Source organism: Elaeis guineensis, chromosome 7 (genome assembly GCF_000442705.2).
Source record: "Elaeis guineensis isolate ETL-2024a chromosome 7, EG11, whole genome shotgun sequence".
Taxonomy (NCBI): Eukaryota; Viridiplantae; Streptophyta; class Magnoliopsida; order Arecales; family Arecaceae; genus Elaeis; species Elaeis guineensis.
The window spans coordinates 103303630-103375718 of NC_025999.2; the positions used below are offsets into that span (position 1 = coordinate 103303630).

The 72089-nt window shown below is 42.3% G+C and overlaps 3 protein-coding genes and 1 long non-coding RNA gene across 6 annotated transcripts; 2 read left to right on the forward strand and 2 right to left on the reverse strand.

Moving 5' to 3' along the window:
- The first annotated feature begins 17780 nt into the window (after window positions 1-17780).
- Window positions 17781-31299, forward strand: LOC105047894 (uncharacterized). 2 transcript variants are annotated; one of them, XM_019851995.3, is made up of 13 exons: window positions 17781-18050; window positions 23242-23469; window positions 23563-23636; window positions 23950-24109; window positions 24204-24228; window positions 24351-24440; window positions 25722-25893; window positions 25986-26056; window positions 26204-26273; window positions 27470-27541; window positions 27643-27776; window positions 28045-28118; window positions 29736-29945. In XM_019851995.3, the coding sequence occupies exons 2-13, from the start codon at window positions 23283-23285 to the stop codon at window positions 29777-29779; spliced, it is 1173 nt and encodes a 390-aa protein (XP_019707554.1). In that variant the 5' UTR covers window positions 17781-18050; window positions 23242-23282; the 3' UTR covers window positions 29780-29945. The 2 variants fall into 2 exon arrangements, with proteins under 2 accessions (XP_019707554.1, XP_010925321.1); XM_010927019.4 differs by lacking the exon at window positions 29736-29945 and adding an exon at window positions 31156-31299 and having other exon boundaries at window positions 17793-18050.
- Window positions 26692-43858, reverse strand: LOC105047895 (uncharacterized). The gene is made up of 4 exons (XR_832525.4): window positions 43592-43858; window positions 43208-43367; window positions 31298-31441; window positions 26692-27041 (listed from the first exon to the last, which is right to left on the reverse strand). It is a non-coding gene; the product is annotated as an uncharacterized lncRNA (long non-coding RNA).
- A 4727-nt stretch (window positions 43859-48585) lies between these two features.
- On the forward strand, window positions 48586-55374 carry LOC105047893 (UDP-galactose/UDP-glucose transporter 3). Of its 2 annotated transcripts, none has more exons than XM_010927017.4 (7): window positions 48586-48824; window positions 48983-49080; window positions 49174-49304; window positions 50425-50455; window positions 53937-54040; window positions 54513-54634; window positions 54781-55374. In XM_010927017.4, exons 1-7 carry the CDS (start codon window positions 48721-48723, stop codon window positions 55187-55189), a joined length of 999 nt encoding a protein of 332 aa, XP_010925319.1. In that variant the 5' UTR covers window positions 48586-48720; the 3' UTR covers window positions 55190-55374. The 2 variants fall into 2 exon arrangements, with proteins under 2 accessions (XP_010925319.1, XP_073116696.1); XM_073260595.1 differs by having other exon boundaries at window positions 54904-55374.
- Window positions 55375-63403: 8029 nt separating this feature from the next.
- LOC105048038 (uncharacterized) lies at window positions 63404-64402 on the reverse strand. The gene has a single exon (XM_010927229.2). It carries the CDS (start codon window positions 64400-64402, stop codon window positions 63404-63406), a length of 999 nt encoding a protein of 332 aa, XP_010925531.2.
- Window positions 64403-72089: the final 7687 nt, after the last annotated feature.

Here is a 72089-nt window from a genome sequence, read left to right on the forward strand (position 1 = left end):
GTAATCGGCTTCGGCCCGACTTTGTAACTTCTTTTAATCAATGAATGAATTGTCTTCTCTTTTCCTTCTTGTTGTAATATTTCTTATCGCTGTAATGTCGAACCCTAGTCACCAACTTAGAGAAGTCGTCAACTCGGGTAAGTCGGTAAGACCTAAACGGCTTGCACAGTTCCGAAGTAGCTTGTATCCCGACTTTATGTCGGTTTCCAATAATTGTAGTCGCCACTCGGGCGCGTCTGTTAAGCCGGGAGCCGACCGAACCTGGTAAAGGTTCGGTGGCCGGACCTCCGTAGACGCACTTAGTCGGCCATCATCCGGCGCAGTGTCGGGGGCAGGATAGTAAGTCGGGTCCCCATGCTCTTGCGTCGGGTTTCGTGTCTTTCGACAGACGGTGGCAAGCCGAGTGTCGTTCAGCCGGCCGTAGGTCGGTCGGCGAGTAGTGGGTGCGACTGAGGTCGCATCATGTGATAGACGGTGGTAAGCCGAATATCCCTCGACCGGCCGTAGCCTGGTCGGAAGTCGCGGCAATAGCCGCGTGGGCTTTTAGCCTTTCTTCGGTCGGGGCCCGATCGGCCAGGCGGCCGATGGATTCTGCCCGAAAATTCGGCCGTAGAAGGAGTATAAACTCCCGTCATCGCAGATGCATCGGTCCGTGTAAGCGGCCGATGTGTCGTCGGTGCCAGATCCGCGTCGATGCGTCGGGGCTGAGCGTCGATCGGTAGTCAAAGAGTTAGAACTCCGATTTTTCGAACTGAACTTGTATTCCAACGATTGAATTACAGAATTCACTGGTAATACAGCTTCAAGTTGTCGGCGTTCCAAGTCCGGGGAATGGGCTTCCCCTCAAGGGTCTCCAGCCGGTAAGCCCTCGGCCCGAAGGTGTCAGCAACCTTGTAGGGCCCTTCCCAGTTGGGAGCCAACTTCCCTTGGTCCAAGGGCTTCGACACCTCCGCTTTCCTCAAGACTAGGTCGCCAGGTTTAAAGATCTTTGGTCTGACCTTGGCGTTGTAGTACCGGGGCAACCCTCTGTCGGTAGGAGGCCATTCGAATTTGAGCCTCATCTCGCAGTTCGGGGAGAAGATCTAGGTCGGCTCTCCGGCTTTCGGAGTTGTCCGGCTCGCGGTACTGCTCGACCCTCGAAGATGGCAGGCCAATCTCGAGCGGGATCATGGCTTCTGTCCCGTAGGCCATACTGAACGGCGACTCTCCGGTTGGGACGCGGGGGGTCGTTCGGTAAGCCCACAGGACGGAGCCCATCTCGTCGACCCAGAGGCCTTTGGCTTCGTTCAGTCGGGTCTTGAGTCCATGGAGCAGGGTTCGGTTCGTCACCTCAACCTCGCCGTTGGATTGTGGGTGCCCGACTGAAGTTAGTCGATGACGGATGTGGAACCTGGCGCAGAAGTCCTTGAAGTCTTGGTTGTCGAATTGCCGTCCGTTGTCGGTGATGATGGTGTGCGGCAATCCGAACCTGAAGATGATGGACTTTTGGACAAAGTCCTCCATCTTCCGCTCGGTGATCTGCGCCAAGGGCTCGGCCTCGACCCACTTCGTGAAGTAGTCGATGGCGACAACGATGAACTTCCTTTGGCCCGACGCCGGTGGGAAGGGGCCGAGAATATCGACTCCCCACTGAGCGAAGGGCCATGGAGCGACAATGGGAGCGATTTGGCTGGCCGGTTGGCGTTGAATATTGGCATACTTCTGGCACGGCTCACACCTTCGGACCAACTCTGCCGCATCCTTCCTCATGGTCGGCCAGTAGTAGCCCTGTCGCAAGACCTTGAAGGCTAAGGACTTGCCCCCCAAGTGATTCCCACAAATTCCTTCGTGAACCTCTCGGAGGGCGTAGTCAGCGTCGGTCGGTCCCAAGCACCTGAGCAGAGGGAGGGAGAACGACCTCTTGTAGAGTCGGCCGTCCATGATCACATATTGCGACGCCGACCATCGGAGTCGCTTGGCCTCCGCGGGATCTTCGGGACTGGTCCCGTCGGACAGGTACCGGACGATCGGGTCCATCCAACTTGGTTCGGACGTTAGCTGCCGCATTTCTTCGACCCGATCAATGCTCGGCTGTTGGAGATTTTCGACGAACGTCCGACCCAAAGAATCATAGGCCGACGTTGCCAATCTGGAGAGAGCATCGGCACGGGCGTTCTCCGTCCTGGGGATGTGGGAGATCTCGAAATACTCGAGGCGGGCCACGAGATCCTTTACCTTCTGAAGATACTTGATCATGGTCGGATCTCGCACCTCGAAGTCGCCCTTGACCTGCCCCACGATCAGCTGAGAGTCGGAGAATGCCCGAAGGCTGTCGACGCCCAATTCCTTCGCCATCCTCAAGCCCGCGAGGAGTGCCTCGTATTCGGCTTGATTGTTGGAGGCCTTGAAGTCGAACCGGAGGGCGTATTCGGTGACTACCCCATCCGAATTCGTGAGCAGGAGCCCGGCCCCGCTTCCCTGAGCATTGGAGGCTCCGTCGATGTGAAGTACCCAGGTGGAGATCGGGTCCGGCTCAGAGACCGAATCTCATCCCGGGCCTTCAGCTCCCGACCTCTGGTCGGTCGTCGGGCATTCGGCGATGAAGTCGGCCAAGACCTGAGCCTTCAAGGCAGGCCTCGGTCGGTACTGAATGTCGAACTCGCTAAGCTTCATTGCCCACTTAGCGAGCCGTCCGGATGTGTCGGGTCGGCGCAGTACGGCCCTCAGGGGCTGGTTGGTGAGTACCACGATGGCGTGGGCCTGGAAGTATGGTCGGAGCCGTTGCGCGGATACGGTCAGGGCGAAGACCATCTTTTCCGTCTCCGAGTATCTGGCTTCGGCGTCGTGGAGCACTTTGCTGATGTAGTAGATGGGCTGATGGGTTCGGCACTCGTTTTCCCGAACGAGCACCGAACTGATCGCCTCAGAAGATGTGGCCAAGTAGAGATACAAGGTCTCCCCGATCTGCGGCTTTACGAGCAGCGGCGGGGAAGCCAAGTACCTCTTCAGGTCTTCAAAGGCCTGTTCGCATTCATCCGACCAAGAGAAACCGTTCGCCTGGCGCAGGGTTTTGAAGAACGGGAGGCACCTTTCAGCTGATCGGGAAATGAATCGGCTAAGAGCGACGATTCTCCCGTTCAGTTGTTGGACCTCCTTCTTGGTGTTCGGATGACGCATGTCGAGGATCGCCTTTATCTTCTCAGGGTTTGCCTCGATCCCTCTCTGAGAAACGAGGAATCCGAGGAACTTCCCCGAGGTCACCCCGAAGGCGCATTTGGTCGGGTTGAGCTTCATTCGGTGTCGCCGAAGGGTGCGGAAGGTCTCCTCGAGATCCTGAACATGGTCCGGGATCCGCGTGCTCTTTACCAGCATGTCGTCCACGTATACCTCCATGTTACGCCCAATCTGGTCTTTGAAGACCTTGTTGACGAGTCGCTGGTAGGTGGCGCCGGCGTTCTTCAATCCAAAGGGCATCACCCGATAGCAGTAGAGGCCCTTGGGGGTCACGAACGCGGTGTGCTCCTCGTCTTCAGGCGCCATCCGGATCTGATTGTACCCGACGAAGGCGTCCATGAAGCTGAGCAGTCGAAATCCGGACGTCGCATCCACCAGCTGGTCGATCTTCGGGAGTGGAAAGCTATCCTTCGGGCATGCTCGGTTGAGGTCGGTATAATCGATGCAGATCCTCCATTTCCCGTTGGCCTTCTTGACCATGACGACATTGGCGAGCCAATCGGGATACGTGGATTCCCGAATGAAGCCCGCCTCGAGCAGTTTGTCCACTTCTTCGTCAATGGCCTTCTGCCTCTCTGGGGCGAAGGACCTTTTCTTCTGCCTCACCGGCTTCATTGTCGGGTCGATGTTGAGTCGGTGAGTCATTGTTTCCGGAGGGATGCCCGACATATCTGCTGCCGACCATGCGAATACGTCGGCGTTGGCCGTCAGCAGCTCCGCCAGTCGGTGGCGTTCGGCGTCGGGCAATTGAGACCCGATCCAAACTTTTCTGTCGGGATTTTCTCCCACCGGGATCGCCTCGAGCCGCTCGGCCGGCGAACCCCGCTCTTCCTCCTCCCGTTGATCCAGTTTGTCAATTGTCAGGGGACCCTTTGTCTCGTCGCTTTGGGCGGAGATTTGAAAGCATCGTCGGGCGAGCTGTTGATCTCCGCGCATCTCCCCGACTCCGTTTTTAGTCGGAAATCGAACAAGGAGATGGTACGTCGAGACGATCGCCCCGAAGGCGTTCAGTCTGGGTCGCCCGAGTATGGCGTTGTAGGCCGAAGGAACTTGGACGACCGCGAAAATGAGGGAGGCCATTCTTTGCCGTGGTTCGGTACCGACCGTCACGGGCAGGGTGATTTCTCCTTCTGTCGTGACGGTGTCTCCGGCAAAGCCGATCAAGGGCGTGGAAACCCTACTGAGTCGATCAGTCGGTAGTCGCATTCGGGAGAAGGTCGAGTAAAACAAAATATTTGTCGAACTTCCATTATCAACAAAAATTCATTTTACATCATAATTGGCTATTGTCGCCGACACAACAACAGCGTCGTCGTGGGGAGTCCGGATGCCCTGAACGTCGTCTTCCGAGAAGGTAATCACGTCGTCCGGGCGCGGCTTTTTCGTCGGCTCTCCTCCTGCAGACGTCCCCGGGCCCAGCCGCTTGGAGATCATGTTGATGACTCCAGCCGTCGGCTGGTTAGTCGGTGCCTCTTCAGTCGGCTGGGGGCGTCGATCGGCAGTCGGTCGGGTCGGCGGACCCTTTCGAAACTTGCCGAGATACCCTCGGCGGATGAGATTTTCGATCTCATCCTTCAACTGGATGCATCGCTCGGTGTCGTGGCCGTGGCTCCGATGGAACCGGCAGTACTTCCGATGGTCGAGGCCCTTTGCCTTCAGAGGCGGAGGCCGTCGCAGGTATTCTTTCCCTTCGATCTCCATCAAGATCTGCGCACGGGGAGCGGAGAGAGGAGTGTAGGAGTCATACCTGGGACGCACCGACCTCGGAGTCTGTCGGCGGGGTGATTTTTGGATTTGTCGGGGTGGAGAAAGCCGACTACCGACCGGGGGCCTGCTTGGTTCGGCGGGCTCCCGACCTTTTCTTCGCTTCTCCTTCGGACCCCTGGGCTCGACCAGGCGTCGGTCGGACGCTCCTTCATCCGCGCGCATATACTTGTATGCGCGCTCCAGTAGCTCGGCGTATGTTCGGGGGAGGGTCTTGTCCAGAGAATAAGTAAATCGGGACGACCTCAGGCCCTGCTTCATGGCTGAAACCGCCATGTCTTCGTTGAGGTCCCGGACCTCGAGCGTGGCCGCGTTGAATCGCGCCACGAAGTGCCGGAGTGCCTCGTTTTCCCCCTGCTTGAGGGAGAAAAGGCTATCCGACGTTCGCGGCGGCTTTCGGCTAGTGCTGAAATGGGCCACGAACGAGTGCTCGAGCTGCGCGAAGGAATGGATACTGCCCGATCGAAGACCGGAGTACCAAGCCCTGGCAGCCTTGCGAAGTGTGGCGGGGAAGCCGATGCAAAACAGAGCGTCGGTTGCCCCTTGAATCGTCATGAGAGCTTTGTAGCTCTCGAGGTGGTCGACTGGGTCGGCGGAGCCGTCGTATGGCTCTACGTTCGGCATTTTGAACCGACTGGGAATCGGCTCATCGAGGACCAGTCGAGAGAGAGGCTGGGCGGTCTGGAAGTCGACGTCGTTCGAAGACTTCTGGCCGTCCATTTGCAGTTGGGCGAGCCGGCGGTCGATCTCCTCGAACCGTCGCTCGTAGTCGTCCGCTCGTCGATGCTGGGAGACCCCAGGAGTGGAGCCTCCGGAAGACTCTGAAGGAGAGGCCGACGGTGTGCGCGGCCGCTTTTCCTTCCTCGCCCGTTCCAACGGGGAAGGAGAGGGCCGCTGGGACCGTCGGTCGTCGCGCCGAGGTCGACCCTCCTCCTCCCCGTGGGAGCGCTGTTGGGAGTGCTCGCCTGGAGGCGGCAGGGGTCGGCGCGACCGTCGGCGGCTGCTCCTGGAAGGCATAGGTCGGGCCGTCGGTTGTTGCTGGAGGCTTTTGACTGCGTCGGTCAGTACGGTCATCTGCCGTACAATGGCCGCAATCTGCGCCTCCGTAGTCACTGCAGGGCGCGGAGAGCTAGGCTCCGCCGCCGGTGATGGTGGAGAGGCCTCTTCCCGGCGGGAAGAACGCCTTGCCGACCCAGTGATTCTCGATCGTTGAGCTCTTGTCTTTGTCATGCTGTCCCCTACCTGGCGCGCCAATCTGTTGCGGCCAATCGCCTCGTCGTCCGATCGCCGGGGAGCGTGCACCTGCAAAAGGAAGTCCGCACTGACCGGAGGCGGCTCCGGCGGGGACCCTCCGACGGTCAAGTCAGAGAGGTGACTGGACAACAGTGAAATGCAGACAGAGAGCTCTGAGAGGGAGAAAGAGAGAGGAGCAAGCCTGCGTATGTGGGAGAGACGGGCGGATCGACCTTTTGCACTGTTGCCTTCCCCGGTATATATAGTGGAGCACGGTATGGCGCCGTCATTAATGGCGCGGACAAGTGAGGAACTGTCAACTCCCTGTAGGCTGTCAGAGCCGCCGTGAAAACATCATGTCGCCGTGTAGCCGTCTAATCACCAGGGTTGACCCGGCTCTCGGCGGGACAATACCCCTAGGTAACTGTGCCGCGTGTCCGTGTCAGAGCTGACAACGTCTGGCGGCCGTACGGCGGTTGGTGGAGTCGGCCGACCCAAGGTCGGTGGCCAACAGAGTGGCGTCGGGCTCCTCCGTCGGTCGGCGAGCTTCAAGTGGGTCGGCTACCGGACCTCTGGGTTCAGTCGGTCGGTCGGGGATAGACCGTGGAATGGCCGTGGTTAGCTGCTGATGGCGTCCGTTGGCCTGCCGCCCGACTTACGATCGGCCAGTCAGAGTCGTTCGTCGGGCCGTCGGTTAGTCGGTCGGGCCGCTAGCCGGTCGGGCCCTCCGATAGTCGGTCGGTCGGTCGGTCGGGGCCCCGAGGTCGGGCCCTCCGATAGTCGGTCGGTCGGTCGGTGGGTATCCCCCAACAGGTTCTTACCCGGACCAGCTGAAGCACCGGTCAGAGCATCGTATCCACTGCCTTAGCCTGTACCAGCAGTAACTCTCGAGCAATTCAATATGTTTATTCAACAAGTGCAGACTCTAACTGCAGCAATTCAGGATATCCAATAATCACTAGTGCTCGAGTCCAAGAAAGAACGAAGCTTTTATTTGCTCCATGTCATAATCCCACATTCGAAGAATTAGAAGGATGAATCTTGGATATGCACCACAACAGGATTTAGTTAATGCAGAAGTCAAGGTGCTAATTATGTCATATGAATATCTAGTGTTTCATAGTTTATATATCGTATATATAATCTAGCATGCTACTTTGGAGCTGCGCTTGCACCTTGTTGCAATGATCTATATAATATCTCTAGCTCGCGCGTCCAAATTTTAGCAGGTTGATTCTTTTATGATCTGACCTGTGACTTTTTTATTCTAATTATGGTTAAATCAGCATGGGCAAAGTAAAATTCACAGGCATGGTAACTGCAATCCCGTTGGTAAACCTTAGTGAATGAGACGGGGAAAAACCTAAAAGGGCTTTGTATCAGATTTATTGGGTGCTGAAGTACTATCAGTATCATAATTTTTTTCGTTCAAGGTGCTTATTATGATTGTCTGGGTGCATATGCTGTGCCTTGTAGGTTTCGCGAATAGTGTGATGTTAACATGAATAGGCAGATCATTATGACGTGGCTCAATGAGTCCAAAGAGGATTAAGTTCATGGCATACTTGCATTTGATCTGTTTGTCAGGACCATCATTATCAAATATTTGGTGATTGAGTTGATCATAGCTAAGGTAGGTTTTCACCTTTTCGCGTGACATGGTGCTCTTGGTATAGCTTGGTAACTCCTGCTCCATTTAAATCATGTCTGTTAAGGTTTCTTTTATATGTTTTTTCTTTTGTTATCCTCATTTTTTCTTGAATCAGCTCTGAACCAGGTCCAAGTTGTACAGGTGACCTACTTCAAATGGAGACTGTGCGGTTAATATCAAGCAGTAAGCAATGGTGCAGGTTTGATTCATATATTTATATTCTCCTTCCGAGGGGACTGGTGCTGTCCGTTCCAGTGCATCAAAATTGCAAGCCTATTTTTAATATTGATAACATATATGCACACACTAAATGCAACTATTGTTCATATATGTATGTATGTATGTATGGGTGACTCATAAACCTTCGGTCATCAGCACATCCATGCATGGTTATCTTTTACCAGGGCAAGGCGGCAGAGCAAGGACGAAGCACATGCATGGCTGCGGTTGGCATTGGCTTGAAGGGAGGAAGACATTTCATGAGAATGCCATGGCCTCGGGTGGTAGCAGCCCCCGCTCGTACCACCCTGGAAATATATCAGATCCGGAAAGCATTGTTCTTTCGGGAAGAGGCTTCAGCACATCAACAAGGAGCATAAATAAATTGCATATCTTGATGCACATGGTATTCCTGAGTATTGCATGTCGGCATATGTTTTGATTTTAGCCTGATGCAAGCTGGATTAAAGATGTTTATACCATTGATGCTACATCAGAAACCAATGACCCGATGATGTTAGGTAGGGATAAAAATCTCGTTCTTCCTCCTGTACCCTTAAGTTTGAGGTTCTACAGTTAAGGTGGTAGGCCCAATCAAATTTGCCATGCAAGCTAACATTATATGCTCATGATTAATGCACTTGGTGCCGCATCTTGTGAGACGTTTAAAATCTATGAGAATCTGGACAAGATATGAACTGTGATTTCAAACAACATTTATACCAACCGATTGAACTTTCTAGTTCTTGTGGCAGAGAAACTTTACTTCGAAATCGTAAAGAAAGACATTGCTATGGTTATGCGCATGCACACAAGGTTAAACACTTGTTGACTAGTTGAACGCAATGCCCTTATATTCATCAGTTATGCAGCCAATTTGATGTTTGTAAGCATAGGTTTATGCGTGCACGGTTTGGCAGAGTTTTATTATATAGACAACAATTGTATTACATGCCCCTGAAGTATATTTTGGAATCTAAGAAGTTCTGCACTATCCATTAAGTCACTTGTTTTCTTATAGCTTACAAACAGGTGAAAAGTATAACATAAATATAGTTTACACATGCAGTCATCTTAGTCATTAACTTTTCTTCATACTCTTAAGTTTTTTCTTGATAAATTCTTATTATCTATAGTATCATGCATTTGATGGACAATCATAGTGAGGACTGCCATTTCATGAAATATGATCTAAATATTAGTATTTCTCTGTGAAATTCAAAGGCGATTAACATTACCATCTATGATAAAATCATACATATACTTTGTTGAACATTGATACAACCAATGGTTATAGAGTTAACAACTCCAATATCTAATATGGGACTTCACAAAATAAACTTGGTGGGTGACAAAAACCTTGGCCGACCCTGCTCTCCCAGATTTCTGTAATAACTTTTGTAGGTGACAATTTTTTTTGTAGTACACTTTGGTTTAATGCTTAATGATATGGTCTTTTGCACCGCCCTTGCTCTCCCGAAGATTTCTGTGATACCATTTGTTGGTGACATCTTTTCTGTTATTTCAGTACACGTTACTTGATTTAATGCTTAATGTGATAGGTTGAAGCCCACGTGAAAACCCATGTTTGGAAGCCCAGGGTGCAGCAGCAGTAGGCCAGGCACAGCAGCCCAGCAGCAGGCCCAGAGCAATGCTCGGATGCAGCCCAGCACGGCAGTGAACGCGGGCTGGCCCAGCAAATGGGTGGGGCGCGGATGGATGTTACACGGTCCATCGCGGACCCGCGGTGCACAAGAACGCTCATAGACCAAGAGGTCATTTTCAGGGTATTTCTCATGATCCATGGGGGACCGACGCCCAATTCCCAAGTATTTCTGGCAGTTTACAAAAATTCTATTGGACCATTGCATGATCGGACGACTCTTCTTCTTCTCGATTCAGATCAAATGGTGGCAATGCATCTCTAATTGTTTTTCGGCCTGTTTCAGAAGAGTTTCACACCTGTTCGATGGAGATCTGATAGCAGGCATTAGAGTTTCAATACAATGATGAAACAGAGTTCTATTTTGATGCGATTTGGTCTGGTTCCGAACTCTATTTAAAGGAGGCCTCAGCAGAGGTTTTGTAGTACGTTGAGAGCAAAAAATAGAGAGTATCAAGAGGCTTTTACAGTGAGATATAGAGAGGTATGAGATTCTTTTTGAGAGAAAAGAGCATGCTTTTCTCTTGTATAAAAGAGTCTTGAGTGATTTTTTGTACTCCTATCAATTTTGTACTTCTTATGCTGTGAAATTTAATAAAGGAACATCAAAGAGGTCTTGTCTATAGACGTAGGCCAACAATTAGGCCGAACCACGTTATATCTCGTGTGCTTTTTTTTTCTCTTATTTTATTGCTTGATTATCTCTTTTTTATTTTACGTTTTACATTTGTTCAAATTATCTTTTCTCTATAAAATGATCTGCGTTTCACTGTGCTTATGTACCGTATGGATTGAGGTGTGCTCAGTTATCCCTCGTCTGGTCCTTTTAGTTTGGTATCAAAGCAAGGAGATTCTTTTTGTAGTTGGTTTGATTTAAAATAATAACGGATAAGGTGACGACAACAAAATAAGAGATACTGAGGTTTGATGGATCCAACTTTATACTTTGGAAGATAAAGATGCAGGTGATATTGATCAAGGATGGTTGTGAAGTTGCTCTGCAAAGAAAGAATATAAACCATAATAGATGATGGATAGTCAATATGAGAAGAAAGACAAGCTGGCAATGGCGAATCTCTATTGAGCATTGGATGATTCAATATTGTTCCATATCGAGGTCGAGACTACTGCAAAAGTGGTTTGAAAAAAGTTGAAAAACTTCTATGAAGGAAAGTCTTTGATGAAGAAAATCTATTTGAGGCGGCAATTATACAATCTAAAGATGAAAGATGGGGCATCAGCTCAAGAGCACTTGCGTGTATTCAATTCTATTGTGAGTAAGATTACGGTCCTAGATATCAGAATTGAAGATGAAGAGAAAGCTAGCATTCTATTTTGTTCTATGGCAGAGCCTTGAGATAATCTCATTATGAACTTGAGTCATGTTGAAACCCTCAAGATGGAGTCAGTTGTTGCATCATTGCTTATAGAAGAGATGAAGCAGAAATCTAGCTGAAGAAGCTCTTCAGAGGAGGCCATGGTAGCACAAGGAAGGTCTTTCAAAAGAAAACATGGTGATCGAGGGAAGACGAGATCTAAATCCAAAGACAAGAAGAAGGTGAAATGCTGGAATTGTGAAAAATCAGGATATGTAAAGAAAGATTGCCGAGCTAGAGGAGTTGATATAAAATCTGAATCAGAAAATTTTTAAGATAATGTAGCAGAAAGTTAAACTGGTTCGGCTACGTCGGATGACGGGGATGCTTTGACGGTATTGGAAAGATCCGAGCTTGCATGTCATTAGATTTTAGATTCGGGGGTATCTTTTCACATGACTCCTTTTAGGGAGTGGTTTCATACTTACAAACCATGGGATGGTGGAGTTATCTATTTGGGTAACAATACAACTTGTCCTGTGATTGGAGTAGGAGATGTTCGGATCAAGATGTTTGATAGTATAGTTCGGACGGTTTCTAATGTACGACATGCTTCTGCACTTCGCAAGAGTCTACTATCACTTAAAAAGTTTTATAAGTAAGGCTTAAAGTTTGTTGGAGAGAAAGATCAATTGAAGATGTCCAAAGATATTTGGTGGTGATAAAAGGAGTGTAAATAGATGGTCTTTATAAATTGGTGGGCGAGACAGGTGAGAGAAGCAACCGTAGCAAGTACAAAGATGGTGTCTCCAATAGTTTGGCATCGATATTTGGGATATATGAGCAAGCGTGGGTTACAATTATTATCAAATAAGGAGCTTCTTTCTGGGTATAAATCAACGTCATTAGAATTTTGTGAAGGTTATATCTATAGTAAACAAAAATGGATCTCTTTTTCTTTATCACAGTAGCGGAGTAAGAAATTTCTTAAGCTAATCCACTCAGATACTTGAGAGTCGCCTGATAGATCATTGGATGAGTATTCCTATTTCATTTCTTTTATTGATGACTATTCTCGAAGGGCTTGGATATATATTCTAAAGTGAAAATCTGACGTCTTTGAAACCTTCAACAAATTTAAGGCTCTAGTGAAAAATGAAAAAAATTTGAAAATTAAATGCCTACGTTTTGATAATGGAGGAGAATATTGCTCCAAAAAATTTGAGGAGTTTTGTGATGAGCATGAAATTCGAAGACAACTCATGATTTTCGAGACACCACAACAAAATGGTGTGACCGAGAGATTTGATAGAACACTCATGGATAGAGCCCGTAGTATGTTGAGTACTGTAAAACTTGACAAGAGATTTTGGACAGAGGCTGTGAGCATGGCTTATTACTTGATCAATTGAGCACCCTCAAAATCATTTGGGTTGGAAATTTCAGAAGAACTTTGGAGTGGCAAGCCAGTAAATTATTTTCATCTCCATGTCTTTAGATGTGATGCATATATATGGATTCTAAAAGAGAAGAGGATAAAATTGGATAAGAATTCTCGGAGATGTATCTTTCTTGGCTATGCTAAAAGAGTAAAGGGGTATCGGTTGTGGGATCCTACTATCCACAAGATCATTGTTAGCTAAGATGTTGTTTTCAATGAAGAATTTTTTCAAGACATCAAAAAAATACAAAATGATGAAACCATTATTTTTATTGATTTTTTTGATGCAGACGATGAGGAGCAAGCAAAGCAAGCATAGATAAATGATGAGGTAGTTGATGATGGACTAGACGTGGAGTCTCTGCAATCATTTGATGATGCTATCTCATCGGAAGAGCCACCAACGGAGTCCGAACGGCTTAGGAAGGTTATCAGATCTCCTGTTAGGTATGATAACTATGTCACTTCTTTCATTCCTTCTACTAACTATGTTTATGCTTATGTTACTTTGGCGGAGGAGGATGAGCCGACTTCATATAGGGAGGCTTGTGAGTCTACCAATGCTGGAAAGTGGCATTGTGCTATGGAGGAGGAGATGGAGTCACTTCGGAAGAACAAGACTTGAGGGCTTGTAGTTCTACCAGAGGGAAGGAGTCTGATTGGATGTCAGTGGATCTATAAAGTGAAGAAAGATATAAATGAAAATGTAAAGAGGTTCAAAGCACATTTGTTGGTAAAAGGTTATGCTTAGAAGCTAGAAATTGATTTTGATGAGATCTTCTCATTGGTGGTTCGTCTTACTACTATTCGGATTGTTTTGGTGATCGCAGCAGTCATAGATTTGAAGCTCCAGCAAATAGATGTAAAATGACTTTCTTGTATGATGACTTGGAGAGATCTATATGGTGCAACCTGAAGGCTTTGTCAAAAAAGACAAGGAGGAGTAGGCTTGTCGGCTGAACAAATCATTGTATGATCTCAAACAGACACCGAGATATTGGTACGAGCGATTTGATTTCTTTTAGTGAGTTTGGGATTTGATCGACTGGAGGCAGATCATTGTATATATTTTTATGATTATGATGATGTAAGCTTCTGTATGTTGCTCTTGTATATCGACGATATGATGGTCATAGAGAATAGCAGGAGTTAGATATTAAATCTGAAAATTTAGTGGCTAGAGAGTTCGAGATGAAGGACTTAGGAGCCATGAACCAAATACTTGAGATGAAGGTGCTACGGGAGAGGAAGGATAGGAAGGTCTGGCTTTCACAAAAAAGATATGTGGAGAAGGTTCTACGGTGCTTCAATATGCAGAATGCGAAGTCGGTATCTATTTTATTTTTTATTTAATTAAAATTATCGATCAAGCAATCACCCAGCACAGAAGTAGAAAAGGCTGATATGGCTCAGGTACCATATTCATCAGCAGTAGAGAGCCTTATGTTTGCTATGGTATGTACAAGATCAGACATTGCACAAGCAGTGGGAGTTGTGAGTTGGTATATGGAGAATCCAGATAGTGACCATTGGACAGTGTAAAGTGGATCCTCTAGTATCTGAGGGGGATGACTGATCATTCACTTTATTATGGTTCAGCGGGTTTAGAGTGCATTGGGTATGTTGATTTTGATTTTGTAGGTGATCGGGATAAGAGGAGATCTACCACAAACTATGTATTCTCTATGAATGGCAGTGCTATAAGCTGAAAATCTAAGCTTCAATCAGTGGTGGCATTATCAGCAACAGAGATAGAATATATTGCAGTGGCACATGCATGTAAAGAAGCTATCTAGCTCAAGTGGCTTCTTGAAGACTTCAAGATGAAGCAGGATATGTTGAGGATGAATTGTGGTAGTCAAAACGTATTGCACTTGATGAAAAATTCGGCATTTCACTCTCGGACGAAGCACATTGACATTCATTATCACTTTATGAGAGATGTGATGGATGATGGTCTAATCTTACTATTGAAGATTCATATTGATGCAAATCCAATGAATGTGTTGATGAAGCCGATGACTCGAGAGAAGTTCAATTAGAGCAAAACTACTCACGGTCTTGGAGCTATGTGAGAAGTGGGAGATTGGCAAGATTTCCAAGGATGATGTTCTTTTGAGTTCGGCGTATGTCTTCAAGTGGGAGAATTGATAGGTTGAAGCCTATGTGAAAACCCATGTTTGGAAGCCCAAGGTGCAACAGCAGTAGGCCCAAAGCCACGTCGGATGCAGCCTAGTGCGGCAGTGCGCGTGGGCCAGCCCAGCAAATGGGTGGGGCGCAGAAGGATTTTATGCAGTCCATCACGGACCTATGGTGCACAGGAACACTCATGGATCGAGAGGTTGTTTCTAGGGCGTTTCTCACAGTCCATGGTGGACCGACGCCCGATTCTCAGGTATTCCTCACGATTTTCGGGAATTCTGGTGGACCATTGCGTGATCGGATGGCTCCTCTTCTTTCCGATTCAGATCGGATGGTGGCAACGCATCTCTGATTGTTTTTCAGCCTGTTTCAGGAGAGTCTCACGTCCGTTCGATGGAGATCCGACGGTAGGTGTTAGAGTTTCAATACAATGATGAAATGAAGTCCTGTTTTGATGCGATTTGGCCTGGTTCCTGCTCTATTTAAAGGAGGCCTCGATAGAGATTCTGTAGTACACTGAGAGCAGAAAATAAAGAGCATCGAGAGGCTTTTATAGTGAGATATAGAGAGGCATGAGATTCTTTTTGAGAGAAAGGAGCGTGCTTTTTTTTGTATAAGAAAGTCTATAAGTGATTTCTTGTACTCCTATCAATTTTATACTTCTTGTGCTATGAAATTTAATAAAGGAACGTCAAGGAGGCCTTATCCATGGACGTAGGCCAATAATTAGACCGAACCATGTTATATCTGGTGTGCTTTTTTTTCTCTTATTTTATTACTTGATTGTCTTCTTTTTATTTTGTATTCTATATTTGTTCAAGTTATTTTTCTTCTACAAAATGATCTGTATTTTCACTGTACTTGTGTGCCATATGGATTGAGGTGTACTCGGTTATCCCTCGGTCGGTCCTTTCATAATGTCCTATCACACGTAAAGCTTTGTTCTTGTGCGCTAGCATTTTGTGGATTCCATTACTTTAGCTGCTTTTTGGTCTGATTCATTATCATCAATCCCTTTTTTTGCATCCAAATCTTTGGTATCTTTATAAATCTTTCATTGCCGGGACTTAATTAGCTTAATACCACCCGCCCTATTTATTTGTCCCTTCAAGTGAAGTCTCACTCCATTTGTCCCTTCAACTGAAGTCTCACTCCATCTGCCGGATCCCAACAGTGTCAGGATAAGCAACAATGATTATAAGCATGGCGTGTTGGTGCATACCCCCAATCATCGTGGTATATTGTGGTAAGCCAATCAATAAGATGAGCACACGAATAGAGATTTAAAGAAGCATGGATCATCTACGGTGCATCGTACAGGCTATCCATCCTAACCATCCATCCTAGTTATCGTATAATAAGCAATCAGCAAACAACGTAGGCCATGTGTTTGTATGACCTATATCAGTATACATGTTTGTAGGCTATCCATCTTGTGAATGGTCTGCAGACAACGTATGTACATATTAAGGTCAGCAAAATAGATGAGTAGATTTGGGTTCGATCAATCATAAATAAATTTAAATTTAGATTAAATAGATTTAGATCATAAATAGATCGATCTATTTAATTCATTTAATAATTAAATTAAATTTAATTTTTAAATATTTGATTTATTTAATCTATTTAATATTCAAATTGGATTGAGTTAGATAACATGTTTAACTCATTTAACTTATTTAATCTATTTAAGATCTATTTAATCTGTTTAAAATCTATTTAATATATTTCTAATTCATTTAACTCGATCCGTTTAACGCATTTAATTTATTTAATTTAATTTAATATATTTAATAAATAGATTAAGCGGATCGGATCAGATTACTTATTAATAAACAAATCAGTTCAGATCTGAATTTTAACCTATTTAATAAACAAATCAGGTTTGGATTGGCGATTTTCTGATTCAATTCGTCATATCCGATCTGATCCGACTCAATTGCCATCTGTAGTACAGATACAAGCCATGCATTCACAACATACATTGTTTGTTGACTGCCTATTATATGATGGATGGCTCGTGTGATGCATTGTATGCAGTAGTACAAGACATGCACCGCAAAAGAGTCAGTTTCTATCCAAAGACGTTATTGCTCACCTACTTCTGCATTGAGTCGGCCACATGCATTATGAGTGCACACGTGTGACCACAAGAGTAAGGATGGCAATTAGATTGGATCGGATTATATACGAATCAGATCAGAAAATCATCAATCCAAATTTGACCAGTTTATTAAATGGGCCAAAAATTCAAATCTAAACCTAACTTGTTTATTAAACAGATAATCCGATCCGTTTAATTTATTTATTAAATAGATCAAATTAGGTTAAACAGATTAAACATATCAGGTTAAATAAATCAGAAACAGATTAAGTAGGTTTTAAACAGGTTAAACAAATCTTAAATATGTTAAACAAATCACATTAAATAAGTCAGAAATATATTAAACAAGTTTTAAACAAATTAAATAGATTAAATGGGTTAAATATGTTATGTGACTCAATTCGATCTGAATATTAAATGGGTGAAACAGGTTAAATAGATTAGATATCTAAAATTTAAATTCGATCCAAATATTAAACGAATTAAATAGATCAATTTGTTTATGATTCAACCTATTTAGTCTAAATAAAATCTATTTATGATAGAGTAAATACGGATTAAATTTAAGTTGATGGATCTAATAATATTTTGCCGGCCCCACACAAGAGATGCCCCGTAACGTTGTCGCGGTATGCCCTTCCATGAGCTTATCTCTCTTTCTTTGGCTTGACGTAGGTTGTTTGGAACCGGTCGCGGTGCACGTAACAGGTTACGGATTTTCTTTTCCCTTTCTAGCTGTGGCTTGCAAGTAACGAGGGAGCATAGCATGAGCATGAACGAGGTGCCTTCGCTCCTTCCCCCGAACTCTCCCTCTTATTTCTAAGTATGATCCTTCTGATGGTCACGTTGGCGTCAAAAGATAGACTGATGTCTTGATTTTTCACTTCATCGCTTTATACGGAGGAGCGTGTCTCGTGGTGCGTCACAGCGGCCAGATTCCTGGAACCGTGGGGTCCATGAGACGGACGTATGCTGATTGGCCGATCACGCCTCGTTGGTGTACGAGATACGCCGTGAGAGTGGCCTCCGCCGTCCTATAAATAAAGGCCTCCCCCGCAAGCAACTGGAGGGAGGCGAGGGGAGCCCAGTCTTAGTTTTAACTTCCACGATAGGTTCCCACCGGCAGCAGAAAAGCAGGCGGCGGGAAAAAGAAGGGAAACCCCCCACCACCACCTCCTCTTCTGAAAAAATGAAGTCATCGCTCGCCTCTTCTCTCTTTCTCTGAAGACGAAGTGCCGGTGGGGAACAGAGCGGAGCTTCTTGAATAAGAGTCGCTGGGGCGGACGAATCGGGAACCATTAGAGGTGAGTTCTTGTTCTTAAATCTCGCATTTTTCTCAATATTCGTGTCGAAATCAGGGATCGGTCCTCTTCCGGCGCGCATTCATTTCTTTCTCATCTCAGAGATCAAGTAATCGGTTTATTTTCTGTTTTATTGTTTCTTTTTTGCCTTGTAACCTCCCGATCTGCCTCCGAGATTCTTTCTTGCTCTCGAGGGACGAATTGATCCAGGTTTATATTAAATTCAGGGTTCTTTCTCGTTTCTTTAGACTCCCTTTTACGTTTTCTTGATTTCTTTTCTGTTTTTAGCTATTTATAGGAAATCTTGTTTCTTTTCGATTTATGGTGGATCCTGATCTTAACACATATTTCAGGAGACCATTATATTGTTATGTTTCGAAGAATGCGGAAAGCTTTTCTGTTCTTTCTTGCCTTCTTGTGAAGCCTTAGCTTGCCCCGTAATCGACTGGGAAAATTAGATTACAATAAATTAAATTAAATTAAACCATGGACCCCTGGCCAAAGAAACCGAACAAAATATTTCGATCTATTAAATTAGTTAAAAAATGGCCAATGGGAAAGTGATAGTCTTTTTCTCTCTCTATGTACATGTATTTCAGTCTCTCGTTCCCCCTTTTCTGTTTTTATCCACATGATAAAGAAAAAGCTCTCTCGTGGTTGTTTAATTCTTTTTAGGTTAATCACGAAAGGAGATCTCTTATGTTGTCAGATTCTCTCTTACTTTATCCATTTATATTTCTCTTCATTTTTAAAGTTCGTTATGGTGTTGCGGATAGTCGTTTCTTTTTAACGACAATAACAATTATTGGATCAAAGAGGAAGTTAGGCTAAAGAATTTAAATCCGATGGACTGATGCGGAATGAACGGATGGATTGCGTTGGAACATATACGGGGCAATAAGTGGTCCTCCCACTGATCGGGTGACTGTCATTGTCCCGTCTGGATGGTCCTCCACGACTGGTCCACTTAAAAGAAGTGGCCGATTTTGCCCGTGGCCCTCAGGGACTAGTTTAACCATATATGCCTTGCCTCAGGGACTCGTTTAGGCCGAGTTGATCGCCGTCTGATCAAGATCAAGACCAAGACCAAAAGTCAGATAGCGACCGGGCTCCTCAACGTTCGTTGCAGTGGACTTCTACACAAACTACATGAAAATAAAATTAAAAAAAAAAAAAAAAGCTCCAATGAGGTGTTCCAGGCAATTCACTGAACATTCGACCACTCTCTTCTGCGAAAAATGAATACACGATTGGTTGTAGCATCATATAATTGATCAAAAACTTGATGCTTGGTGCGCCGCCTCCTTTTTTGGCAGATGATTGCATGTGGGCTGTAAGATGTGTCTCAGCATCTTGATTTTGCTAGTACTTGAAATTGGTTTAGCAGAGCTGGTATTATGTGTATAGGAATTCTTTCTAGGCATTCATTTGAAGAAAATATTTCGAGATTCGATCCACAATAAGTTCAGAATGAGATTTAGCATGAAAAATAAAATTTAATGGTTCAAGAACAGTCCAAACGGAGGAGATATACATAAAAAAGTAGACTAGGAGCAGCTGGTACAGCCCACGGACCGTTGGAGAGACCCACGGACCGATGCAGGTCGATGGCAGCATTGGCCAGCCCATGCGCATACGGGCGCTTTGGGCCGGCGCGAGTGCCCAGGCCCATTTATCCTTCGCAGTCCATAGTGGACAGCGCTCTATCGCGGCTCACAGGCCATGCGTTGACCAATGCACGATCCGATGGCCCAAAGAGCTGTCGGTCGCGATCAGATGGTCCAGATCACTTCCGAATTAGATTAGAAGTTAAGGGGTCTGATTGCGTGATTGGACGGCTTTGGTTCGAGTTGATCATGATCGGACAGTCTAGAAAGGTTCTAAAATTTGATTTGAGCTCGATATCCTAGGGAAGCACAGTTTTAGTGATTATGGAGTTTACATAGCTTTGATTGGCAATTCGTTTATTGCGTTAGGTAGCTGGTGATGTCCTGATCATGTAAAGAGAGACTTCTTGAAAGGTTTTAGAGAGCTTTTGTGAGTGTTTTGAGACTTCTTATTGAGAGATCTTTGTACAAGAATTAAGTGGTGAGTTCCTCTTGTATTTTTTTGATTTTCTTTCTCTCATAGAGAAGCTTGCACATCCTGTGGAGGTAGGCTTGAGGTCAATCCACATTACTTTGATTTGTTTGTGGTATTTTTTCTCTCTTTTTTCTTTTTTCCTTTCCCAACAAGTGATATCAGAGCACAACAATTGATATCAAAGCTTGGTTACCGTGGACAAGTGGTATCAGACGATCCAGACATAGTTGGTGTTGATTGAGATTGGAGATAGAGAAGACAAGCACAATCAAGGTAGAGATCAACTAGTTCGATCGAAAAAATAATTTCTCCTTGTGGCAAGTAAGGGTGAAGGACGTGCTCATCCAACACGGGTTGATCGACACTCTCTTATATGAGAAGAAGCCAGCCACCATAGAGGAAAAGACCTGGGAGCAGCTACAGATGCAGACAATGAATACCATCCACTTGTACCTAGTAAATGAGTTAGTGATTTATGTACTTGATGAGATTTTTCCGACGGTGCTGTGGTCAAAGTTCGAGGAGTTATACATGACGAAATTCCTCACCAACACTTTCTTCTTTTGGAAGCAGTTTTACTAACTGCAGATGGACGAGGGACAGAGCGTACAGGAGCATCTCAGCCACTTTCAAAAGATTCTCACCGATCTTCTCAGTGTAGGTGAGAAGATTGAGAAGAAGACCAAGGTATTGGTCTTGCTAGCGTCGCTTCCTCCTCCGTATGAGTTTTTGATGACTGCTCTTCTAGTAGGGAAGAGCACCATCAAGATGGATGAGGTCATCGTGGTGATTCTCTAAAATGAGGTTCTCAGATGGGAGAATCAGGTTTCGAGCTCAAATGGCAGCAGCTCAGCTTGGACAATTTCTGAAGGAGTAAGTGACAGCAGATGGAGCAGTAGAAGATCGCGAGGAGGATGATCCAGGTCCAAGATGAGGGACCTCAGTAAAATCAGATGCTACCAATGTGATGAGTTGGGGCATCGTGTCAGAAATTGCCCTCAACTCAAAGATCGGATGATGGCTACTATGGCGATGGCTTAAAGCGAGTTAAAAGATGATGTCCTAGTGATATCTGACGAAGTATCTACTTCTTTCTAGTAGTAGATTTTAGATTTTGCATACATCCATCATGAATATTGCAGAGAGGAGCTGTTTGACTCCTTGGAGAGCAGTGAGGGTATTGTTTATTTGTCGGATGGATTTAGCTGTGCGATTAGAGGCATCGGGATGGTCAGTTGGAGGACACATGATGGTGCAGTAAGAAGATTAGGCGAGGTCCAATATATACTCAATTACAGGTGAAATCTTATCTCACTGAGCAAACTGGATTCAGACGGCTACAGGTGGATAGCTGGTGATGGAATCCTGAAGATTATGCAAGGCGATAGGGTTATTCTGAAGGAGAAAAAGAGGATGAGAGGATATTACTACATGACAGGAAGCCCAGTATGAGGTGGAGTATCAAGAGCCAGGGGAATCCTGTGTAAGGTGGAGCTCCAGATGAAGGTGAATCAGACACGAGATGCAAGACTTAGGAGGACGAGAGACGACGTTGCAGAGTGAAGTTTCTATTACTGTAACTGACTTTTCCGAGCAGATCTTTAGTCAGAGTAGACACAACCTTTGATGAAGGTAGGATTGAACGATCTGGCTCGATTGTACTCCCATATTTGCCCATCTATGAGATAGCAGGCGTGCCCCAAGGCGTGGGGGCGAGACGAATCATAGGCTCTTAGAGACAAATGGAAGCCGAATATTGAATCGAGGTAAAGATTGTTGAAAAAAATACCTCGAGATTCAGTTCACAATAAGCTCGAAACAATGTCCAGGATGAAAAACGGAATCCAATAAGCTCAAGAACAGCCCAAACAGAGTTCAGACGGAGGAGATACGTGCAAGGAAGTAGGTGGGGAGCAACTTGTACGGCCCACGGGCCGTCGAAGGGACCCATGGGCTGGCGCAAGTCGGTGCTGCACGGGTCGGCCCAGGCACACACGGCCCAGTGTGGGCTCATGCGGGTGCGGCCCAGCACACGGCCCCAGCCTAGCGCGAGCATCTAGGCCTGTTTATCCTTCGCGGTGCACGGTGGACCGCATTCTGTCGCGGCTCACAGGCCGTGGATGGGCCAATGTGGGATCCGACGGCCCATAGAGTCGTCAATCGTGATCAGACAGTCTGGATCACTTTTGGATTTGATCAGGAGTTAAGAGGGCCTGATTGTGCGATCGAACGGCTCTGATTCGAGCCGATCACGATCGGACGGTCCAGAAAAATTTTAGGATTTGATTTGAGCTCGGTATTCTAAGTAAACACAATTAAGCCTATATAGTTCTGATTGATAAACCATTTGTTGCATTGGATAGCTGGTGATATTCTAGTCATGCAAAGAGGTTTCTTGAGAGATTTCAGAAAGCTTTTGTGAGGATTTTGGAACTTCTTGTTAAGAGATCTTTGTACAAAGGTTAAGTAGTGAGTTTCTCTTATATTTGTTTAATTTTTTTTCTCTCATAATGAAGCTTATATGTTCCATCGAGATAGGTTTGAGATCAATCTACATTATCTTGATTTATTTATGATATTTTTTTATTTTTATTTTTTTGAATAAATAGTATCAGAGCACAACACATATATTGAATGCCTAAATGTTGTTACGAAACACTTTGGTATTTAGATCCCTTAAACAAGAAATATGTTAAACGACTCGCCCATTTCGGCATTCACCCATGAACATGTTGCCGTGCTCCGGCACTGGTAGATGACGACAGACTGGGACAGAAATTTACGATGACTGGTATCTAGCAAATGGGAACGTTACAACGATTAGTTTCTAAGGATGCATTGTGCTGGGAACCTATCTGCTCCTCCCCTCCCCAGTCCCACCCAATCCGCACAGACTTGAAATAGGATAGAGCTTGGCTGAAGATGTTGCGAGATTCTGAAGCTAGCGTGACATGCGAAACACACCTCCCTTCCTCTCTTCCATGCAACGCCTTTAACCAATTAACCCAACATGAGGTTCCGTGGGATGGGTGCCCCTCCCATCCTTCTTCGCGTCTCTTTACCCTTTCCCGCTTCTTATATATTAAGCTTTGCGTTGCGTTGCATCAAGTAGGTTACTTGCGTCGCACCTCCGAGGATACGTAAATATATATCATGACGAACGAGGCGATGGAGGACCCCGGCATCAGCAGCAGGGAGAGGTACACATGCTGCACCCACTTCTGCAACGGGCCCAACCCCTTCATCGCTCGGTACGTCTACTCCCTCCTCTTCCTCCTAGCCAGCCTCCTGGCCTGGGCCATTCGAGACTACGGCCGCTCTGCCATCTCCGAGTTCCAGCGTGCGCACCTCTCCTCGATCCGCCTTTTTTTTCTCCATTTCTTGGCGTATGAAGATTTTTCAGACACTTTGTCTTGGTTGTTAATCTATGCAGGATTAAAAGGCTGCCATGGTGCTCGTTACTGCTTGGGAGCAGAAGGTGTGCTCCGCATTAGTCTTGGCTGCTCCGTATCCTTTGCAAAATTACTACAAGTTGCTGTCCATTTTGGAATTAGGACTGGTAGTGGTATATAATGGCAATAAGCTAAAAATTCAAAATTTTGATGCCCCAACATGGTCGTCAAAACCATTAAAAAATAATGTAGATGTTGGAACCCTGGTGAGGGTTTTCGCAGGCCCGATCTCTCTGTGCCGTTGCAGAGAAGTTCCGTAGAAATGGAGTTCCAATTCTTCCATTTTTGTCCCATCTCTGATGCTGAAATCTGTCGAACATGTCCTTCGACATGCCTAAATCCCATGGATGATTCTTAACTTTGGAAAGTTATTCTTCTTTGTCATGTTTCTCTCGACGGCTGGCACGAAGAAGTTGGACGATCCCCGGAATTCATGGCACTCCGAGTGGTGGCCTGCCAAGATCATCATGTGGATGGTTTTCATGGCAGTGCCATTCTTCATACCTTCTGCATTTATCCAGCTCTACGGTTGGTTTCAGTTGTGTGTTCTGATTATCTACAATTAATATTTTTGATTCCATGACTTGCTTTTGCTGATTCTGAATATTTGTTGGATTTTCAGGGAAGGTTGCACACTTTGGTGCCGGGTAACAAGGCCTACTTTCAGTCTTATATTCTTCTTTCTCCTATGTTATAGAACTAATGAGCTATACATACGTAGTTTACAAAATCCTATCGGGAACATTATAATTCAATGATTTCTTTTCAGGGTATTTCTCCTGATTCAACTTGTCAGTGTGATCAGTTTCATTACGTGGTTGAATGACTGTTGCCGGTCTGAGATAAATGCACAAAGATGGTATATCTATTCGCACACCAATCTCTTTTTAAAGGATTATGCTTTGCACTTCTAACAGGCTGGAGATTTTCTGTCTTGCCATAAAGTTACTTCTACAGACGGAAAATTAAATAAGTATTTTGTGATTCTACATCAAAAAAGTATTTTGTCATTCTAGTTTAAACCAATAATCCATAAACACTAAAATATGCAATTTGGCCAATACTCAAATTTGATTGACCTCTAGTGGGAAGCTCCATGTTTTAAACATTATTTTTGAAACATATATATTTGAATGGAATTGTGTAATGTATGTATGCACATATCTGTACCATGTGGCATACTATGAGAAAGCTTGTTATTGACTCTTATGGGAAAAGAGAAACGCTGATGAACAAATTGAGGGTCCCTCAGGATAAAGTCCTAATATGGGAGAAAATTCTTGTACTAGAACAGCATAATATTTGGCAAGTTTATTTGAATATAATGTAAATGGGATCATTATCTATGTGAAGTCTAACACAAAATACGGGAACGCTGCATATGAAGCAGGCTTCTGTTCTTTGTACGGAAGCCTTGTATCAGTAGTCATTGCTGAGTAGGATGTACTTCTTGGAAGTACTGCTAGGAATTGTATTGTTCTGGTAATTAACCAGGAGACAAGTGGCTCAGAGCAGGAATGATGCCTGGAAAAGCATTATTTAGAAATGTCATACCACTCTTGATTAAAACTCAAGATATAGATTATATCTTCCTAATATTATCAATCATGATTATGAAAAGTGTGTTTATGCAATTTCACATAAGAATCTAACCATATCTTAATTTTGATCATCTTATCAGTTTATTTGAATCTTGGAATCTAATGTTTATTATGCATACGGCTTGGATTGTTGTCAATCAGAATTTAGGTCAATAAAACACCGATCTAGTCTCCATAATGTATATGTTATTGCTGTACATACATATACACATGTATATATGGACATGTATACATGCATGCATGTGTGTCTGCATATATACACAGGCACATGTATAGGTGTTTGTGTTTGTTCGATGGCGTATATAAACCAAGGATGATGTGGACTGCGCAGTGCAAAACTAATCAACAACAAATGTTTCATATAGATTTTGAGATTGCTAGCATTACAAATGTTCTTATTGCATTTGCAGGTGAATAGGTTAACAATCTTAACTGCCAAAAGTTGATGATAATAATTTCATTTAGAGACTATCTATAGGCATTATGTTTGTTCTAGATCTTCCATTTTAAATCTGACGATGAAGATATACGACCTGCAGCCCCCTTCAAGTGCTGATACTCTCCATTGCTGCGTATGTTGCTTCCATTTTGGGGATTGTCTTAATGTATGTGTGGTACGCACCAAAGCCAACTTGTAGGCTTAACATCCTCTTTATCACTTTGACCCTCGTGCTTCTACAATTCATGACCTTTGTCTCAGTGCACTTGAAGGTAATCCGACGTTCATTTCACTGAAAGCAAAGTACTTCATCTATACTGCCGCTTTTGTCCCTTCTAAGCTAAGAATGTCATTTTTGATATAGGTGAAAGGATTCCTGTCACCTGGGCTGATGGGAATGTATATTGTGTTTCTTTGCTGGAGTGCAATCAGGAGGTAAATTTTGTGAGCAATTTGGTTTCGCAGCTTTTCTATCAAGATTGTTTTGCCGCGGCTAGAAAACTATGTTGTGCTACATTTTCGATTCTTAGCTTCACTGAGTAGATTCTGTTACAATCATGATCTTTCCATTCACAATGACAGCGAGCCACAGACCGAGGTTTGCAACCAACAAGCACAAGCTGCAACAAGTGCAGACTGGCTCACAATCACGGTAAATTCAGAACATTTCATTTCATGCTAATTAGCATAGAGGACTAACAGACTGCATATTTAGATATTCCAGAATTTTAGATGCTCTTAAACATACGAAATACTGCAGGTTCTTCATGATGCAATGGATAAGCTTGTATTTCTATAACTCAAATCTTCAAAGAATAGGTTAGAACCAAAATTTGATATTCTAGGATTATAAGAGGAAATACCATGTTTGAGAATCTCCAGAATAATTATCATGCTGATATATCCTAAAAATATTTCCAGATATACAATCTAAGTTTTTTTTTTTTTCAAAATTTGTTGCTCCCATTTTTGAGAACTAGAATATTTTTCTTCTTGGTGATAAACAGAATATTTGAGCAATTTCAGAATTCTAACTTGCTCTTGGATATGTAGTATGTCACGGATATTCATGATGCAATGAATTAAGTCTTTTCTCCCTAACTTTATATTAAAAGAATTAGGTTGCCACTAAGTTCGATATTCCAGGGATTTCCAGAGAAAATGTCGTCTCATGTGGTAGGTATATGGATTAAGAACATTAGTAAAACTCTTAACCGAGTTTCTGGGTGTTACTAACTCCAGTCTTCTGCATGCTCTGTCAGTGCCATTTGGTAGTTTTATGAGCACTCAAACCTCTAGACAGGTTGGTTCTTCTGCTCAAAGGTGCAAAACATTTCTATTCTCCATTACAGATCAGTTTCCAGACATTAGCTTCCATGTCTTTTGCGTTATGGAAAATCTCAATGTCTGATTGGGCATTCTGAAAAGGAGAAAATTCATAATTATGTTAATGACTAAAAAGTGAAAAATAAACTAAAAAGTAATCAAAACATGACAATGGATATGAGAGATTTTGAAAAAAATATATAATAATTAATAAGACGTTCATGAAAAACATTATTTATTTGTATAACTTTTCATAAATTCATAAAAGCATTATTTTCTTTCCTTCGTCAAGTCAGTATTATTTAGGGAAAAATGATGAAAATTTTGGGAATAATTGAACAGTTGTTCAAGAAGTCGAAGAATTTTGTTAGTACAATATCATTATTACTGTGGTCTCCTATTCTTAAATGTGTTTATAATAAACTGACGTGATTGTCATCTAGCATGAATATGGTTATAAGCTTACATTGCTTATGGACGCAAACATCTGGTTAGTCTGAACTGAACTTTATTTATGGACAGAGCTTTGTTATTGCTGTACTTGTCATAGTCATGGCAACATTTTCAACCGGAATAAATTCGAAATGCTTTCAGGTGCACTTCACTAACACTGGCCCTGCGTTTTTCATTGGCTGGCTATTTGTTCAACTCACTATATGTGCCTCTAAATGATTGTTCACTATTACTCGATGCAGTTCAAGAGGACTCGAGCAGAAACAGAAGATGATGTTCCATACGGGTATGGATTTTTCCATTTTGTTTTTGCTATGGGGGGAATGTACTTTGCAATGTTGTTCATTGGCTGGAATGCACATCAAACCATGCAAAAGTAAGTTTTCATATCAGCACACCAGAGCTCTAAGAATTCATTTTAGATACTGATGAATATTCTACTTATAGGGTATTGATAAATGCCCATCCATGTTTTTATGTCACCATGCCTTAATCATGTATATTCCATTTTCGATTAAGCATTTTCACATTTAAAAAAAGATACATAAGTCAAAAGTCATGGAGATAGCAAGTTAAAAAAAAATGATACAGGTTTATATTTTGATACATTATCATCCATAGTACATTCTCTTTTTAATTTACAGATGGACAATAGATGTTGGATGGGCCAGTACTTGGGTCAGAATTGTGAATGAGTGGCTAGCAACACTTATTTATGGTAAGTACTAAATCATTATTTATATTAAGGACTCATTTGGTTCATGGGAACTAAAGGGAGGAAAGTGTGATTTCTAGGAAGTAAAAAAAATTCCTCTTATTTGGTTGGAGTTTTTTTTTGAAGAAAGAGAGTAGAAAAAGATCTTTCAATAGAAATACAATGTTCATGTTTCATAGAAAAAAACTTGTGAGGTGGATTTTTGAAATTCCTATGGGACAGAAATTGGAGCCCTTATTTTTTTCCCAAAAAATACACTTTTAATATTATCCTTTTATAATATATTAATATTATTTTAATATTTATATTAATATCTTACTGTATCAATATCATTTTTTATTTATTTTTATATAATATTTATATTAACATATTAATATTGATATTGATATTATATTAATATTATTTCATATTATTTTAGTATTTAGATTAATATAATATTTATATCAATATATTCATATAATATTAATATATATTATTATAATAAATTGTTAGGATCTAATTTTTATTATATTATATTATATTAATATTATATTTATATTTATATTTTATTAATATTTATATAAAATTTGAGAGTAAAAAATATATAATCTTATATAATAGATATTTTATATAATTTTCTCAAAAAAGTAGATACTCAATCAAACATAAGCCACTATAGAATAAACTACTTTTTCATGATCAACTAAATGTATCAAAACTATCTTTTTAGGCATCATATTCTTAAAAATCAATTTCTTAGGAACAATATTCCAATAGGAAGTAAAAAAAATTCCTCTAATTTGATTAGAGTTTTTTTTTAAGAAAGAGATTAGAAAAAATCTTGTCGTAGGAATACAATTTTCATGTTTCATGAAAAAAAATGGGAGGTGGATTTTTAAAAATTCTTATGCAACAAAAACTGGAGGCACTGATTTTTTTTTCCTCCAAAAATACACTTTTGGTTTCATATTTCATGAAAAAAAGTGGGAAGTGGATTTTTAAAATTCCTATAGGACAAAAATTGGAGGCATTGATTTTTTTCCCCAAAAATACACTTTTGGTGCTATCCTTTTATAATATATTAATATTATTTTAATATTTATATTAACATCTTACTATATCAATATCATATTTTTATTTATTATATAATATTTATATTAATATATTAATATAGATATTATATTAATATTATTTCATATTATTTAGTGTATAGATTAATATAATATCTATATCAATATATTAATATAATATTAATATATATTATTATAATAGATTGTTATGATCTAATGTTATATTATATTATATTTATATTGATATAAATATTTTATTAATATTTATACAAAGATTGGAAGCAAAAATATATGATCTTATATAATAAATATTTTATATAATTTTTTTAAAAAAATAGATATTCAACCAAACATAAGCCACTCTAAAATAAATCACTTTTCCATGATCAACTAAATATATCAAAACCATCTTTCTAGATATCATACTCTTAGAAATAATATTTCAGAGAAGAATAGTCCTTCCTATGAACCAAAAGGGTCCGAAAGAATGCTCTCTCTTATCGGAAACTATAGCTTTGGTTGCTGATGTTTCTCATTTGCTGCCTATCATCCATGCCACTATCTCTTATAGTTATATACGTTTGGAAGAGCAGAAGGCGAGTAGAATCCACATGAATATGAAGAAAAGATTCATCTCGTGTACAGAAAATACCAATTCATTGTACAGCATTCCATAATCGAACAGTTCAATTCTCACTGACAGTACAGATCAGTGGAAGAATGTCATTAGCAATTTCAAAGTATGTTGCCACCCCATGATTTCTAAAGAAGAGCATCTTGATCAAGCAAAAGCTCGTGATGCAAAATTTTCCTCATTTCTTTACCAATATTTGATTGATCCTGTTGGATTCATATAAGAAACACGATTGCATAATAGATGATCATGATTCTTTAGAAAACAAGTGAAAAATTCCATGCATCCCAAGTAATTGGCACATCCTGGATCATGAGGTCCTAAGTCTAGTACAAAATATGATATGCTCATTAAGCAACATGACATGCAGCAAAGGGTACCAAGATACATATGTGTATACGTCCTTACCAAAATTAGTTTTAGGATTAAAAGGTAGCAGAAAATGAGCATATCATAGCTCTTTCACATACTCTGGCAATACAGATGGAAAAGGAAACAGCACAAAGAATTAAAGAATATGAATATGAATTTCCTCAGCCATCATATAGCACCAATAAAACCACGTGTCATGCATTCAAATCCATGTGACCAAAATAAAACATCAACAATTTCAAAGTTTAAGGCATATGAGGCCATTGCACATAAAGGGAACAAGTCTGTTGACTGCATAATAGACTGCTAAGAAATAACAAGCTTCTGCAAGATGATAGGGAAACTTTCAAGCTAAGCGGGTCAATCTGGTCAGATTTGACTGGAGCTTATGTCAGTTTTGTAGGACATAATTGACCTGGGTTAAGGCTTGTGATGGGAAAAATGGAGGAGAGGGAAAGTGCATTTTTATCCTCTTTCAAGTGCCTGGGTTTCTTGAGTCTTGACAAAATTGAGACTAGGCATGCTGCATTGAGACTGGACTTGCTGCCTGTCATGAATCATCACCACATACAGCTGAAAAAGTTGTTTTCAGTGGCATGATGGCCTGTAGGTATTCCAAATTGATCAAAATAAAACAAAAGGGCTATTGGTGTTTCAACTGAAAGATATAATAGAATACCACTGAGATTGACAGGTGGTTAAATACTCGCTGAATCCAAGAAAGCCCACGATGCTTACTGAATTAAACAGCTCCATGGGAGGATCAAATTGTTCACTGACAGTTCTTTATTCAGGTCAATTAATAGTTCTTGTGAAAAATTCTTTAAATTTTCTGAGCTAGATGTACAGCAGAACGAAAAACAGAACTAGACCCATGAATTTTATCCTCTGTTATGTGCCTGTGTTTCTGGACCAAAATGGGATTTTGCTTCTGTTGCAAATCACCCATGCAGTTAATATTGACTTGCTTTCAATGGCATTGCAGGTATTCCAGATCGATCAGAACAAATTTGTAATGAACAGAGAGCTATTGGTTTTCTTATTGAAAGAGACAGCAAAATGAAATTGAGACACAGCAAGGGAATAGTTCAATACTTCCTGGAATAAAGATAGATAATGATGCTTACTGGATTAAACAGGGAAAATCAAACCGTTCACTTGACCACCTTTTTATTCAGGTCAACAAAAGATGTTTGCAGCAATCCATGAATCTCCCCAAGCTCGTAGTATGACAGACAAACAGAACATTTGGGGTTGAATGCTCAGAGAATCTGTGAATAATAGAACAACAATATGCATGTTACAGTTTCTAATAAGCATATCATAAAGGAAACACTTGTGCCCAAATGTATATATATTTATGAAAAATGCATCAAAGAGGTGCTTGCCCCAAACACGAATATATAGGAAAAAAGATATAACACTCAGAGAGATTTATTTATGAAACTACAAAATATGCAAAAGGGGAATCATAATGATTTTCCTCAAAGATCAGTTCATCAAGTTGCTGAAAATTTTTACTCCTGATGGAAAATAAAAGGGAATTTAATAAAGAAACATTTTCAGATCTTAAATTAAATATCAGGTGAATGATGCCAGTACTTTGACCACTATAATCCACCCAACCACAACCCATTTCCCGTGTCTTATGACCACCACATATTTCTGGATTCTGAAAAAAGTAGAGGATTCAGTACTTTTGTCCAGATAAGAACCTATTTTCTAGAAACCTAAGATAACCAAAGAGATCTGGGTACTGAAGGAACCATTGTTTCATTAAATTTCCCTTGTTGGCCGGGATGAATGTACAGCTATCATCAGGCTTAACATTGCCTATAAGGACCCTCTAATTATCTAACAACCCTAATCAGATTCCATCCTCACAAAAGATATACAACAAAAAGTATTTAGACATACTAAATTATTTCAAAGAACAAAAATGAAAATTCATAATAAAAAACTAAATAAATACACACTGTACTCCACTGCAGTTTGTGCAAATGAAGGTCCAGAACTTTGTACACACATATTGTGGTCCCTGTTCATATATGCATGCTGTGAGAGTTATTATTTGATAATATGCTTTTTAATTCTCTAGCGACAGATTTTTGCCAAAAAAAATAGGGACCACTAGGAACTAGAGGGCATACATCAGATAGATCCTGTACAAGTGAAAGCGGCAAAGGGAAAACACAGAAGAAATTGGAAATAAATCTTTTTGTTCATGTACCAAAGAAATGGCTGATTTATAATGTCATGCTTTTGTAATTAAAGCAATCTAAAGTTTTGAAAATGTAATGGCACAAAAGACTAGCGGAGGTTCTGTGTTCAGTTACAACAAGTCTTGGGTGTTTTTCCACCTTTTGTAGTTTTCTTCCCCTTTGTCCATCGTAAAATCTGTCAATTACTTCTCCGTCAAAAGGAAATTACAGACTGTATTTTATCTACAATATGACAGCTAATTCATTTTCAGGTGCAACCCACATTGAATTCTGTATTAGGCTATTGTCCCCTTCTGACCATATGTGCAAGTTTTGTCCTGAAACTATGAAAGTAAAAGGCTTCATTCACACAAAAGAAGGCACTGATAAGGTAAAGGAATGAATTGTAAAGTTTTTGAATTTACTGCAGCATCATATCTACAGTTTAAACCACTAAAAAGGGTAACCTAATTCACAAGATTCCTGCCATTGCGAAGTCTGAGGAGGGCCAGATGTACGCAGCCTTACCCCCGCATGTGGAGAGGCTATTTCCATATTTTGAACCCATGACACCTAGATCAAAATGGAACAACCCTATCATTATGCCAAGGCCCACCCTTCTCAATTTAAACCACTACCATAGAAATTAATCCCCATAAAAATGATGCAATGTCCGTGTAACCAGTGCCTAAAGAAACTACCGAAATTCTAGTCAACTAAAACAAGTAACTTTAGAGCAAAAGAGATGACTTGAACCAAAAGCAAGTCAAAGGACTAAGGTAAGCTTCAGAATTACAATATCATTCCTATACAACTGGAAAATAATTGCAATAATTAACAGTGCTATACACGTGCCCTTCTATTTTTCATTACTAGCATTTGGCATGGACAGCTATGATAAAATTACATGTGATGCAGAAAGAAGTGCATGATGGACCATTACAATCGCATGCTTTACCACCATTTGTTTTATCCATGTGAATGATGTAGCACAAAATTCCAATGATGGCTGCAAGCCATCACATGTGATCACATGGTATGCTAATCTAAGGTTGACAGTCAAGATTGGAAACATCCCAACTGGTGGATTCATATAATGATTCAATAAGAGTCTCCTATAAGAGATTGTCCAAAAAAAAAGAGGAAAAAAGGATGAGTGCCGTTATTAGTCTTCTTCAAATAAAAAGGATATAACTGGAAAGAAAGAACGGACAGTAAAACTGGATATAAAACAGGAGCACGACTCTCCAATATATTGTGGAGTGACGAATCATGGAATACCATGCAAATATTTCCTTTATATAGCAACTAGATCTTGAAACATGCAATGCATGTGGATCATTGACTATTTTTTTCACTTATTCTAAAAATTACAGTTTTTATAAGAGCAGAAAAGAGAGAGAAAAACAGATGGCATTTTACTGCTTTCTAGCCTGAATGGGGATCTGAGACTTTTGCATAGGAACCATACTTTCAATAATATCTTTGAGGCTTCCTGCATTGGAATTCTAAGAAAGAGATCACATTTTCTTTCTCACATGCTTATCATGTGAGAAAAACCATGGAATGTTCAACCAACATACAATGGATGCTCCAAAGTTCCCACTATAAATTGTAAAAGATAAAATTATAGATATAAGGCTTTGCATGGTAAAGATAGGAATTGGAGAGCCTTTTGATGCTCAGAAACTTTGAGAAATGCTACCCAATTTCTTCTAACTTATGCCTAAGGTTCTGTCAGATGAAGTTATCCTTGTTCAGTTCTTCATTACGAAATTAAGGAAAAAGGCTTGAAAATCAGCTTTGTTGAACTAAAATCATGGGATGTGAAAAGGATTGCTTCACACTAGGAACCAGATCTACAGGACTGATAGGATATATAAAACAAACAGCATTCTGTCTCCAAGGTGAAGATCTGTAGAAGCCCTTGGTAAGCAGCTCACAGCTAATAAATAGGCATACTCCAACATTAAGGTAATGGAGGAAAAATACTGTATACATATTTTAAAAAGGAAACTTCATATCTGGTTCTTTGTTTGGTTGCCATTTTTTTTAAAATAGAATTCGCCAGCAACCATTAGGAAGACAACCAAACATCTTTAGAACCTAGATATTGGTAAGGTCAATACACAATCAGAATAGTTTAGCAAGTAACAACAATAATAATTTAAGAAATGAGCCATAAATTTTTAATAAATCTAGAAAACTTAAAATAGTTCGAGATCATGAAAGAAGAAAAGGAATTGGAAAATTTCTTAATATTCTGGATTCATTGCACTTAACATGCAGTTGTAAACCAGACAATGATTGTTGAAAAACTTTTGGTCATTACAACTAAATCGCCTTCTCCTCTTCCTTGTCCTTTTGCTATTCTCCTTCTCTCAATTACTATCCCATTATAAGTGTGACTTAGACACTTGGCACAAGTTTCATGCACCAGAATGTCCAACATTTCAACATCCAAAAAATCTGAAATCAGAATGCATATTGTATAACATAAATATGTGTGTGTTTGTTGAATAGCCTGTTTGTCAAATATCTCAAATGAGATCTCCTGTTTCGGGAGTTTAGTCTCACTACTGCAAGGTCTTCTGAAGAATGAACCAATCCCATGACTTGGGCTTCCTGGCCCAACTAACCGGTCCCTGGTACAGTAAAAGACTACTTAGGCAACCCATATAAAAAAGTAGAAATGATGTTACACTCTATGTCAATCTAGTCTCTCAATTAAAAAAGACACAATGAAGTGTGATTTTACTAAAGTGTCCTTTAATAGGCTAACATAAGAAGTACATTCAATTTTTAAAGCATGATAGAGTATCATGCCATCCTTTAAGCATGTTCGAGTATTTGACAACACATCAAAATTCCAGAATTCTAAATTTCTTAGGTATCGACGAAAGGAGGCCTAAAAAGAGAGGAACAAGGAGGATGGGGGTGGGCAGCTTTTTTCTGAAATGCTGTGTGGTACAAAATTAACTTCTCTGGTGCCAACATCATCAGCAAGACCTTGTATCTGGGAGTGCATCTATACTAAGATAAGCATTTTAGCAACATAGGCACCAGAGATTTCCAATTTTATACAACAAATAATGTGAATGACAATTTTTGTTCCAATAGGCCACCTAAATTCAATCTAAATGTAGAGGCTGCCGAAGAGCAAAAGCAGGAGCACAAGTGAAACCACATGACTTGCAATCTCATCTTAATGACAACAGTCTCGCATAACCATAACGGGTCAAGATGGATAATGAAAGAACTAAAACTACAAACGTGGGTCCCCCTTAGGTTTTTGCAATAATGGTTAGTTTTTTTTAACATCTATGCTAGACCATGCCACATTAAACCCATTCAGAATAAGATTCTAAAACATTAAACAAAACTTTTAAACATTTACCACTATGACAAATCACCATAGTTCTGAATGAAATTCAATCAAGACTTATGAGTAATTCTAAAAACAGACCAAAAGGGTTGGTGCTTCATCAGGTTATACAAGTTTCCCACAGGAAAGGCTACGAATAGGCTGTGCTAGAGTCTAGAAATAAGTTGCTTTTAAAAAAAATTAAAGGCTCATGGTGCAGTGGAGTAAAATCTGACAAGAAGCCTACGATATTAACACCCCTGCCATCATGCACTGCTAAACTGCTGATATTCGGCATTCTTTTAAACACAGTCTACAGATGCTGGAAAAAGCGAATCAGTTTAAAATGTGATTTGTGAAATCTCTACTTATACTACCACAACATTTATAAAAATAAAAAATAAAAAAATCTGAAATTATAAGGAAATCAGATCAAATCAGTATTTTTTTAATAATTTCTCATTTTCAGTCATGCAATATCTCCTCTTCTCAATTACAAACAAACTCTGCAGACAGAAATTTCCAGGTACAATTAAATGCGACAAAAATTGCTATTGTTGCATTAATTCCTGGTCTAGTGAGGACTCCATGTTGTAGCCACCCAAGCTTTCTTGCTTCTAGAATAATTGTTTGTCCATAATTTTAGAGAATCATTGTAATCAGAGAAACTTCTCAAATTAATTTGTTGCCAAGAATTTCCCAATTACTTAACACATGGGTTATAATAAGTAATGTCAAGCCCTCCTATAAAAGCTGTGAGTAATGTTAATGTTATAGCCCAAGCCCATGACATCAGGATCCAAGCCCAAAAAAAAAAAAAAAAAAAAAACAGAGTAAAAACCGGGAAGAAGACTCCCGGTAGGAGTCTTCTTCTCCGGCAAGACCCAAGCCTATTAGGAGTCCTAGGATCTCTCGAAATCCTAGGACCCTCTATAAGAAGGTCTCCCCTCTCTCTTGAGATCGATCATCGGCCTCTTCTCCCTCTCTTTCTCTCCGATTTTCCTGAAGTAGAGCCGCGGGCACTGCTGGTTTCTCGCCGTGATTTCTCGCCGGTGAGGTCACCGGAGGCCGGGGGTGAGCTTTCCTTTCCTTCCTCTCTTCCTTCCCTTTCTTTTTGTATTTTTGATTGAGGTTGCCGGCGACGAGTGTCGCCAATCTACAGTCGGGAAAGAGACTCTGTTTTTGGGTCTCTTTTCCTTGAATTTTCCGGCGCCGGCGATCGGAATCGATCGCCGGCCATACTCCTCCGTGACCGGGGGAGTGGCCCCCGTCGGCCGCCGGCCTCCGCCGCGGCGGCCGTGGCCTGAACGGCCCGGCAAAAGAGGGAACGCCGGTCCCCTGTTCCGGCACGGGAAGAACCAAGAAAAAGAAAAGAAAAGAAAGAAAGAAGAAGAAAAAAAAAAGAAAAGAAAAGAAAAAGAAAAGAAAAAGAGAAAAAGAAAAGAAAAGAAAAAAATAAATAAATAATAATAATAAAAATAAATATATATATATATATATATATTTATATATATATATATATATTAACAAATAAATAAATAAATAAATAAAAAAAAAAGAAAAATGATGAGAGAGAGAGTTTCTCTCTCTTCTTTCAATCTGAACCCTGACTTTCTCTCTCTGAAATTGAACTTTCTCTCTCTACTTTCTCTCTCTAAAATTTTCTCTCTCTTGATGGATTTCTCTCTCTCTAAGGTTATTCCTCTAAGATTAGCATAGTGGAAGGCTTCATCTGATGATTTTGATCGAGTTTAGGGAAGAGTCTGATTTTAAGTGAGGTTTTGATTTTGGGATTTGTTAGATTTAATTTTGAATTAAAATTAATGTAAAAATATAATTTTGGATAATAGGCACGGAAGAATCTCCTAGAAGTTAGTCGATCTATTCATTCAGTGCTCCGTGAAAAGTAAGTAATGAATCATCTTCTCGAGATATTCCATATTTATTCTGAAAATAAATAATTATTCTCTGAAATTATGTATGATTATGAAATTATGTTTTGAAAGAAAAGTGCTTTTGAAATATTATGGTACGTCGATTTATGCACATGTTCAGTGAAATATTTATGATATATTATGATACAAAGTGTTTTGATACAGATCGAATTTATGCTCTCAGCCTGACTATGTTTCAGTGGGCCCCGCCAATGGGGATTATACGTTGGTACTCAGTAGACCCTGCCAGTGAGGGTTGTGCGCTGGTGTTTGTGGACCATGTCAGTGGGGGTTGTGCGCTGGTATTTGTGGACCCTGCCAGTGGGGGTCGTGCGCTGGTATTCTGTGGACCCCGCCAATGGGGGTTAAACGTTGGTCATAGTCAAGGCTGTTGAGTTACGAGTATTTTGAATCGAATCGGATTTATGATTATATTATATGTGAATATTTGAAAATATTTGATTTGTATTAAATCAGCATGAAATATATTCTTATGTTTATTTGCAGCATTATTCTTGAAAATTATATAATATTTGAAATATCTGGTAGAGATACTTGTTACTTACTGGGCTGTCTAGCTCATTACCTTTCTTTCTATTTTTCAGATTCAGATAATTAATTTCGAGCGTGGGACGAAATATTGGGACAGAGTTTTTAGAAGCGAGATTAGCATTGTCAACTTCAATAAACTTAGATCTATTGTTTTATTTTTAGTAAAATTTTATTAGATGTAAGACATTTGATTTAATTACTTGAATTACAGTTGAATAGTAATTATTTGAATTTATTCCGCTGTGATGCATTGATATCGTGATGAGATGCCTTGCATGCTTATGGAGAGAGTTCTTCATGAGTATGCGGCGGTTGCCGCGACCCTCGATTCATAATCTCGGGTCGGGGGCGTGACAATTAATATGGTATCAGAGCATAAGTGGATAAATTATGACACATAGAATTTAACATAATATGAGTGTAGGTGGGTAGACATTAGGAATATTGGGACGTTAGAGTATGAGCATCATAATAAACCCATCCTAACAAATAGATAAATGAATCTAATAAGGTTTTACTACTACAAGGTTATCATGCCTCCCCGTAGAATGACAAGAACTACTCAAGGAATTGCAAGAGAGACATCACAACCATGGGATGGTAGCACTCCCCATCCGACCAGTGGCACCCCTCAGGAGGAGGGAGTCGTAGATCCTAATGAGAGTGCTTCGAGAGCACGTCAAGAACCAGATATGGCTCAGTTAATGCAGACCCTAATCAGGATGGTACAAACGCAACAACAAATACAGCAGCAAATGTTTGAACAACAACAGATACAACGAGATACACAACAACATCAGCATCCACCACCACAACATGGAGAGCAACCAGTACAACGGAACAACATTTCAGAATTTAAAAAGCTTGCCCCTCCAGCTTTCAAGGGGACTACTGAACTTTTGGAGGCTGATAACTGGATAATGGAGATGGAGAAGGCTTTCGCTGTCCAAGAGTGTCTTGATGAAGAAAAGATTCGATATGCAGCTTATTTACTACAAGGAGAAGCATACAATTGGTGTCAGCGACTACAGCACAAGCATGAACAAGACGGCGAAATACTTACCTGGGAAAGATTTCGAATTGCATTCTATGATCAGTATTTTTCTCGGAGTATAAGGATCCAGAAAGAGCAAGAGTTTATTTATTTGAAGCAAAAGAGTATGAGTGTGACTGAATATGAAGCAAAATTTACAGAGTTAGCAAAATTTGCTCCGAGATTAGTGGATGGTGAGCAAGAACGTGTTCACAAGTTTGAGATGGGATTGAGAACTGAGATTCGAAAACAAGTGGTTCCTTATGAATTGACAACTTATGCAGATGTGGTAAACAAAGCACTGATAATTGAAAGGGAAGTCAATGAAGAACGCATGGAAAGGAAAAGAAGGCAAAGAAAGAGAACACAATCAAATGATACACAAGGGCAGAATAATAAAAACATCAAAAGATCAGCTAAGGGAGCAGTAGACAATAAGACTCAACAGATTGATGGTGAGCCGTGCTCCAGATGCTCCAGATGTGGCAAAAATCATGCAGACAAGGATTGCTATTGGAATACCGGTGCTTGTTTCAAATGTGGTCAGAAGGATCATAAAATTTCTAGCTGCCCGCTAAATACTGAAAATCAAGTTGGCCAAAGAACTTATGAAGGGCAACATAAGGGTGATGGACAGATTTTTAAAAATCAGGGAAGAGTTTATGCGCTTACTCAACAGAATGCACAGGCTTCCAATACAATGGTGACAGGTATGAAAAATTTCGAGGACGAAATTTCTTTTTAGGGGTGAAGAATGTTATAGCCCAAGCCCATGACATCAGGATCCAAGCCCAACAAAAAAAAAAAAAACAGAATAAAAACCGGGAAGAAGACTCCCGGTAAGAGTCTTCTTCTCCGGCGAGACCCAAGCCTATTAGGAGTCCTAGGATCTCTCGAAATCCTAGGACCCTCTATAAGAAGGTCTCCCCTCTCTCTTGAGATCGATCATCGGCCTCTTCTCCCTCTCTTTCTCTCCGATTTTCCCGAAGTAGAGCCGCGGGCACTGTTGGTTTCTCGCCGTGATTTCTCGCCGGTGAGGTCACCGGAGGCCGGGGGTGAGCTTTTCTTTCCTTCCTCTCTTCCTTCCCTTTCTTTTTGTATTTTTGATTGAGGCTGCCGGCGACGAGTGTCGCCGATCTACAGTCGGGAAAGAGACTCTGTTTTTGGGTCTCTTTTCCTTGAATTTTCCGACGCCGGCGATCGGAATCGATCGCCGGCCATACTCCTCCGTGACCGGGGGAGTGGCCCCCGTCGGCCGCCGGCCTTCGCCGCGGCGGCCGTGGCCTGAACGGCCCGGCAAAAGAGGGAACGCCGGTCCCCTGTTCCGACACGGGAAGAACCAAGAAAAAGAAAAGAAAAGAAAAAGAAAAGAAAAGAAAAGAAAAAAGAAGAAAAAGAGAAAAAGAAAAGAAAAAGAGAAAAAAAAGAAAAGAAAAAAATAAATAAATAATAATAATAAAAATAAATATATATATATATATATTTATATATATATATGAACAAATAAATAAATAAACAAATAAATAAGAAAATAAAAAAAAAGAAAAATGATGAGAGAGAGAGTTTCTCTCTCTTCTTTCAGTCTGAACCCTGACTTTCTCTCTCTGGAATTGAACTTTCTCTCTCTACTTTCTCTCTCTAGAATTTTCTCTCTCTTGATGGATTTCTCTCTCTCTAAGGTTATTCCTCTAGGATTAGCATAGTGGAAGGCTTCATCTGATGATTTTGATCGAGTTTAGGGAAGAGTCTGATTTTAAGTGAGGTTTTGATTTTGAGATTTGTTAGATTTAATTTTGAATTAAAATTAATGTAAAAATATAATTTTGGATAATAGGTACGGAAGAATCTCCTAGAAGTTAGTCGATCTATTCATTCAGTGCTCCGTGAAAAGTAAGTAATGAATCATCTTCTCGAGATATTCCATATTTATTCTGAAAATAAATAATTATTCTCTGAAATTATGTATAATTATGAAATTATGTTTTGAAAGAAAAGTGCTTTTGAAATATTATGGTATGTCGATTTATGCACATGTTCAGTGAAATATTTATGATATATTATGATACAAAGTGTTTTGATACAGATCGAATTTATGCTCTCAGCCTGACTATGTTTCAGTGGGCCCCGCCAATGGGGATTATACGTTGGTACTCAGTGGACCCTGCCAGTGGGAGTTGTGCGCTGGTGTTTGTGGACCCTGCCAGTGGGGGTTGTGCGCTGGTATTTGTGGACCCTGCCAGTGGGGGTTGTGCGCTGGTATTCTGTGGATCCCGCCAATGGGGGTTAAACGTTGGTCATAGTCAAGGCTGTTGAGTTACGAGTATTTTGAATCGAATCGGATTTATGATTATATTATATGTGAATATTTGAAAATATTTGATTTGTATTAAATCAGCATGAAATATATTCTTATGTTTATTTGCAGCATTATTCTTGAAAATTATATAATATCTGAAATATCTGGTAGAGATACTTGTTACTTACTGGGCTGTCTAGCTCGTTACCTTTCTTTCTATTTTTCAGATTCAGATAATTAATTTCGAGCGTGGGACGAAATATTGGGACAGAGTTTTTAGAAGCGAGATTAGCATTGTCAACTTCAATAAACTTAGATCTATTGTTTTATTTTTAGTAAAATTTTATTGGATGTAAGACATTTGATTTAATTACTTGAATTACAGTTGAATAGTAATTATTTGAATTTATTCCGCTGTGATGCATTGATATCGTGATGAGATGCCTTGCATGCTTATGGAAAGAGTTCTTCATGAGTATGCAGCGGTTGCCGCGACCCTTGATTCACAATCTCGGATCGGGGGCGTGACAGTTAATGTGTGCTGAGTGCGATTCAAATGGGTTTGTGCAACTCATAAGGGTTCTCCAATCATGGTATGCCATCCCAACGCCATGGTGGCCAAGGAACTGTTAGATAAATGAGCAGCCTAGTAGCATCGTTTTCCCATGGCTAATGATTAATAAAATAATGTAGAACTGCTCGCGAGCTTTGGGCTAGGGTTTCACTCTCCACATCCCACCCTAAATCTGCCGGTCACCAGAACATCATCTGGTTTATAAAACATGAAAGAAGTGAGAAATATCCGACTATATACGTGAGCATTCTTTCGATCCCAACAATTCACCCATTCACGGATTCACGTATTCACCTCTCCGATTATCAAAACCTTTTTTCCTTATAATCCTGGACTTGTTTGCATGACAAGATTACGTTTCTGTTCTTCCTTTCAAGATGTGGCTTCAAATTGAAGAATATTAATCAACGTGTTGTGGGCAGGCTGTGGGAGGACCTCCCTTAATAGTCCCACATCGGGCAACTCTGGTGTGTGCATGTGCTTAAGAGGGATACGAGCACACCTTCCCTCACGAGGCGCCTTTTGCGGGGTGAACTCCAATGCAAGGGACAAAACCGTGAGGCCGTTTGCGTAACGCTGGGGGACAACCCCCGGTGGGGACCACTGGGCACGCTCCCGGTCCGGATCCAGCCAAAGCGGGCAATACTTCGTGGGGCGGAGCGTGCGGTCTCCGACGACCTGCTTGACACATGTGCACAACAGTGGCGCGCCAGGTAGGGGTAACCCGCCCCCTGTCGCTCAACACCTGCACCCTCCAGAGTGGGGGGCATCTGTTGTGGGCAGGCTGTGGGAGGACCTCCCTTAATAGTCCCACATCGGGCAACTCTGGTGTGTGCATATGCTTAAGAGGGATACGAGCACACCTTCCCTCACGAGGCGCCTTTTGCGGGGTGAACCCCAATGCAAGGGACAAAACCGTGAGGCCGTTTGCGTAACGCTGGGGGGACAACCCCCGGTGGGGACCACTGGGCACGCTCCCGGTCCGGACCCAGCCAAAGCGGGCAATACTTCGTGGGGCGGAGCGTGCGGTCTCCGACGACCTGCTTGACACATGTGCACAACACAACGAAAGAAAAGAAATACCAGATTATTGCAATTAATGCATCTCCGGTTCGCATGAAGCTTCAGCAGCCCTCGGATTATTTTCTCGTTCTTCTCATCCTCTTTCAGCCGGTTGACCATTTTCTCCTCAGGTTTTCCCCTCGCTCCCTCTAATTTTCCCAATCGCCGTCGAGATCCGGGTCTAAAACAGGAAAAGAAAGGCGAAAAAGAAGCTTCAATTCAGTAATGCCAGTCATATCACCAAAGAAACAGCAACAAAATTGAAATCATCAATTCAACACAACAAGAACATCTACATCCAACAGCAATTCAAGAATTCAAGAATGGATCGCCAAGATCCACAGTGCATCTCGACATGGAAGAAAACCTACACGACATACTAGCGAAGAAAGAAAAAGATCATACCTCGTTCGATCTCTAACGAAGGATTCAGAGACGGAGAGCTAGGAAATCCGAATGCGGCGATGGCGGAAGAAAGAGAGAACGAAAAGCTGCATCGATTTGCTAAGAGATCCCTGGGTTTTCTTTTCTCTTTCGAGGGTTTGGAGACCAGGAATATTTGTACGGCAAAAACTCTGGTTCCTTTTCTGCTCTTCCTTGAAAAGGTTGAGGGAATTTGTTGGGAGAGACGAGCGCTTCCGCTCTCGTTCTCCGCGGTGAAATATGGCGATGTTTTCATAATATAGCCGGTTTTGACGGTGGAAGCCGGGCGGTTGCCCGACCGAGGATGGTACGGCCCAACTTCTGCAAGTCATTTAAGAAATTAACATACTTTTTTTTTTTTTGGTAAAAGTTAACATACTATTGAATCACTACCTTATTTTTTTGTTAGTCAACTAGGTGAACCATGCGAATCATAGGAGAGGAGGGGGGTGGCAGCGCCCTTCATGCATATATTAAACAAATAATTTAATTATCGATCTCTCAATTGACGTCGCTATATTAAATGAGTCAGGACTTCCATGTGAACCTTAACATGGAGATCTGTTTTTTAATGCCAAAGGGTTCCCCCCTTCCACTGCGTCCATTGGAATCCTTCAGCCAAGTTAAGATTTGGCAGGTCTGCAGGACACCAAAATTACTTAAAGACTCCATATTTTTCTTCCGTGCATAAGGTCCAGGCTAGACTAAATCCTAGGCACCGTGCTTAAACGTGGTATTCTGTCTACTTTTGTAAGTCTAAAATGTGATTTTGATGTCCACTGGAGGTAGTAATTTTATCATTGTGGGACTCCAATCACAAACACAACAGATATATTCCGAGAGAGGAGGCAGGGGTGGACGTTTTGTTTCGCCGTCGAGATCGAGAGCCATCTAAAACCATCACTCCCATCTCCCTCAAAAAGAGAGTAAAAGAAGGGGAAAGATCAAATTTTTTCTAGTATTAGTTTATCCTGCGAATCCACCTCACCACCTCTTACCAAAAACAAAAATCCATCTCACCACCAATCCTTTTCTGGTATTAGTTTATCCTGCGAAGCCATGACACGAACGAGTCAGATCGCCACATCAGCTGTCCCTTATTTCTGTCACATTTTAGGTCCGGCTAGCGGATCTCTAGATTTATACGGAAAGAAACCTAAATTTGCTGATTTTTTTTTAAAAAAAAATTTGCTGGCTATTGATCCATCTTCTTTATTGATGCTTTGTTTGGATTGAAGGTACATGAGAGTTCGTAAAGAAAGAGAGAAAAGAATAATGGAGGGAAAAGGAGGGTAGGCTAAGGAAATTAATGAATTCTTATTTGAAAAGGGAGGGAAAGGATAAACAAAGGTACATACCTTATCTTTATTTGGATAGAGAAGTTAAAAGAGAGGTAGAAAAATTTTTATATATTTTTTGACAAATATATCTTTTCTCATTAATAGATTACCGCCAGCTCAAACACTAACAGGTTTTGAATCTCTATCACTGGAATCTACCTTTCAAAGATCATGATATCCGAATTTGCGTGAGAAGCGGTCTGCAAATGAAGGAGCGGCTATAGGATTTCTAAGTTGTGCAAAGAGCAAAAGAATGATTGGAAAGATAGAGTGTATAATAGTCTAGTTGTAATTTTAAAATTTTATTAAAAATAAATTAAGAAAATAAAAATAAAGCTTGAATCTTCTTCTCTGTTACATCTCAAATCGAAGGTACAAAAAATTGAGTAAGTGAAGAATACGGAGGGGTTGAGAAAATCCTTCTCTACCTTCTTTTATCTCTCAAAAAATTTTATCAAATAGGAGTTTATCTTTTACTCTCCCCTCCCTTTCTCTTATAAACCCCGATCCAAACAATATGCAAAGAAGAATGCCACTTGTGAACAAACATAACTCTCGTTACTTTAAAGATGATGGGTACAAAAAAAAAATAAAAACTAAAACAAACAAAGGCGGGAAGAATCCTTTAGCTTTCATCAAGTTATTCTGCACTTCAAGAAGAAAAGCTTTCTAACGAAGGATGCATGCGTGGGGCCTTGTGGCATCATTTCTCTGTTTTTCTTAATTTTCTTTCTTCCCTGAAACTAAGATAAAAAAAGAGTTGAAAAACACCAAAGATCTTTTTTTCCCTTTTTCTTTGTTTTATTTCCTCAGGATTCTCAGCATGGTCAAATCTCAAAGTACATGATGCAAGACTGTTCAGAAGAATGCAAGAAAGAAGAGGAACGTGATAATGCAAAATAGCATGCTCCATTGACTTGTCCTTCGGACTGTAGATCGGGAATGACATCGAAAGCTTCATGTCTCTGTCCTTAAGAAATATGCACATTGGAAGTCGATCCCAAACAATCTTTTAGAGAAAGAATCTCATTTTGAGATAAGCAACCACTCTCTGGATCCAAACAACCTCGATTCTCTTATCCGTCGTCAGTTTATATATCTCTGATAGATTCCTCATGGGAAGGGCAATATGAATGGCCTCATACTCTCAAATCTTAGCTATGATGGATCGAAATCAAAGTAGGAAGGATCTGATCCATGAGTAGACTACTTAAGAGTCGGATAACATTTGGAGCTCTCCAACCTCTACCATCGATAATAAACAAGTTACAAAGTTGACACAGATAGTCGTTCACCTCGATGCTGACGTAGGTCGGCCAGTAGGAAATAGACAAGCTGGAGATCCAAGCATCTTGTCTCACATCAACCAAAGTTCCATCCCTAATTAACTATCTGACTTAGGCTAATACTTCTAGGACACGAGCACAAATCTCCTTCCAAATAAAGGAACAGCCACAAGCAGCTCAGATCTGGGATCCTTGATTTCATATCTCGTATCGGACCCTCATCATCCTACTCCATAAGCAATCATGTTAGATAAAAAATCTGACAGCATGTCTGATAATTATATCCCCCTTCGAAGTAGCAAGGACTAGATTCAAAAGCCTCCATCTCTCAAAAACTGGCAAACCACCTCTTAGGACAATAGATAGAGCCCCCAACCATCATGGGGATGGGCAGCGAGTATTAAATCCAACGTTGGAAGAGCATACTAACATTTATAATTATATTATTTTTGGTAGAAAATAAATATATTGTCTTTGATAATAAAAAAATATTATATATCGTAATGTATTTTTCGACTAATAATGAGCTTGCTTTGGATCAGAAGACTCCAAAATCTATACAAATTCACCGTATAGATACCTTTCTAGGCAGAAGCAAGATGTTTGAAAGCCTATGAATCACATTGCATGATTAAGATGAACACATTCAATTTTCAATTAAGATGAAGTATTTCATTATAGCTTAGGAATCATCTTCTCCACAGTAACCATATAATAAGGAGCAGCAATAAAATTTTTACCAGAAAAAAGGATCAACAATAAAACAAAGATTGATTTATTATGAAAGTTGAAATCTAGAAGCAGGAGTCAAGTAAGCAAAAAAAAAAAATCTTGTGTATATGGATAAATCCAACTGTTGAAAATGTCCTCGTCAATCTAGCTATTTATTTTTTATATAGGTTAAACATATGAGTTGTGCCATGATACCTTAGAAAAGTCACTAACTAATGTTGCTCGAAATCTTGCACTATTTATATAGATTTATTATCTAGCACATTTCATGATAACAATGCAAAGGAGCAACGTGAATATGACACACCAACATAGCCATATAAGTTATACTTTTGAATTATTGGAGTATTTCTATTGATAAATCGGTTTTATTGTTGTCACTAAAAAATTAAACCACAACAAAGCAAATAATTTATACAATATATTAAAGGAAAAGCTAGAGCTCCTCCAGCACGTCATGTGTTGAGCTCTGGACTCTCCATGATGGCTAGCGGTGTGCAGTATTTTTTTTTCTTCGAACCTTTCCGAATCTCACGGACGCTTTGAACTTTCTCAAGCCTTATAGATACCCACCTCCTCTCCACTCTTCTCGCTACTATCTCTCATCGGTCTCCACCGTCGTCTTACTCTACATCGTCACTAGCATCGGCCCTCCCTTTCGATCTCTCTCAAGTGCCTTTCTTTCCACAGATCTCTGAAAAGGAGAAAGAAATAAAAAGAAAAAGAAGAAAAAATGAAAAAATTTAAACGATCTATGCAGGAAAAGATCTTCCTTTTTAATTTTTTCATCTTTCTTTTATTTTTGTTGATTTTTTTTATATTTTTTTAATTTTTTTTTTATTTTTTGGTCCTTAAGAGTCTCAATCGAGTAGGAGGCTTCAGACTCTTTACTCCACTCTTCTCGATGCCACCTCCCACATGTCTCCACCATTACCTTCTTCCTCATTGTCATTGACCTCAGCCCTCTTTTTCGATCTCCTTCAGATGCTTTTATTCCATAGATCTTCAAAAAAAATAAAAAAAAAATTGAATAGTCTACGCAGGAAATTTTTTTTTAATTTTTTTAATTTTTTTTAAATTTTTTTTATTTTTTTATTCTCAAAAATTTCAATTAGATCAGAAGCTCCAAATCCTTCAACTCACTTTCTTCGATGCTATCTCCCATCAGTCTTCACCGTTGCTTTCCTCCTCCTTATCACCGGTATCGATCTTTCCTTCCAATCTCTCTTTAAGTGATCAAAATAATTAAATATTAAATATTTATTATTAATATATTTTATAAATTATTTTTTATCATTATTTAAGTAGGATCTGCAGCATAGCGCGGGATACTTGCCAGTGGCTTAAAATACTTCAAAGACTAAAATTTATTTTTATTAAAATATTATTTTTTAGTTTTTTTAAATTAATCAAATAAATTTTTTTTATTGAACATATTTTTCTCCTATTCTCGTCAACCAAGGAGCGTCCATCCAAGTTCGCTAGCCTGACCGGCTCAAAGTTAGACCACAGGTGCCACATCGAGAGAACCAATAAGGGCTCAGGTTCCGCCAATCTGCCGGTCACTTATTGCCACGTGGGAAATTGACGTTTGTCCGAGTCCCGTTTTCGGCGTAAATGTACCCTCCGACGCCCTCATTCTTCCTCGTGTGTTCCTCTCGCTCGATCCCGCGCTCCTCCCTCTACCCTGCCCCATCCTCAGATCCGCCGGAAATCGCTCTGCAGAGAAATCCCGCGGCCAGATTCCGGGACTATGGAAGCCCACGGCGGCGGCGTTGGGCGTGTCTTGCTGCTGGCCTTCTGCATCGCCGGCATCTGGTCCGCTTACATAACCCAAGGCGTCCTCCAGGAAACCGTGTATGTTTTCTTTCGGATTTTTTTTGGCTTAATTTTATTCCTACTTGCTCTTAATTTCAAAAAAAAAAAAAAAAAAAGAAAAGAAAATCACAGACACGAGGAACTTGGAATTGAGAGTTCAGGTAGAGTTTCTAATGGGATGTAGTCCTTGCGATCAGATCCACCAAGCGATTCGGACCTGATGGGAAGCGGTTCGAGCACCTCTCCTTCCTAAATCTCGCCCAAAATGTTGTTTGTTTGATCTGGTCATTCTTAAGTAAGGGATTTGAAAGCTGAATGATTATATAGATTGGCGATGTGTCGAAGGATTTATTCGTTGACACTCTTCTGTTCTTGTCCAATGGATCAGTGATAAAGGTATGGTCGAGAAGCTCGGCAAGGGGCGCTCCATGGTGGAGCTATTGGAGCGCGAGCATCACCAACACCATTGGTCCTGCAATGGGGATTGAAGCATTAAAATACATTAGCTATCCAGGCCAGGTATGTTTAGATCCTCCCTTCCCATCCCCCCGTCTCCTTGATTTCAAATTTCAGTATTATTTTTTAAACTGCCACGATGCCAGCATGCTTGCAACTTTTCAATGGGGTTTTGCGTTGTATGTGCGATACTGAGAAACTGACAACGAACAAATTGATTGATTCTTAGCTTCCCCAGTTGGTCATATTCTGTATGATACCGATTAACACTCCAGTTTTATATTAAAGGAAGAAAATCATATGCTTTTGTTTCTATACTTAGTCTCAGCCATAGTTGGTGAACTGAATTGCAATCAATGGTTGTTATTTAGATATTTGCACATGGGTTCTGGAACTGTTATCAGCTACCATTAATGGTCACAGAAGTTAATGACATACAATGCTTTCTATTTGTTACTTATCATAGCTTTGTTTTCAAAGACGAATCTTTAGATCTCTTGGTTAATACCGTGCGAGAGTTTCACCTTTGGCATAAGTTATAATTCCTGCTTTTTGGCAATAAGCAATTCTTGTGTCTTTTCAATCTACTTTGCATAGCATCATGACCTTTTTATTTATCAGATTTCGGGAGCTCATAGAGCTAACGTGATAGCTGAGCATTTGGCTATCCTGCACTTTTATGACTAAGCAACTATGCATGTTCTGGTTTCTTCTCATGTGTTGCAGCAGTTTGTTGTGATAGTTAAGTCATTGTTTTAGAGATATCTACTACCTATCAAAATGTTGCTATTATTTTTCTTCAGAGAGAGCTGAAGTTTTGCCATATAATCTTCTTATTTGGCATATTTATTTGGTATCTTAATCCTTGTATTTTTGGGTGTCTCTGCCACCAGTAAGGTTGAGAGACATAATCCTATAATTGAAAACTTTCTCCTGTAAGGTAGTACAATGTCGGCATGGGACAAACAAGCAGAAAATAAGTCAGTTAGGGTTTCTTTTGAGAAATGTGCATCATATAGCTGTGAGTTTGTTTGTTTCAATTTGTTGGGAATATCATATATAATTTGACTATGCAAACAAACCATTTTGTTTGGAAATTTGCTTGCAAATATTGCTGGCTAATGCCTATGAGCAAAATGAAAATGACGGTGGTCCTAATGTTGTTTACTTTATGTGTAAACAGGTTCTAGCAAAATCCTCAAAGATGATTCCTGGTGAGTTAACTCTCCAATTTTTCCCTAAGTATGTGCAATCACACATCCCCACAGTAAGGAAAAGAAGCATGCTTGAACCAGATGTAACATTTTGAATTTGACATGCAGTTCTCCAATATTTGTATGTGCTAAGGGATAATCCTACATACCATGCATGGTTACAGTAAATTCTCTCCAATGACAAATAGCCCTGGAAATAGTGATATTTACGGGGAAATGTGAGTAAATTGGTGATCATTGAATTACATGAAAATGCTATGTGCATAATGAGTAGGGATTGTTGTCCAAACTATGTATGCACATGTGCACTTAATTACTCATTGAGACATTACCCAACTCCAATCTACATTGTTGTATAAACATGCCACTTAACCTATATAGAAGTTTTAATTTCACATGATGAATTGTTGTATAAACATGCCACTTAACCTATGTAGAAGTTTTAATTTCACATGATGATTTCAGAGAATTTTAGATGCAAGGCTTTTTAAGGAAAGAAAGTAAGGCAATAGTGAAGATGGATGGTTCACCATGTCATACTAGTGTTTTCCCTTCTATTTGATTTCTTAGGTGTCATATTTAATTAAAAAATAGAAGAGATGAATCGATTGCTTTTGTACAAGGGATGGGAACATTTTGCTTTATCCAGAAACCTCTTTTGGGAGATACTGCTTTGATTTTGAGTACATCGTGCTTGTAAGTAATTATAATATCACTTGAACAGCCACACACACGCACAAACACATGTATAACTATTTATATTTTCTAAATTATTTAAGGTATGAAATTGGGAGGAAATGCTTCTTCCCATTCTAGATCTCTTAAAAGAAAAGGCGAGATAATTCTCTCCCCCTCCCCTGTTATACACACAAACACACCCACTCATTTATATTTCAGCAAGTTTGTTATGCAAGAATGTCATGAGTAAGGGTGAAATCAATCTACAAATTCAACCAAAATCATCTAAGTAAAGATGTGAAGTAATAGGAAACTGTTGACAATTGCCTTGTTTGGTCAAGTACATATTATAGGTTTCATCTATCTATTGTGTACAAGTAGGTCATTAACATGTCAGCATCACCATGCTAGTATACATTATAATTCTTGACATAATGAGATGAGCAAATTCGACTTTGAGCAGACAATCCTATATTAGACTTTAGATCATTTTATTGGCTAACTTCCTATTTATTGTTCAACAATCATATATAATCATTTGACGACTTCATTGTCCCGGTTCTTCACCCTTATATCTGTTGTCTTTATTAAATCTCCACCAAAAACCTAGTGAAGGCCTCTTTTATTATTTCTTTGCCCCCCTCTGACCCTCTTTCTTTGCATGCCCCCCCCCCACCAAGACACTAGACCTGATTTATGAGTTTTACAAACTTTATAAGCTTAGCTTTTCAACCTTTCATATGAAACACATAAGGATAGTACAAATCAACACCTAGGAAGTTGATGCCCAGCCAGCCGGCTTATGGTGAAAATCACCTGCTGATCATTAAAAGCATACTTTCCAATACTAGGAAATGAATGTTTGGCTGACTATAAAATTGGTACAGAATTCTTAATTAAAATTATTTCAACCCTAACCACACATGAATAACAGCCAACCATCAAATGTTTTCCAAGGAATTCCATCTCATGACCCACTTGGCAGTTACCATGATAATGGTAAAAGAGTAATGCTGGAAGCATCCTGCAATTTGCTTGAATATTTATGTAGAACAAAACAATTTAGGTGAATTAGAAGATTGAGGTTCAACCTACACTTTGGCCTATCCTCCATAACCTCAGTCGCCTTCGAACAAGCCCTAAACAGAGGCCCCCCCCCCTCTCTCTCTCACACACACGCACGCACGCACACACACACACACACACACACAAACACACAAATCTAAGTGAATTTTTTGTCTAATTAATGTCTTGCATCTAAATCTTCTTCAGAATATCTGCTTTTGATGCTTTATTGTTTTGTTAGTAATTTCGTCAATAATTTCTACTCTTTGTTGTAAATAGCTTCCTTAGTTGCTGTTTGCTCTGGTTTTCTTTTATCCCCTACTCTCCAAAGGACTTGGATAACTCAAGGACAAGAATACATGACTTCCTGTTCTATCTTTATAGAAGAAATAGCCAAATGTATTAGGGAATCATCAAGTCAGTGAAAGCCCTAAGTCCAGAGGAATTACTCCAAACAAAATGAATCTTAGTAGATCCAACTGCTTCAGCAGCCTACTCACCTGTAATGTTAGTTTCTTTATGCATATGAGTGAGTGTTTGTTCAATGACCTCTGTTTATCTTGTAAATCGTATTACATGATGGCGCTAACAGGCTCATCCAGGCAACTAATATATGCACATGAAGTGAGACAACTATTCAGCAGTTTGGAGATCTTCCTGGCATGATTAGCATACAAATAAGTTACTGGTGCAGTAGGCTGGGCTCTAGTCTTACTTATTTGCATCTTATCAAGATTAATGATATGATTACAGCTGTACTACTCGAAAAAAAAGGGGGATTGACCCCATTAGTCTGGAGTTGCACCCGTCCATTATCCAGAAGCTTCCAGTTCATTTTTTCAACATCAGGGGTCTGCTTTTTTTTTTTTTTTTAAAGATTCTTTCACAAACCTCCCAAATTCCTTAATGCTTTTTCAGCTGTGCAAAAGACGTTAAACTATCAGTTCTAGATTCTGTTTTTGCCACCAAAAGCCACTATAATACACTTGAATTCTGGCTAGTTTAGAAGCTTGATATACTTCTAGAAAGCTCAATTTTTTTCCTCAAACCTCAATAAGCAAACATTTTTTCCAATTTTTAAATACTTTCATTTAAACATAGTTTGGTTTAGTTTAGCATAATACTGGATTCGGTGGCAAACTTCAACTATCTGATCCATGTTGCACCATCAGCCACCAAGCTGCTGTTGTATTTGTAGTACATGATAAGCAGGTTGGAATAACTTAGTTCTGATCTGATGGTAGTGATAACATCATTTAGAGAAATATATTATCTACTCTGGTGTTAGATCTTTAAAGAAATTAATGATTGAATAAGAAAAAAGAAATCATGGATCAAGAAGAAAAGGTATAAAATAACTAAGATTACTGAAAGCCTTTAGTGGAATATTATGCCTTTCTAATTTCTATTATCACATGCAATACAGAAACTGGCTGTAGATCCATTTTCTGTTTGTGATTTTTATATTTCAGTTTTCAAGCAGTTTGGACTGACTCATAATCGATCATGTTATTCAAAACACCTTCCATTCTAGGAGTCAAAGCATATAATGGATTGAATGTTTTAGAGTACTTAAATTGAACTTATAAACGTTTGTTGCTGTTACTGGTTGTTCATCTCATTAGAGTTGCACAGAACTGGAAGAATTGCCATGCATATATGAATGGTTAAATTCATTGAATTAAGCAGCACACCAGAATGATGATTATCCTGGCTAACCAACATTCTTGGCCTACAGTCATGGTGATGGGGACTCTTGTTTATGGTATCAAATACACAATTCCAGAGTACATATGCACCTTCCTTGTTGCTGGAGGGGTATCAGCATTTGCACTTTCCAAGGTAGAAATTACCCTCTTTATACTACTTTATAGTATGATGAAAATATAAACAAAAAGCATATATTGCATTGCCATTACACAGATATATCTGCATCATGCCTTTGCATTTTACCAATTTCCGCATGGAATGGAAATGACATGTACCTGGTGGTACCTCCTGCCTCCTTGATGAAGTGTCACTCCCAGATGTGGAAGGCCAACAAACATGTGACTATTAATTGCAGTGATGTGGGCACTTTTACATGTTGCTTGTTACTGCTTTCCTCGATTGTTAACTGATATTGGGAAATCCTTATAAGTGCTGCTTTGCTTGACTACACTCACCCACACTGTAATGCCAAAAACCTCTGTTATAGGTTACAACAATATGATGCTTAATCTTTCAGCTTATGGACCTCAAAATGTGGTTTATAGAATTTCACGCACTAATGCAAGCATGTCTCTGGCCGATACATTACTGTGATCCATTGCAGACCAGCTCAAAGACTATGAATAAGCTTGCTCGTCCAAATGCTCCTCTTGGTTATGGGCTCTGCTTTTTAAACTTGGCATTTGATGGCTTCACAAATGCTACCCAGGATTCTATAAATGCAAGGTAATTCCAGTTCTCCAGAACTCAAATCTAACACCCACCTCCCTTTCTCAAAATCATCCTCCCATGTAGCATAGTTTACACTGACTAGCATGGGAAACCACACTATAAACAAATTCAGATCCTTAAGATCTCCTACTTTCTGACAGGTACCCAAAGACCACTGCCTGGGATATAATGCTGGGAATGAATCTATGGGGCACCATTTATATTGTTGTTTATATGTTTGGCTGGCCACATGCCAGTGGTTTTACGGCTGTGCAGTTTTGCAGAGAACACCCAGAGGCAGCATGGGACATCCTCGTCTACTGCCTGTGTGGGGCTGTTGGGCAGAATTTCATGTTCTTGACTATAAGTTGCTTCGGCTCACTTGTCAACACAACCATCACGACCACCCGCAAGTTTGTGAGCATTGTGGTGTCCTCCTTGCTAAGTGGCAATCCTTTGTCCTTGAAGCAATGGGCAAGTGTCTTGATGGTCTTCTCAGGGCTCTCCTTTCAGATCTTTCTCAAATGGAGGAAGCTACAGAGGATACAAAAGAAGAAAAAAGGTGCATGAGATAGTCTCGTGCTTAGCCCCTGATATTGCCTTTTCCCGCTATTATTGTGGGTTAAGCCTAAAATGGCTTTGATGGCTCCTTGATTTTAGGTAGATTTACGTTGATAAGTAACCGAAATTTAGTTGTTACATGTTACAGATGTATTTTTACTATTAATTCAATTACAAGTGAAACGTTCATCATCTCCTATTGAGGTCCAATACATGTCAATCCTTAACCAATGCATGTTTTATATCAGTTTTGACATTGGTATGGATGTGGCTATGAACTTTATTATTTAACTGAGGCGTTTGTACTTTTTGTGGTTGAAACAATCCATCTGCATTTTGATACATGTTTTTTTATCTACTTTGTAAAATGCTCACAGAATCAAATAATCCCAAGAATCCAATCAAGTTGTATGCCAACATTTATAAAGCATTGCGATCAGATGATGTGTAGACTACACCCATGGGTTGACAAGCATCTCATACTTGGCCAGAAAGTCCTAGTATGTTTTTTCTGACTAATTTCTTAACTGAAAACCATACCATCAGAACATGATCTCTTAAAACTCATTTTTATCATCTTTGTCGGCCAGTTAGCCTCAGTGCATGAACACAATTCCACAACCCGAAGAGGAAGTAAACTGAGGGTGAAATATTGCATAAAAGAATGACAAAGTAAATTATAATTATCAACTAAATGAAATTTCATTTATATAGTAAAAAGGATCCTCTGTAATTCTTTAAAAGTAAGCACTATACTTCTCTCTTGTAGTTTCTTTCTTCTGAATTCGCATATTATCTATTCAAAGAAGGGAATCGAATATGACAAAGGGCACTTCCCATCCTAAAATGTTTCCTGAGATGATGCATGCGGTTCATGTCATTGTGGCTCTTAATGATGCTCTGTCCAAGCTTCTGATCGGTAGAAAGTGGTAGCTGGGCTGCTCATATTCGTTGCCACAAGAGTATTTGTTCTTTTTTATGTTAGGATTTGACATCTCAAGATTCAATCCATATCGAATCCACAATGAGATTCGCGATGAAAATGGAGTCCAACGAGATCAAAATCATCTCAAACGAATTTCGGACAGATGAGATATGCGTGAGAGAAGTCAGCACGGAACTCAGAGCGGTAGAGGACTGCTGGCGGGCTAGCGGAGCGGCGGCGGCACGGCCGCACGCGGCCCAGGCGCAGCAGCGCGCGGCCGCATGCTGCCAGCGTGCGGCGCCCGGCCCAGGCTCAGGCGCGCGGGCGTGCAGGCCGACCCAGGCCCAGGCGCCTGCTTGGGAGCCCGTAGCCCGATCCACCGTGGACCGGACGGTGCACAGAGAAGTCAGTGGATCGTGTGGGCATTTTCCACGCATTTCTCGTGGTCCATAGAACTATTCTATGGATCAATCACGATCGGACAGCTCTGGTAGCTTGCGGTCATGATCCAACGGCTTGAGAATCTCGTTTGGGCTTGGGCTTGATTAGGAGTCCTAATAAGCATCTAATTGCGTTTTAGCCCTTTAAAAGGGCCTGTACACAAACAGGAACTTGTGAGTGGTTTGGTGGCTTGATTTTGTGGATGCGCGGATGGCTCCATGTGTGAACCAGAGAAGAGGACCCATGGAGAGAGAGAGCACGCAACGTTGAGAGGAGCATGGAGGCTCTGGACAGCAGATAGTGGTCGCTTCAGGAGTTTAGGAGGTCTTCCTAGAGAGAGAGTTTTTATGAGAGAGAACTTTCTATGAGGAAAAAATTGGGTGTATGAGGGTTGAGGATAAGATCTCCTCTTATAATATTTTTTTCATAGTAAAGTTTGCATGCCCCGTGGAGGTGAGCCTTTTTTTGGCTGATTCATATATTTGATTGTTTTCTGTTCTATTTCTTCTTTCTTTTTGCTGCATCGTACAGTATCGAAAAGGTCCTGGGAGATAGTGTTCTGGTCAGACATCTACCCAACAAGTGGTATCAGAGTGAGACAGTACAAAGACGCAGATTGCAGCGGTGGTGAGCAAGACTGAAGATGGAGAAGACATGATCAATCAAGATGGAGATCAACAAGTTTGATGGAAAGAGTAATTTCTTCTTATGGCAGGCAAAGGTGAAAAATGTGCTCATCCAGCAAGGGTTGATCGATGCTCTCTTATGCGAAGAGAAGCCGACTACCATAGAGGTGCAGAATTAGAAATAGCCACAGATGCAGGTGGTGAGTACCATCCGCATGTACCTAGCGGATGAGGTGGTGATCCATGTGCTTAGCGAGACTTTTTCGATGGTACTGTGGTCGAAGTTCGAAAAATTGTATATGATGAAATCTCTCACCAACACTCTTTTTTTCTAGAGGTAGTTCTACCAGCTGCAGATGATTGAGGGACAGAGCATGCAGGAGCATCTCAGTCACTTTCAGAAGATCCTCACCGACCTCCTTAGTGTTGGCGAGAATATTGAGAAGAAGATCAAGGTACCGATTTTGCTAGCGTTGCTTCCCTCTTCGTATGAGTCCTTGGTGACTGCTCTTCTAGTGAGGAAGAGCACCATCAAGATAGACGAGGACACCGCGGTGATACTCCAGAATGAGATTTTCTGGAGGGAGAACCCAGCTTCGAGCTCAGGTGGCGGTAGCTCAGCTTTGGTGGTTTTTGGAGGAGCAGGAGGCAGTAGACGGAGCGACAGGAGATCGCGACGAGGACGGTCCAAGTCTAGGAGGGACTTGAACAAGACCAGATGTTATCGGTGTGACGAGTTGGGGCATCTAGCCAGAGATTACTCTCAACTCAAGGATCGGACGATGGCTACTGTAGCGACAGCTAGTAGCGATTCAGAGAGAGATGTCTTGAAGATATCTGATGAGGTATCTACTTTTTTTCAGTAGTGGATATTAGATTCTGCATGCCCCTATCATGTATGTTGCAGAGAGGAGCAATTTGACTCCCTAGAGAACAGTGAGGGCACTGTTTATCTGTTGGATGGATCGAGCTGTGCGATCAGAGGCATCGAGATGGTCAGCTGAAGGACACATGATGTGCAGTGAGGAGATTGGAGGAGGTCCGATACATATCCGATTTCAAGCGGAATCTTATCTCACTGAGTAGACTAGATTCAAGAGGCTACAAGACGGTAGCTGGTGGAGGAATCCTGAAGGTGCTACGTGATGATAGGATTATTTTGGAGAGAAAGAAGGAGAAGAGAAGACATTACTACCTGGTGGGGAGCTCAGTGTGAGGTGGAGCTTCAGGAGCCAGGAGGAGCCCAGAGCGAGGTAGAGCTCCAGGTGGAGGTGGATCGGACACGAGACAGGAGACTCAGGAGGATGAGAGGCGACGTCGCAAGGTGAGATTCTTATTTCCGCAGGATGATACCCCGAGCATATCTCAAGTCAGGAGGAGCACAGCACACGATGGAGATGAGATCGAGCAACCTAGCTTGACTCCCATATTTGTCCATCCATGATCAGCAGGCTATTACCCCAGGATATGAGGGCGAGGAGATCCAGAAGCTCTCGAAGTCAGGAGGAGGTTGAATATCGTGTCGAGATGGAGATTGTTAGAATTTGATACATCGAGATTCGATCCATATTGAGCTCATAGTGAGATCCGCAATAAAAAATTGAGTTCAATGAGATCAAGATCACCTCAAATGAAGCTCGGATGGAGGAGATATGCGAGAGAGAAGTCAGCACAGAACTCGAAGCGACGGAGGACCGCCGGCGGCCAGCGGAGCGGCGGCTGTGCGGCCACATGCGACAGCCCGCAGCCAGTGTGCGGTGCCCAGCCCAGGCCCGGGCACACGGGGCGCGACCCAAGCACGGGCACGTTGGCCCAGCCCAGGCCCAGGCGCTCGCTTGGGAGCCCGTTGCCCGATCCATCATAGGTCAGACGGTGCACAGGGAGGTCTGTGGACTGCGTGGGTATTTCCCACACATTTCTCGTGATCCACGAAACTATTTCGTAGATCGATCATGATCGGACGGCTCTGGTAGCTTGCGGTCATGATTCAATGGCTTGGGAACCTTGTTTGGGCTTGATTAGGAGTCCTGATAAGTATCTAATTGGGTTTTAGCCCTTTAAAAGGGCCTGTACATGAAGAGGAACTTGTGGTGTTTCGGTGGCTTGGTTTTGTGGATGCACGGACGGCTCCATGTGTGAACCAGAGAAGAGGACCCATTGAGAGAGTGAGCACGCGATGCTGAGAGGAGCAGGAAGGCTCTGGACAGCGGACAACGGTCACTTCAAGGGTTCAGAGGGTCTTCCTTGAGAGAGAGCTTTTGTGAGGAAGAATTTCTTGTGAGGGAGAAATTGGGTATACGAGGGTTGATGGTGAGATCTCCTCTTATAATATTTCTTTTTTATAGTGAAGTTTGTATACCCTATGGAGGTGAGTTCTTTTTTGGCTGATTCACGTATTTGATTGTTTTCTGTTCTATTTCTTTTTTCTTCCTGCTGCATCACGCAGTATCGAAAAGATCCTGAGAGGTGGTATTCTGATCAAACATCCATCCAACATTTTATTCACTTATTGGATTGATAATCTTGCATATGACTAACTCTTCCAGATTTAAGAGTACTTGTCCTTTTTCATTTGCCTGTTGGATTGATAGATCTTGCATATGCCTAACTCTTCCATTTGAATGCCATCACAAAACATGTTCATTTATTTGCCGGAGGACATAGCGAAGAAGCCTGTGATGTCAGTTAATCTTTGAGTCTCTTACCTTTGTTGGATCGTTACTAGAAATGAGCCAATACTTGCACATGATCTAATCACTCTTTATTTTCTTCTTTGATAAATTTGAAGAATGTTGTCTTATATCCAATCACCACATAATTTTACTCATCTCCACAAGCTTTCCGTAACCTCGCCACTATCCAGTTGTGGTCCTTGAAGTTATCAAAAAAAAAATAATGGACTTGAAATAAAATAATATTATTTATTTTGAAGGTACTCAAAGGCTCAAAATGCTCATTATTCCATTACAAAATGACCCCATGGGTATTTATAGCCACTAGGGGAACTTACTAGACACAATACATCACTAAATATGCATTTATAACACTTCTTCTCAAGGGTCATATCCATATTTCGAGATTAATTCATAATGACTCATGCATATTCTAGATAATGGGAGTTTCTATATGACTCTTGGACTTCCAAAACTCTTACACTTTCAACACTAATAATAGTACAATTAAGTTTATTTACTAACACCCCCCTTAAACTTAATTGTATTCCATCCTTCATGCCAAGTAAGTTCTTGAGTTTGTAAAAATAATTTGCTGCAAGTGGCTTGGTGAAGATATCAGCAACTTGATCATAAGTCTTCGTATAAGTTAACTCCACATTCTTCTCTTTTACATGCTCCCTTATGAAATGAAAACGAATGTCGATATGCTTACTCCTTTCATAATAGATCGGATTCTTTGCTAAAGCCATTGCCAACTTGCTATCCACATATATCTTAGTAATATTAATTTGAGAGAAATAGATATCTTGTAACAATTTTCTAAGCAATATGCCATAACAAACACATGAAGATACCGCAACATATTCCGCCTCACAAGTAGAAAGAATCACAATAGCTTGCTTCTTAGAAAGTCAAGTGAATGCCGTATTACCCATATAGAAAACGAATCCGATTGTACTCTTTCTATCATCCGAATTTCCTCCCCAATCACTATCCGAATAACCAAAAAGTCGAAAATCATAAGAAGGAGAATACATTAATCCATGAGATATAGTACCTCGGATGTAACGAAGAATTTTTTTTGCGGCCTTCCAATGTGTAGATTTTGATTCCTCTATGAAATGACTTAATAAGCCAACTCCATATAGAATATCCGATCTTGTGCATGTGAGATATCTTAAGCTTCCAACTAAGCTTTTATAAAGAGTAGGATTTATTACCTTACCTTCTTCAAATTTTGATAGTTTGACTCCACAATCAACAGGGATGCTTATTAGCTTACAATCTTCCATCTTAAACCTCTTAAGAATCTCCTTTGCATATACTTCTTGAGAAATGAAGATGCCTTCATTGTTTTGCTTAACCTCTAAGCTGAAAAAATATGACATAAGCTCCAAATCTGTCATCTCAAACTCTAGGGCCATAGGTTGCTTGAATTCTTCAAACACTTGAGGGTTGCTTCCTGTAAAAATAAGATCATCTACATATAAGAAAACAAACAATATATCTTCATTCTTCTTCTTCATATATAAGGCATGCTCATATGGACATTGCATGAAGTCATTAGCTTTAAAGTATACATCAATTCTACTATTCCATGCTCTAGGTGCTTGTTTCAAGCCATAGAGTGCCTTCTTCAACTTTAAGATCTTTTCTTCATAACCCTTCTTCACATACCCTTCGGGTTGATTCACATAGACTTCTTCTAAAATTCCATTCAAAAAAACTGATTTGATATCCATTTGAAGAATTGGCCATTTGAACTGTGCTGCAATAGAGATGAGCAATCTTATAGTTTTCATGCGAGTAACTGGAGCGAACACTTCTTCATAGTCAATACCAGCTTGTTGCTTGTAGCTTTTAGCTACCAATCTTGCTTTGTACTTCTCTATTTGTCCTTGAGCATTCTTCTTCTTCTTGTAAACCCATTTAACATCTATGGATTTATGGCCTTCAGGGAGAGTAGTAAGTTCTCAAGTATCATTTTTCTCTATTGCTTTGATCTCCTCATCCATGGTGGCTTTTCAAATCTTATCTTGTATTGCATCTTCAAAAGAAATATTTTCATTGTTAGCCAAAAGACAAATGAGATTAAGTTCGTTTGTTACCTTATATAGCTCTTGCAAACTCCTTATCTTCCTTTGCATTGGACTATCATCCAAAAGAGGTGGTACTCTAGAATGTGAAGATGAAGGTGGTGAAGAAACTTCAAAATGCACCTTTGATTCTTTCTCTTCTTCTTCCTTCTCTTCATAAAATAGTTCTTTGTTTGATTGCCAACTCCACATACCATCTTCATGAAACTCCACATCTCTACTAATATGAATCTTTTTAGTTTTTGGATCAAAGAGCTTATAAGCTTTAGATCGAGCATCATACCCGATAAAGATAAACTTTTTACTCTTGTTTTCAAGCTTCATTTTTCTTTGATCTGGGGTATGAGCATAGGCGATACTCCCAAAAATCTTCAAGTGTGAGACACTAGGTTATCTTCCACTCTACATCTCTTGTAGAGTTATGTCCTCTAGGCTCCTGGTAGGACATCGATTGAGCAAGTAGACCACACAATTTACGGCCTCCGCCCAAAATTCCTTCGGTATGACCTTCGTCTTTAGCATACTTCGTACTATATCAAGAATAATCTGATTCTTTCTCTCCACCACTCCATTTTGTTGGAGGAAATAGGGTGCCGTCAAGAGCCGTCGAATGCCATACTCCTCACAAAAATGTTCGAATTCTTTGGATGTAAATACGGCTCCACGATCGGATCGCAAGGTCTTGATGTAGTAGTCACATTCTTTTTCCACCATAGCTTTGAACTTTTTGAATGTGAAAAATGCTTCAAACTTCTCCTTCAAGAAATACACCCAAGTTTTCCTGCTAAAATCATCAATAAAAGTTAGAAAATAACGATGCTTTCCAAAAGATGTTGGAGAAATTGGCCCACATATATCGGTGTGGATAAGTTCAAGTGGCTTCTTTGCATGATAGGAAGCTTCTTTAAAAAAATTCTTTCATGATTGCTTACTAAGAACACACCCTTCACAAAATTATTCTGGAGAGTCAATATGTGGTAAGCCTTTCACCATCTTCTTGCTTGATAGTTGCTTAAGGTCACCAAAGTGAAGATGACCAAACCTTAAGTGCCAAAGCCATGAGCAATCCTTCACACTTGCATTCAAACATTTAGTATCCACATGTTTGATGTTAAGTATGAACATTCTATCTTTTATCATTTGAACATGGGCTATCAAATTATTCTTTTGATCTCTCAAAAATAGATTTCTATTTTTCATATGCACATCATATCCTTTCTCCAAAAGTTGCCCCAAACTCAAAATATTATTCTTCATCTCTGGTATGTAATAAACATTAGAATAAATTTATGACTTTCATCTTTTAATTGAATAAGAATTTTACCTTTGTCCTTCACGTCTACTTTGGAGGAGTCACCAAAAGACACATGTCCATTCACCGATTCATCCAACTCCGTGAACATGTTCTTATAGCCACACATGTGATTACTTGCATCGGTGTCTAAGAACCACATATTTTGCTAACCGGTGTCATCTTCTTTGCAAGCAAGCAATAAGACTTCATCACCATCTTCTTCTTTCTTCTTTGCATAATGAGCCTTCTCTTTAACTTGGTTAGCATTATTATACCAACAATCCAAAGCATAATGATCAAGTTTGTTGCAATTAAAACAACGAACTTTGAAAATGTCATACTTTCTGCCTCTAGATGAGCCTCCTTGTCCACGTCCTCCTTTTGAAATTTGGCTTAACTCTTCTCTGCTATTGTAGCCTTCACGTCCTCGACCGCGTCCACGACCTCTCCATTGGCCACGACCTCGTCCTCGGCTTCTTTGACTCCTTTCATTCTTGGAGTCTTCTTTGTTCTCCTTCAAAGAAATCTTGGATTGAAGAACTTGCTCCAAGGGCTCTCGCCTCCTCTTGTTGAATCTTTCTTCATGAGCTTGTAGGGAACCCATAAGCTCGTCTATTGTCATCTCTTCCAAATCTTTTGACTCCTCGATAGCAACCACAATATAGTTGAATTTGACATCCAATGAGCGTAGAATTTTCTCTATTACTCTGGTGTCATCCATAGTTTTGCCGTTTCTCCTCAATTGATTGACAACGGCTAAGACTCTCGTGAAATAATCCAAAACATATTCGGATTCCTTCATTTGTAGGGCTTCAAATTCGCCTCGAAGAGTTTGAAGGTGAACTTTCTTCACTTTCTCTACTTCTTTATAAGAATTTTGAAGAATCTCCCATGCTTGCTTTGAAGTGGTTGCCACCGCGATCTTCTCAAAGGCTGATTCATCTATAGATTGATAGATGAAATATAAGGCTTTCTTATCCCTCTTTCGAGACTCCCTTTGTTGATTGGTGAGAGCCTCTCCTTCTCTTGGCTCTTGATAGCCTTCTTCTACTAGATCCCAAAGATCTTGAGACCCAAGTAGAGCCTTCATTTGCAAACACCAATTTTCATAGTTTGTTTTGGTGAGGCGAGGAAAGGAGGGTTGGAGGAGACTATTGGTGGACATTAGGCTCTGATACCACTTTGAAGTTATCAAAGAAAAAATGATGGATTAGAAATAAAATAATATTATTTATTTTGAAGGTACTCAAAGGCTCAAAATGCTCATTATTCCATTATAAAATGATCTCATGGGTATTTATAGCCACTAGGAGAATTTACTAGACACAATATGTCACTAAATATGCATTTATAATACTTCATCCCAAAGGTCACATCCATATTCCGATATTAACTCATAATTACTCATGCATATTCTAGATAATGAAATTTTTTTTATGGCTCTTGGACGTTCAAAATTTTTAGACTTTCAATATTAATAATAATATAATTAAATTTATTTATTAACAGTCTTTATTGTGCGATTATACATATTATTTTTTTATACTGAACCGAGACGCTTGAGCGAAGTAACAGGTCTCTTTCGTTTGCAATAATTGAAATTGACATCCAAGTAGTGACAAGATAAAGAACAAAAGAGGAAAGGACCAAGTGAAGCACGAGATGCTAGAGAAAGGAAGAAAGCTTTACCTGGAAGCAGCTATGGTTCCTTGTTGTAGATGTCGAAATCTACTATCACATTGCATGGGAGGGCCCTTCCAATGACCTTGTTCTAAAGATGATGCACGACTGGTCGTTTCGATGGTGAGAAGACAACCTCGCAGCAACTTGAGACGCTCTCTCTGATTACTGTCAACATAGGTAACCCAACTAGTTTTGTTTTCCGATCACTGAGCTGATCTCTGTATTTCATGAAGGACAAGTTTCTTGATTTGGAATGATTTAATTATAAACTTTTATTAGGGAATCACTCGGCGAACAGCGACCGGATTAGAGTAAGACGGTTTGCTATTTTCAGTCAGAATGCGCGCGTAGCAAGTTCTTTTCCATCATCGGGACTCCTAAGCATGCGAGGGGTCCCTGTTGAGGTGCAAGTATGCGAGGGGTCCCGGTTGAGGTGCAATGCCCCAAGATTTGCTGGCGTATTAGAGATTCGGAATGAAGACCACCGGCGACTTGCTGAGATTAACCGACTGTCCTGAAGAGAAGCTATGGGTAATATTCTTGAAATACTGGCAGTTCTCGGACCCGTCAACAAGCAACCATCAACAAATTAACATTAGGTGGGGCGCCTGGGTCTCCCCATCACGGAATCGCGTAGGTTGGAGAAGATGCACAGAAGTACTGAGATGATGGGGAGCCTGCACAGAGAATGAACGAGAATGGGTCTCAAACCACGAGTGGAACAAAGTGCCATTAACCAAAACCGAGAAACGAACCTAGTTGATCCATTGCTGAGAAAACCGCTTTGCTGCGAGGACGGCCACGATATAGTCCCAACGCTTCCAGTCGTCTGTTTAATTAATGGTCATGAGCTCATGGCGAGGCGGACCTGTGTTGTGGATACAGTAGACCCATGTCTGTATCATACGTATAGCCAGACCCGAGCAGCCCCCGGCTTGGCTTCCTGCCCGCAGTGAAAGGTACTGGTTAGCTGCACTACAAAACTCAGATATCGCACCATCCAATTCTTAAATTAAACAATAGTTCTCTTTAAAAAGGTCCGCAATTAATGGACTATAGAATGGAGGATATGGACTATACAATGGAGGATATATAACCCTTTCCCACATACCCCTCAACCTTCAAATACTGGTGAAGACTGTTACCAAAAAAAAAAAAAAAAAATACTGACGAAGACAAGATTTGGTGACAAGTCGTTTGGTACGTACACAACAGCCAGGGATGGATAGTGGCTTGGTGAGCTGGCTCGTTGACAATTTGTCATGTCATTATATGTGACCACCCAATTTGTCCATGTTAGTAAATACTAACTAGTATAAACTAATATAGATAGCACTTGTTGCGGCCAATTTTCTCGTCGTCTGATCGCCGAGAACGAGCGTCTACAAAAAGAGAAGTCCACACTGACCGGAAGCGGCTCCGACGGAGACCCTCCGACGGTCAAGTCAGAGAGGTGATTGGACAACAGTGAAATGAAGACAGAGAGCTCAATCGAGAGAGAGAGAGAGCAAGCCTGTTGTTTTCCCGACCCCCTGCACTGTCGCCTTCCCCGGTATATATATAGTGGAGCGTGGTATGGCGCCGTCATTAATGGCGCGGACAATTGAAGAATTGTCAACTCACTGTAGACTGTCAGAGTCGCCGTGAAAACATCACACCGCCGTGGGGCTGTCAAATCACTAGGGTTGACAATGCCCTAGTCGGGATAGTGCCCTAAGGTGGCGGAGCTGCATGTCGCTGTCAGGGCTGACAGGCTCTGGCGGCTGTACGGCGATCGGAGGAGCCGACCGACCCTAGGTCGGTTGCCACCCGTATGGCATCGGGTGGAGATTCGGGCCCCCTCGATGGTTAGCCGGGCATGTTGCGAGAGTCGGCCGTCGGATTTTCTGGTTCAGTCGGCCCGAAAAGTGGAAAAGGTCTGTCCGACCGGCATACCCACAGTCGGTAGAGGGCCGTTAATCGGTCGGTGATGGCGCCCGTCGATCGATCGGTCGGTCGCTCCGTCGGTCGGGCGGTCGGTCGCTTCGTCGGTCGGGCGGTTGGTCGCTCCGTCGGTCGGACGGTCGGTCGCTCCGTCGGTCGGGCGGTCGGTCGCTCCGTCGGTCGGTCGGTATGCCCGATTATAAGCCGGCGTGAGCGGGGTCGATCGGTATTCCCCAACAGTTGCCTCCCTCCACTCCTGAGTCGGACGGTGAGCTGGCCGATGCCATCGCTTGGACAGCGACGCTGGGCGACGAGAAGTGGAATCACCGTGCGCCTAATTCCGACCGTACCGCGGGTTGATGCGATGTCAGGCGTCTTATGAATGCCGTGCGATCCGCTGGCGTCAGGCATCCAGTCGGTGTCAGACGTCCCATCCCGTCGGCGTCAGGTGTCACGTCGGCGTTAGGAGGTCGGGTGCCGGACGATTCGGTGTCAGACGATCGGATGTCCGGCGCCTTCTGGGGAACGCAAACCGCCGCCCAACGTCGATTCTGGGAACGCGGGATGCTGTCAGGCATCCCATCGGGAACGCGAACCACCGCGGGCGATTTAATTCGCAACCGCGGCTCTTTCGCCACGTGTCTGAGGTGGTTGGGCCGGCGCCTTTCGCATTAAATGAAGGCGGTGCGGCCTTCCCGAGATGGGCACACCGATCCATCGGGCCGAAGGGAGGGCCTAGATGCCGCCACGTGTCGTCCATCCGGGGGACTTCGGTCGGCGCGGGGTCATCTCGGCCATTGATCGACCCTATATATATAGGGCCACTTGCGCTCGAAGCCCCACCCTGAACAATTTGCTGCAGAGACTCTGTCCGAGTGGTTCCTCCATCGTCGCCGGCAATTGCCTCCCCCTCCGGTCTCCTGGGGTTCGTGATCCTTCCCTTCTTTTCCTTCTTTGGCCTCTTCTTCTTCTTCCTCTTCTTTTCCTTCTTCGGCCTCGCCTTTCCTTCAATTCTGGTGCGATGGCCGGAACTCCATCTCGGGGGCCTCGGTCGGAAAATCCGATCGATGACCCTCGGTCGACTCCGGAAGTTGAGGTTTCCTCGCTTTCGGGGCCGAACGTTGATCGGCTTCGGGATCAGTATCGCATCCCGGAGCAGTTTCAACTTTCCGCCCCAGGGGCCGGCGGTCGGGTTAACAACCCTCCGCCGGGCCAATTGGCGCTGTACGTCGAAGATCTGCGCGCGGGTCTTCGGCTTCCGATTTCGGAGTTCGTCCGGAATCTGCTGGATTATTACGGACTTTGTCCGGCGCAACTGGCGCCGAACTCCGTCTGACTAATAATCAGCTTTGCTTTGTTGTGTCGGCTTCTACCGACCAACCCTCGCATCTCGCTCTTCCGGACATTTTTTGTGCTCCGACCCCACCCTAAGGCCCGAGGGTGGTGGCTCTTCAACCTCCGGAAGGGTCTTTCCTTCATCACTGGTCTTCCATCGTCCATCCACGGGTGGAAGAACCAGTTCTTCTTCGTCTCATCTTCTTCTCCCTGGGGCTTCCCTTCTCGCTGGGGCGTGCCCCGAACCGAAGCAAACGAGAACAGTTGGGTGGAGGCGGACGACCGGGAGGACTTCCACCGACTCAAGGATATATCGGTCCCGAAGCAGAGGGAGCTTGTTACCGAACAAGCTCTCTATGACGCTGGCCTGAGCTTGGTCCCCCGACTAGGTATCGCCCGATCCCTCGGTTCTCTTTTCATTCGGCCTTTGTTCTGGTTCTTAGGTTAATATATCTGTTGGTATCACAGGGACACCTCCGAGGATGCGGCCGACCGACGCAGAGATCCGACAGTACGCGCCGAGGAAGCGGCCGGCATCGGGGGCAGGACCTTCGCGTCCGTCGAAGAGGCCTTCCACAGTGGCGTTGACCGTCGAGGCCTCGGCGATCGACCAGTCGGAGCCGGTGATAGCACTAGCGGCTCCGGCAGTGCAACCGGAGGAGAGGCCGGCGGAGGAAGCGGCGGAAGGGACATCGGCGGTTTCGCCGGCATGTGTGGCGCCGGATGATGTTCGGGAACCCGAACAACATCCGGCGGCTTCTACGGCTGCAACGGGGGGTGCCGCGTCAAACTCGAGCGTCCCCTCCTTGCCGGATCCGTTGGTCGGGGTGGCCGACCGGGGGAAAACCCCGATGGACCCCGCCGACGACACAAGGTCGGGGAGTCGCACCGTGCCGCCCAGCTTTCAGTTCCCCGAAGGTGCGTCGGCGCTGGCCGACCATAACTTGGCTAGGAGACTGTGCCAGGAGATTCTCCTCCTGGCCGACGTGGAGGTGCTGAAGTCTCGGCAAGTGACCGAGATGCTATCCTCGTTCTATCCGACCATGGTCGGGGTAAATACCACTTCGCTTCTTCTTTCCTTAGAATTTTTATTGTTTCTCTTTCCTGACGTGACGCTCACATCGGCAGCTAATCTACACCATGTCCGAACTTGAGGCCGGATACTGAAGGTTCGGGAACGTCCGGGCAGCCTGGAAGGACAGGGCGGCGGCCGTCGAAGCCGACAGGGCGATGCTGGTCGAGCACCTGAAGCAGTCGATCGACCGGGAGGCGAAGCTGGTGGACGAGATCTCTCGTCTCGGGTCCAAGCTAAAGTCGGCCCGAAAAGAAGCCAAGCACAAGGGTCAGACTGTGCATCGTCTGCGATGCGAGCGAGACGGCGTCGCCGCCGAACTCGAGGGCGAACGCGAGCAGCTCCGGGTTAGCCTGGAGAAGCTCGCTAAGGCCGAGGAGGACCTGTCGATCGCCCAGGCCAACGCTGACATATCGAAGGCAGAGGCAGAGTCAGCAAGGGACTCTCTCGACCGGGCGGAAGAGGAAGCAAGGTCGGCGAAGGAGTCGGTGAGTCGGGCGGTGGACGACTTCCGTGCCACTGACCAGTACCGGGAGGAAATGTTGGAGTCCGGCTTCGCGTCGTACCGGGTGGGGTACGAGGATGGTCGGGATGCGGTCCAAGCCTTGTACCCGGAGCTGGACCTCAGCGGTATTGTCCCGTCGGGAGCTGAGGACCAGGCCACGGAGGAGATGGCCGACCAGCCGTTGGGAGGTGTCGCAGAGGCGAGAGAGACCGTCCAGGATCATACCACCGAAGGAGAGACGGCCGCAACCCGTGATCCGGCACCGACCGCCAGTCCATTGCCGGCCGAAGATCCTATTTCGACAAACGTCCCAGCACCAGTCCAGGTGGACACACCGGTAATCCCCGAGCCTCCGTCGGTCGAGGAGATCGACTCGGAAGGGTGACCGCGGCCTCGCTCTTTTATCCTTCTTTGTTTTTCTCTTAGAATACTTGTAACCGGGCTTCGGCCTGGCTTTGTAATCTTCTTTTGATCTTGAATGAAATCAGCCTTAAACTTTTTTTTTCCCTGCCTGTTTTTCTTTCTTCCATGTGTTGTAGAATGCATCCGAACTCATAGGTTGCCGACTCATATAGGTCGGTTAGGTCGTTCGGCAACTCGCGCTGCCACGAAGGTAGGACAAGTCCCGACTTTGGACCGGCCTTTGGTGGTCGAGGTCGTAAGTCGGGCGTCCTTCCTCCGGCCATGAGTCGGGTGCGTCCGTTGAGTCGGAAGCCGACCAACCACGGGATAAAAGTGTGGTAGTCGGGTCTCTTCCGACGCGTTCAGTCGAATGTCGTGGGGCGCATTTAGTCGGGGGGACACCGATAAGTCGGATCCCGATACCCTCATGTCGGGTATCCCCACTGCGCCTCATGATATACGGTGGTAAGCCGAATATCTTCCGGTCGGCCGTAGCTCGGTCGGTGAGTTGTGAATGCGACCGGGGTCGCATCGTGCGATAGACGGTGGTAAGCCGAATATCCTTCGACCGGCCGTAGCTAGGTCGGTAAGTCGTGAGAGCAGTCGCGTAGGCATTCCGCCTTTCTCTGGTCGGGGCCCAGTCGGCATGTTAGCCGATTGTCTGGCCCGAAAGTACGACCGTAGAAGGAGTGTCAACTCCCGTCAATATAAATATATCGGTCCTCATAAGGGTCCGATGTTTCGTCGACCGTCGAAGGAGTGTGACTCCCGTCCATGTAGGTATCTCGATCTTTGTGGGAGTCTGATGTATCATCGACGATGGTGCAGTCGGTCTTAGGCAGACACCGAGCCCGAGTCGGCGTGTTGGGGCTCGACCCTGGTGAGCGTCGATCGTCAGTCGAAGAATTAAAACTCCAATATTTCAAACTGGATTCGCATTCCCAATGAACAAGTACAAAGTTTATTGGTGATACAACTTCAGGTTGTCGGCGTTCCATGTTCGGGGAATGGGTTTTCCTTCCAAAGTCTCCAGTCGGTAGGCCCTCGGACCATAGGTATCTGCTACCGTGTAGGGTCCTTCCCAGTTCGAAGCCAGCTTCCCTTGATCCAGGGGCTTCGAGACCTTTGCCTTTCTTAGGACTAAGTCACCAGGCCTGAAAAGCTTTGGTCTGACCTTGGCATTGTAGTACCGGGCTATCCTCTGTCGGTAAGAAGCCATGCGAAGTTGAGCCTCGTTTCGCAGTTCGGAGAGGAGGTCTAGGTCGGCCCTCCGACAGTCAGAGTTGTCCGGCTCTTGATACCGCTCGACCCTCGTAGACGGCAGCCCAATCTCGAGTGGGATCATCGCCTTCGTCCCGTAGGCCAAACTGAAAGGCGACTCCCCTGTCGGTACGCGAGGGATCGTTCGGTAAGCCCACAGAACGGAGCCCAGCTCGTCGACCCAAAGGCCTTTGGCTTCATTTAGTCGGATTTTGAGCCCGTGTAGTATGGTCCGATTGGTCACCTCGACTTCGTCGTTGGACTGAGGGTGCCCGACCGAAGTCAGTCGGTGCGTGATGTGAAATCTTGCGCAGAAACCCCTGAAGTCTTGGTTGTCGAATTGCCGCCCATTATCGGTGATGATGGTATGCGGCAACCCGAACCTGAAGATGATGAATTTTTGGACAAAGTCCTCCATCTTTCGTTCGGTAATCTGCGCCAAGGGCTCGGCCTCTACCCATTTGGTGAAGTAGTCGATGGCGACAACTATGAACTTTCTTTGACCCGATGCCGGAGGGAAAGGATCGAGAATGTTGACCCCCCACTGGGCGAAGGGCCATGGAGCGACGATGGGAGCGATTTGGCTGGCTGGTTGGTGCTGCACGTTGGCGTACTTCTGACAAGGTTCGCACCTCCGGACCAACTCAGCCGCGTCCTTCCTCATGGTGGGCC

Bases quoted from the DNA above. Each gene is read 5' to 3' on its own strand.
- LOC105047894 (XM_010927019.4), top strand. From the start codon at position 23,283: ATGACGAACGAGGCGATGGAGGACCCCGGCATCAGCAGCAGGGAGAGG. The intron at 26,057-26,203 runs GTAAATTTTGTG...TCACAATGACAG, and splicing joins TGCTGGAGTGCAATCAGGAG to CGAGCCACAGACCGAGGTTT. The intron at 28,119-31,155 runs GTAAGTACTAAA...ATGGCATTGCAG, and splicing joins GCTAGCAACACTTATTTATG to GTATTCCAGATCGATCAGAA.
- LOC105047893 (XM_010927017.4), top strand. From the start codon at position 48,721: ATGGAAGCCCACGGCGGCGGCGTTGGGCGTGTCTTGCTGCTGGCCTTC. The intron at 49,081-49,173 runs GTAAGGGATTTG...CCAATGGATCAG, and splicing joins TTTGATCTGGTCATTCTTAA to TGATAAAGGTATGGTCGAGA. The intron at 50,456-53,936 runs GTGAGTTAACTC...CTTGGCCTACAG, and splicing joins ATCCTCAAAGATGATTCCTG to TCATGGTGATGGGGACTCTT.
- LOC105048038 (XM_010927229.2), bottom strand. From the start codon at position 64,402: ATGTCCACCAATAGTCTCCTCCAACCCTCCTTTCCTCGCCTCACCAAA.